Raw genomic sequence first — 72,089 nt, 5'->3', positions numbered from 1 at the left:
CTCCTCTCCTCCCCTCTCATCTCCTCCTCTCCTCCTCTCCTCCCCTCTCCTCTCAGGATACTCTTCACCATGCGTATGTTTCTAGTCAGCGTACCTGTTGGAAAAAAAGAGATAATAATTCATGTCAAAGAGAGAGCCATCAGTGACTCATTACTTAGATATCTTGTCTCTATCTCCCTTTCTTTCTCTCTCTCCTTCTCTCAATCTTTTTGCAAGATATTCTTTTGAAAAACGTTCACCTTTCTCCCTCTCCTCTCTCTCTCCCTCTTTCTCTATCTCTCTCTCTCTCCATTCAGCTCTTGCCTTTTTCTTCGCCTTTTTCATTCTGTTGTTATGTAAATCTGTCTTTGCGGCGTCATCCACTGACTATGGTAACACACACACACATACACACATGTAGGATGCAAGGATGATTAGCCATTTTCATGCAAGAACTGAGGCGCGGTTCAGAAGCTCTGAAGTCTCTCACGCAAACACACACGCACACACACACACACACACACACACACACACAAACACACACTCATTAACATGCATAATATTAAAATCACCCTTTCTCTCACATACAAATACACAACACACACACACACACACACACTTCACATGGTGGTCCAGTCTATGAGTTCTATAAGGTTGCGGTAAAGGTCAGTATTCAGTGCGGGTCTCATTGAAGAGAGATGAATCTGTAGGAACTGTATGTAGAAAACGTTGTGAAAGTCCAGATACTTGCTAGAGGCTGCATCCCATCACCGCAACTCCCATCTCTTCAGAGCAGGAGGGAACTGGCAGCCATTCGGCTGGTCAAGGAGATGGCACACTCACTACAACTCCCTGATTGTTGCATCGTGATGCATGAAGCGTGTATCCTTTGGTCCGAGCCTCGCGTTGAAATCTCCCAAAATTGAAAGGCAAGTCAAGGCTATTCAGCTGTTGAAAAAATGCTTTTTCAATGATTTTAATTAAAAACGGGAGGTTTGATATGGGCCTATAATTGTTCACTTTTGAGGTGTCTAGATTTTTTTTTTAAGAGTAGCTTGACGACTGCAGGAAGCAGTCGTCAAGCAGTCGTTAGGAAGTTGTGAGCTAGAACAGCAGAGTTTGCTACTCTAAGGTCCTCTTAGGACCTCCCCACTTCCTCAACTGGAGCCACGTTGGCGGATGAGTACACAGCCACGATGGTAGTGACTGGGCTGCTGTCAAACTGCTATAAGGATCCTTACGTTGTGCTTTTCAACCTGAAGGAGAGCCTTACGCGCCCGGGAGCTCAGCATTAGTCCCACACCACCTGTCGCTGCCTGGGCCTCATTGCGCCATGCAGTCGAGGTGATGAGCGAGTTCCTTCCCACTCTGTTGTACATGATTGGGTCTGAGTTCCGGTGTGCTCGCCGGTGCTCCTGGACACCCAGAATCTCCACTCCACACTCCTCGGCACAGTGTGCAAGTTCCACCAACCTTGCATCCTCCCTCACTGTGCAAGTGTTGAAGGTTCCCATTGTGAGCGGTCTCCTACAACGCAATAGTGCTTTGGACCGTGGGCTGAAAACCTGTCACTATCATCATGGCGGTGTCGTCACCCACAAACGTGGCTCCAGTCGAGGAAGTGGAGAAGTTCGCGGTCCACGATGCAACCAACTGAAACAGCGAACTTCTTGCGACCCTTCTGACGGAACATGAGCTACTGGCTGCTAGCACCCTTTACCAAAAAAGAAGAGGAAAGAGATGGACCTTCCAGATAGCAAGCGGATGTGTAATGATTCTGGGTCATATGGGCCGGAACTAAGCCACAAGGGCCAGATCTGGCCTGTATATGGCCCAGATCCACTTGCTATCTGGGCCGGGCTTCCGGTATGTTTAGACAGCACGCTACGTCCTGCTACGGCGCAAGTGGAGGAACTCGGTCACAAATGCAGAACCTTACAGCACATTCAGCACTGGGGGCTCGGACCACTGAGTGGTTTCCATGGGGGTGTTCTATGTGTATGGTCTAGTCTGGGGCCTTTCTCGTTCGGTGTTGTTTCGCCGGTCTAGAGCGGAAGCGCGATGACGCATCGCATAATCATCCAGTCTGGACCGGAAGACGAACAGTTGTTGTACTGTTTTTACTGTAGGCTGCACATGGTGAAGTTTCGAGTAGATAACATTCGCGATGGCATCACCAGGCATAACACCGATGAAAATTGTAAAAGAAGATGCGAGGAGAACTACCGGTTAAGGAAAAATAAAGCAAGCGGATGTTGGAGCCTGTAGAGCCCTACAGGCTCGAGCCGGATGATGGGGCGGGCTTAAGGCAGTGAAGTAAATAGATACCAGGCTCTCCTCCCCGAGGAGAGACTGGTGATGCGAGACTAGTATGGTCATACACACAAATGTGTGTGAGTTCAAATGTATGGGTGCATGTGTGTAGACACGTAGGCCTATGTATAGTTTTTATTTTTATGATGAACAATGTAGGCCTATAGATGTATTTCTATTTTTATAAATTTAAATTCTGCTATTGTTGTTGTTGTTAACTGCAAACTGTAGTGATCCCGACCACCAGTCAGGAACGAGGTGGACTGTCAAGTGTACCAAGGGCTGGAACATTAGGCCCAAGAGTCAGCCATGAGAGACGAGAGACCTACGGGGGCAGATCCGGCCCAAGCACCTGGGACAGGCCGGAAAGGTAGTAATAAATATTATAAGCGGATCCCTCTGAAAAACGCATGGATGGATGAATAATGAATGGTCCACACACACATGGAACTGACAAGGGCCCGGCTAGCCGTGGGAAAGTGATAAGAACCCCCCCCCCACCATCCGGCTCAGGCCTGGCGCTTATCAGAAGTGCAGGAATCAAAGGAGCTGTGTTGGAAGGACTGCCTGAGAAACAACAACAGCATTTAGTGTGTAAAGATGCGAATAACAGGCTTAAAAGTAGAAGATGTAATCAATTAGTAACACTGCTTAGAGTTGAATATAATTCATTGGAAATGTAATCACTTAAAGTAGAAGTAAACATTCATAAGTCATGTATCTGTTCTTAGTCAAGATCAACTATGTAACCTTGTATACGTGTGAGACAGTAATGACAATGTAACAATTGGAGAATGTATCCATGTTTCAACTCTTTGAGTATATACAGTAGGTAATGCTTAAAGTAGGATATTTTAAATAGGATATTTTAATAAGATGTTAATTAGACATTTATTCTGTGATGTCCTGCTGTGAGTGTGAGAGAGAGAGATAAGCTGTTGCAGGGATTGTTAATCTGCCAGGGAGGAGAGAAAGACGTGATGTCAACACCCTGCCTTCCTGGAAGGGGGTTAAAAAAACAGCTCCCGAGGAGGGAGAGGCACTTCTTCTTTCCATCAACAGAGGAATGGAGGAAGTCAGACTTTTCTTTCCACCAACAGGGGCGTGGAAGAAGTCAGAGGCTGGAGACCTGGGAGATAAGTTTTTCTTTTGTAACCTGTATTTTTCATGTAACTGGATTATCTGTATAACTTATGTATAACACCAAATTTTATATAAAGATTTTTACCCTTGCATCAGATATTTTCTCCTCGCCTTTATTGGTTTGGTGAGTATTGATATATCTTGCTTGAGTCATTGAATGGATGATTGTGATTTAGCTAAAAGGTCTTACAGCAGGGCGATTAGGCCCGTCCGCCCAGGTCGACTAAAGAGGGCCTTTCCTCCAGAGAGGGAGGTTGAAGAGGAATGTGTGTGTTTGAGTTGACACTGAGGAGTTGACCTTTGACCTTTGAGCACGAACAGAGGTCTAAGGCTGTGTGTCCACCAACGAGCTGTATGTAGCTGAACAGCGCCAAGCTTACAGCTGCGTAGAGCGCACTAGAGCTGGAGTTTAGAGCTGGCTAGGCTACCGATGTTTTACAGCTATGTTAGCAACGAGTGTCCTGTTTTTGCAGACTGCAGATTAACTAGCCAAGTTAAGATAGCTAGCTAATGTTAGCTAGCGCTTACGTTCGCTATCTCTGCGGTTTTGCCAAAAACTGACCGTTGTCATTGTCAGAACAGCCGTTTACAGCCTGCACTCTAGCCCAAAAAGTTACACTTTTTTCAACTGAAAAAAAAAGCCTAGAGCTCACGGCGCTATAGCGCTAAAAAGCGCTTGGAACACAGCTCTCATCTGAGCTGATGGACACGCACCCTTAATCAAGTGGCACTGGAAGAGAGTAATTGGAGAAGCATTTTAAGAGAGGCTGTGACTGATTGACTCATGTGATGGTATTTTAAGCAATAACATATTAGATTCATGAGCCACGGATAACAATAAAACCTGGTGGTGAGGTTCTATAAGTAGTGGTAGGGACTTCACATAATAAGCCATCACCTTGAGGTCAGTAGCCTACTCTTCAACACAAACCTTAAGGAAATAAACTCAAACTCATCCACACACACATCCACACACACGCACATCCACACACACACACACACACACACGCACATCCACACACACACACACACACACACACACACACACACACACACACACACACACACACACACACGTACAGTGTATAACTTCCTGTTATGAAACTATAACCCCCCTGCCCCCCTGCCCCCATCTCACAAGTCTGCAGGGCCTGTTCTTCCTATAGTGCTGAGATGGCAGCACAATGGCCGACCTGAAACTGTGGTTGCCTCACCTCTTCCTTCTGCTTACACACTGTCACAGATATTTGCATGCAGTGTCCAATCCCTCAGTGCTTATGTTCTCTTTATGATTCACACCTGCAGTTAAGAGCCTGATTTGCGTGACCCCTCTGATGTCAAAAACTACAGACTGGTTTCCCTTCTATCCTTTCTGTCAAAAACATTGGAGTCTTTAACCTGTCTTCGTATCTCCACCAGAACAATCTCCTGGACCCCACCAGTCCTGGTTCAAGGTGGGCCACTCGACAGAGATGACCCTCTTTGCAGTGATGGAGTCAGTCCACACCGCAAGAGCAAACTCTCTGTCCTCCGCCCTGATGCTCCTAGACCTGTCAGCAGCATTTGACATGGTGGACCAACAGATCCTCCTCTCCACCCTTGAGGAGGGGTAGGCGTCACAGGCTCTGCACTCTCCCTGTTTGCATCCTACCTGACGATTTGCTCCTACCAGGTGTCATGGAGAGGATCCATGTCGGAACCACATAGTCTGACTATGGGAGTTCCACAAGGGTCAGTCTGGGGTCCTCTTCTTTTTCCCCCTCTACAATCATCTCTGACCGATTGTCGTTCTCGGCACATACCACATCCGTCACACACTCTTGCAGATTCCTGCTCTACAACATCAGGAGGATTGGCCCTTTCCTCACTGATGAAATGGCGCAGGTGCTCATCCAGGCCCTTGTCATCTCCCGCCTGGACGACTGCAACTCCCTCCTTGCTGGGGCCCCGGCGTCAGCCATTAAACCTCTGGAGCTTGTCCAGAAAGCTGCAGCTCCTCTGGTGTTCAACCACCCTAAGTTCTACCACACAACTTCCCTTCTCCGTTCCCTACACTGGCTCCTTGTAGCTGCTCACATCCAGTTTAAAACTCTGGTACATGTACTAGCCTACACCCTCCTACCTCCAGGCCATGGTCAAGCCCTACACCCTCACCCGACCACAACGCTCTACTACCTCAGAGTGACTGGTTGCCCCGTCATTCCGAGGCCCCTGCGGTCGATCGACATGGTCACGGCTCTTCTCTGTCCTGGCCCCGCAGTGGTGGAACGAACTGCCCACTGACGTCGGGAGAGCAGAGTCACTGTCCATCTTTCGCCACAGGGATCAAAACTCACCTCTTAAAGAAGTACTACCAGGATCCTCCCTCTTAAGCACCTGTTGTATTTTTTGTTAGCTATTCTTGCACTTTTGCCTTTAGCACTAAGATGCTCTTTGTCATTTGTTTTACAAAGGAGATGCACTTGCAGTTCTGGCAAGTAGTAGTACCGAGACCCTGTTATTCCCGCGACTGTCTTTTCCCGCACCACACTTTTGACATGAATGATTTTACAGAAAACTGAAATGAGATGTGTTTGTTATTTGTTTTAAATCAATGAATCAAACAATTTACTAAACGAAAAAAAAAAACAGTTATTAATGGATTGAAACTTTTTATTATAACAAAATAGTCTGTATAATCGTGGTGGCCACACAGTCAAATGATTTTCTAATTTAAATTTTCAATGTAAATACTTACTGTAATGTAAAAACAACAGATGTCTATTTCCATGCATTAGATATTAGGCTATTTCCAGTGTCAGCAAATATCAGCATATAGCCTACTCAGAATGACTCACAGCTGTAGCCTACCATGAAATGCATGAAATCAGGGGCTTTCACAGATATTAAGTAACTAATATTATCCAATAATAGGCTATTTACAAACAAAACAAACAAATAAACAATTGACAAGCACACATATTTGCATCACACTATAAACAATCAATAGTACTTAATGTAAGTAAAATGGAGTAATAATTAGTGATATTTCCAGCATCAGTTTATGAAAACAAAATAGTATGTTCTGACTCAGAACCCCAAAAAGTGTTCTAAAGTAGGATAATAAACCATTTTAAGGTAGGACAGAGAAATAGGCCTGAAGGAAAGAATTGTAATTATATTCCCTGAGTATAAACTTTTGTGACTCAAAGCAGCAGCAAACCATCAAAATGTTGGACAGACAGACATAGTGTACTAGTTGTCGGTGTGAATTGTATTGCAGAAATAACCACAAAGGGAAGTTGCTTTGTTCATTCTCATATGTTTAGAGATGTGTCTAAAAGTGCATAGATCATCAAAATATAGCCCACATTCTGCAGAAAATAAGCATTATCTCGATTCCTTCAGATATTCTCGACTGGAATAGGAATGTGAAAGGCATTTGGCTATTTCAACGGCATTAACACATAGGTAAAGTAGTATTTACAGGACTATATGACCGATTATAAACTATCCAATGTAAAGGCCGGACAGAAAACATAGCTAGCCAATTGCAGTAACTGACCGGTAGGCTAAAACCAGCAACCAGGGAAGCAACAAACTGACGTCACTACCCAGACCTACCCAGACTGCACGGCGACAATGGCAGATATCAAATAAATATGTTTTCTTAAATTTTATGAAAACTATGACATCTACATTAATTTTTATTTTACATTTAAATAGCGCATTGCGCATTATTTTACATTTAAACAAAGCGCATTGTGTTTCCTCTGGGTATGAAATGCGCTATACAAATAAAGCTTTGATTGATTGATTGAGTTGCTGCCAATGTTAATCAAATAATCCATACAAATCTTAATAACCGGGGTTCCCTTTCAAATGATTGCACCAAATGGGCATACCGCCCAGAACTCATCAGGCGCTAACCTGCTCACTGTACCCAGGATTGCCAACAGATCTGATGAAGGTGCCTTCAGTCACTACGGCCCAGAACTCTGGAACAAGTTGCCTGATGATCTGAGACATTCCACGACTGTCTCATCCTTAATAACCAAGCTGAAAACCCTTTTATTCTCCCAGGCTACGAATAATTAGTGCCTGTTTATTTGTCTGCCTCTCTATCCTTTCTTCTCTCTCTTCTTCTATGTTTTTGGGTGTGGGTGGGAAAGGGATGTATTGTTTATTATGTATTCACTGTCTACTAGTATGCCATATTTACACATTTATTTTATCTGCTTATTTCTGTATGTAAAGCACATTGAGATTACTTTGTATGAAATGTGCTATACAAATACAATTTGATTGATTGACTGACCGAATGGTCTTCATATCCTGTCTTCTAACTCCGGTATCTAGCCGGATGAGCCAGCATTAAAGATGCTAGTTGTGGAGCTAGTGCAGAGTAGCGTTAGCGTACCGCGAGAGTGTTCATGTAGTCTAAGCTATGTTTATTCTGATCTGAAATCCTCTATAAAGCCACCCGTTTTGAATGAAAAGGGTGCTATACAGTCACCTCATGCAAACTTGTTTGGTCCCCTGGTCCAGTTGTGATATGAGAATGGGATAACCAATCAGATTAGGGACCCATATAGCACTGTACTGTTACACACCACCCTGTCATGCTTATCATATCACTTCCTCTTTAAGCTAGTAAACTTCTCCTCACACAGCATCAGATTTACATATGTGTGTGTGTGCGTGTGTGTGTGTGTGTTTGTGTCGAAGAGACTGATGGGCAAAAACATTCACTGTCCTCACCACACAGATCAGGTTTACATTTCATTGTAAAACAACAACAACAAATACAACAACAACAACAACAACAGAGAATGCCCCTCCACCCTTAAGCCTACTCCCACAGGCCTCCTGCAATATAGAGTATAAGCTCTCATCCAGCATACTCCCACACACATCACCTTATTGTGACCTCTCTCTCTCTCTCTCTCTCTCTCTCTCTCTCTCTCTCACACACACACACACACACACACAGTATATGCACACTTGTCAGTTACAGACCAGGCCGTGGATGAACATGGTGTGATGCTGCTCACTGGTGGCCAGAGTAGGAACACGATTCTGACCAGACACCCCTCCCATCACATGACCTGCCACCCCTCCCACCTCTCAACCCCGGGTTGTGAGGAGAGAGAGAGAGAGAGAGAGAGAGAGAGAGAGAGAGAGAGAGAGAGAGAGAGAGAAGAGAGGATAGATAATTGCCTGAGCTCAGCAAGGGAACAGAGTTTTCACCAACTGTTCAGTTCAGAGAAGGAGAGAAAAGACAATGGTCATTGTCTCCTGAGAATAAGCGAACGTGAACGCGCACGCACACACACACACACACACACACACACACACACACACACACACACACACACACACACACACACAGCCTTTTCAGTTCAAGTAAGGACTACCACTTCATCCCACTAGAGGGGGCTAGCGCCAAATGAAATGAGTAGGCCACTATGAAGACTTATGAAAGTGAAAGGAGTGGAGAGGAGTCCTATGTAATTATTAAGACAGCGTCTCTTGAGTTAAGTAAAAGTAAGTAAGTAAGTAAGTAAGTAAGTAAGTAAGTAAGTAAGTATGTATGTAAGTAAGTAAGCAAGCAAGTAAGTAAGTAAGTAAGTAAGTAAGTATGTAAGTAAGTAGCCTTGAGAACTAATGGTTGTCAAGCCAGTGGCCCATAGGAGCCTATCGAGGCAGCTTGATGTACACCCCCTGCCTGGACATAACCCTAGTATGTCGCTCTTGAGTTAAGATCCATTATTGTTTCATTGGAAATGTTTGTATTGGGTTTGTTTGTATTGTAAATGTTTGCATTTGGTATGTTTGTATTGGGTTTGTTTGTATTGGGTTTGTTTGTATTGGAAATGTTTGTTTTGTAAATGTTTGTATTGGGTTAAGGCATACGCTGATGTAGACGACATAGGACATTGTGTCCTGTCCTGCCCTCTCCTGAACCCTTCCCTATGTTGTCTACAACAGCATATGCCTGTTCAAAGAGCCTTCCTTCCTTCCCAGATAGCAAGCGGATCTGGGCCATATACAGGCCAGATCTGGCCCTTGTGGCTTAGTTCTGGCCCATATATGGCCCAGAATCATTACACATCCGCTTGCTATCTGGGTTCCTTCCTTCCTTCCTTCCTTCCTTCCAGGGAGGCTGCCCAGTGACTGACTGGATATGGCAGGACATTGAAGAACATCTTGACCCACAACAATATGGATGTACAGTAGGAGAGGGCGATCTACATCTGACACCCTCACCAGCCTTATGGACTTCCTGCATAGATCCACAGATAGAGTCAAGACCTGCCGTACTCTGGCTGTATGTGTGAACCACATGGCAATAAAGAGATCTTGAGTATTGAGTCTCCCAGATGAATACAAAGTATTGGCAATAAACTATTAGGCTACAACTATCACTCAGTTCAAAGTAAGCTTATTATTTGTACAGTAGCACACAGCCCATCAGTTCAACACAAGCACTTCGCTGTAAGCACTCCCAGATAGCAAGCGGATCTGGGCCATATATGAGCCGGAACTAAGCCACAAGTGCCAGATCTGGCCTGTATATGGCCCTGATCGGATTGCTGTCTGGGCTGCAAGCAAGGCCAAATACTATTCTATTATAATTACAGTGCACCACAGATAGGCAGAAGTAGGCAGGACTTGCCCTTCCTGACAAAAGCAACAACAATCTCATTATAAGGATACTGGGGACTCAATATTTACACTGCCCTCGAGGGCAAGTCTCTGACACGCCATGGTCTGATAGAACACACTGCGTAGTGGACCTCCTCTACAGATCTCCGGCCCTTCTATATGATCTTATCTCTTGTCCAGAAAAACAGGGAGAAGCTCGGGCTAGTGTGCTTCTGACTGTGTCCAGACTCCTGACCGATTCTGCTGCTCTGTTCTCCAACGCTCTGCCATGGTTTGTGTGTCGCAGTTGAGACTGCGTTGAGACCCTACTTTATGGCAGTGGCGGGCCGTGCATTTCACACCTAGGCCTTCAGCGATGTCCTACTTAGTACGACTTCAATAAATACCTCTCATAATACCATCATTTATGACACCACGTGACCACGGCTGGAGAAATAGTAAGATAAAGTTTATGGCTGGTCTGGGAGGTTACCGACTGGCCAGGAATGCAGCGGTTTAAGAAGGACATAACATAACTGAAAGCTTGCTTATAAAGTAGTGAGACACTCCCCCAGAGAGAGAGAGAAAGAGAGAGATAGAGAGAGAGAGAGAGAGAGAGAGAGAGAGAGAGAGAGAGAGAGAGAGAGAGAGAGAGAGCAGTAATGAATAAAAGAGAGACAGAAGTTAATATATATAAAATATGTGTGTCTACCCAGATAGCAAGCAGATGTGTAATGATTCTGGGCCATATATGGGCCGGAACTAAGCCACAAGGGCCAGATCTGGCCTGTATATGGCCCAGATCCGCTTGCTATCTGGGTATCTGTGGTGCCCTCAGTTGCCCTCAGATTGCCAAGGAGTGCGAGGGGCAGTTGAGCTTGAAGCCCAGTCTCTCATAGAGCGGCCCTGGAGGTCCTGGGATATGAAGTCCTGGAGGTCCTGGGATATGAAGTCCTGGAGGTATGAAGAAGCAGGCTGTTTCCAGATTGTAGGAGGGGTTTAGTGGCGTGAGGAGTGATTTAAGATATGGCTGCATTACCATGGGTGAATTAGAAAGTCAGGAGAAGGGTTTTGAATTCAATTCTGTAGAAGACTAGCCTTGTGAGACCAGCTTGATGTCGCAAGTTCACGTTTTTCACGCAAATCAGGATACTCTCGTCTCGATAGAGAACATTTTGAACCCCATCTTCCCAATCAGCGTTGGTTCAGAGGAATTTGAAATACAAACTGCTACGCTCGGCGGTTTTATGACAGCGAGGAGTGGTTGAGGTTAACGCATGATAGTCTAGACCTTTTCTTTATCATGCAATTTTTTTTTCAGATGGTTCATCCAATCACCTGCCAAGTATTTTTGAAAGTGCCTTTCCTTTTCCAAACAGTTTCCAACTGAGAGTTCCCACATGAGTATGTGTAGTTATCCGTAGCAAACCATCTGGTACATCAGGTTAGTAGGAGACAGGGAAACAGTACAAAGATAAGATAGGGGATGTTTATATAGTAGCGGATGTAACTATAGTTACAGTTAGTGTCCGTTTACAGTAAATGTTCATTATTGCTGTCTAAAGATCCTGTTGTGTCAGGCTGGAAAACCATTTCCCATTTGACACACACACACATGCGCACACACACAAACACACACAAACACACACACTCACACGAAGATCAGATCATTGATTGTAGACCCACATGACTCATCAATAAGTTTGCAGAAGATCTTGTCTAGATCAAACAAAGTCACCTGACTTCATAGAACAGCCTGCAGAGTAAAAGTGAAACAGGGCTGAAGGACTCATCTTGAGTGAACTCAGATTTTGGAGGATCTGGTTCACCCCCCAGATGTTGAGGCCAGATTGCTCACATCTGGCTCCCAAAAGTGTGTCACCTCAACACAGTTCATTTCACGCCATTTCTTTGTATTGTATAGCTTTTACAGGAAAGTGTGTGTGTGTGTTTGTGTGTGTGTGTGTACAGTATGTGTATGTGTGTGTTTGTTTGTGTCAGGATTTGTGTCAATTCCATTTTAATTCAGTCAATTCAGGAAGTGAGTTTAAAAACATCTTATGCGCTGGATGGCGAGGAACTTCAACTAAATGAAAATAAAAAAAAATGTAATAATTATATTTGGCTCTCCCAGCTCTATCACTATAACCTAAACCCTAGCAATGTGCTTGGTAATCTGACATGCCAGATGGTTTGTTTCAGAGAAACTGAATGTGTGCTTGCGAGATTAGGATGGTCTCAAGAGGCTATGCGCTTCGGCCCCTGTCTAAAATGTGCATAATGTAGTTAAAAATCTTGTCTACTTGAACACTTCAGCTTAGAGCTGTAGCCAATTTAAAGCTGTTTTTATCTCATAGGGACCTGGAAATAGTTATGCTTTTATCACCTCCCGGCTGGATTTCTGTAATTCTCTGTATATGGGTTGATCCTGTCTCGACAGCACATGGTTAAAAAGATAGCTGCTAGACTTTTAAAGCCCTGAATGGATTAGCTCCATAGTACATTACTGATCTGCTGATTCCATATTCAGTTTCCAGGTCACTTAGGTCATCCTCACAACAACTCCTCTCAGTCCCCCACCCACATCTCAGAACCAAAGGTGACCGGGCATTTTTCTGTTGCTGCCCCCACGCCCCATCAACCTGGTCCTGGTGCTGAGAGGTGTAGACCTGAGCCGCTCCTGTGTCCTGTGACTGGAGGCATCACAGTGGTACGGCAACACCACTGCCCAGGACAGGCATGTCATCCAGAGGGAGGTGAAGACAGCGCAGAAGATCATGGGTGTGGAGCTCCCAGCCATCGAGGATCTCTACAATCAACGCTGCCGCAGGAAGGCCATCTCCATCACAAAAGACACCAACCATCCCAGCTACCACCTGTTCACACCATCTCACCAGAGACGGAAGATGGCCGAGAATCAGGACTGTGAAGGAAAGGTTCCACAACAGTTTTTTTCCTGACGTGGTCCGCAAGCTCAACAGCACAACAGCTGCAGCAGACTAGCACTGAAGACACACCCTGGACAGTTCACCCCCCAACCTACCCACCCCACCTACCCACCACCCCAACTACCACCCCACCTACCCACTGGCCTGGCCTGATGAATAGTTTCAAAATGTGATTGCATACAAATAGTGAATAGCGCCCATATGCTATAGGTTTAGGCTAAGCAAGCTAACCAGATAGGGGATATTGTATGAATAAAATAATTTGATTTAGTGCATTTAAGAAAAATGTTCAAATGCATAGCCACGTGCATAGAGAAAGGCCACAAGCCATGTACTACTGCAGATAATGATCTCGATAAACTACTGTAAGTCATGTGGTTTCAGGGAAACACTCTATTAGAAGAGAATGAGCAAGAAAGCAAGAAAGCAAGAAAGCAAGAAAGCAAGAAAGCAAGAAAGCAAGAAAGCAAGAAAGAAAGAAAGAAAGAAAGAAAGAAAGAAAGAAAGAAAAAGACTGATAGAAAGTATCCTCTTCCCCTTGGTATTTCCAAGACATTTAGACAAAACTTAATCTGATCCTAGTTACAAAAGAGAATTGAGAATTATAAAGTCTCAAACTTTCATTTTGATGACAGGCTTGATGAAAGATCGAAAACGTCTACAAATTCGGATCCCGCGTGCAGAGAAACGGGACGGATTCTTGGAAAACTGTCTCGATCCCGCAGTCACGCACTTTGAACCAATCAAAAGCCAAGGCTGTCTGTCAGCCAGTCAAAAAAAAGGTTTGTGTTCCCGGGCAGATTGAGACCAGCTGGGCAGAGAACACTTTCACTTTCAGTTTCCTGTAAATACGTAGGCTACTGCGGTCACTGTGAAACACAGGAGAGAGAGGGAGAGGGAGAGGGAGAGAGACAGAGAGACACACAGAGAGAGAGAGAGAGAGAGAGAGAGAGAGAGAGAGAGCGCGCTTTGATAAAGAGTCACGTTGATAAAGTCACCATTAGTGCTCCCACGTGCTGCCTCATCATTTCTGGTAATATATACAGTACTCTTTTGTACTTTAGTAGCATACTTCTGGTACACACTGTATATTGTGTATACTGTACATTGTGCCTTTCTGTGCCTTATTGTACAAATCTTCCGCACCACTGTGCCTTTTGTTATGTGTTGAATTGTAATGCATTGTATTGTTGTGTGCTACAATAGGTGTACTTTTCGCTGCAACAAAAATGATTTCCTTTTGGTCATATCTATCTATCTCTCACTAGTCCTCCCTCTCCCGCCCTCCACAATCTCTTCCCAGAAGGTGGAGGAAATAAGTTAAATAATAGTCATCATTATTCACTAATACAACAACACATTAACCAGTTAGACCTTCGGGCTTGTATTTCAGTTTCAATATGAAAGCATAATTGGGGTTCAGGCACCTCCATGGGCTTGAAATTGAAACTCCACTCTTTCACAATAATAGATATCAGCTTACACTTTTGATATGCACTGTACTGTATGCAAGCTAGTCCCATAGATCTGTGTACATGCATGTGTATTGTGTGTGTGTGTGTGTGTGTGCATGCATGTGTGTGAATGCATGTCTTTGTGCAGTAATCCTGCACCAGAGTCAGTTTACTATCCAATATCATTATATCATATACAGTATCATATCATGCCATAGTTTACAATATCATCCGTACTGCAGTGTTGTCATGTGATTTACTGTAATGCGGACAGAGAGAATGAACAGACAACACATGAAAGACGTGTTCAAGTACAAACATATGTCTCCCTACATCAGTCCTCATCCTCATATCCATGGTTGAGATACACCAGACTGTAGTTCAAAGTCAGGACAAGTGAGTGCACAAGAAAATATGTGTGCATACCACCGAACACACACACACACACGCACACATGGACACGTGTCGGGGCCCTAGATACACCTTCATCTGGCTTTTTGCTTCTCTCCGTTTCACAGAAATGAACAGAAATGAAACTCACTCATATAGACTCAGACAAACACACACACACTCACACACGCACACACACACACACTAGCATGCAATGAGATAATTCAGGGATCCGTGTGTTTGTGTGTGTTAGGTTTTGTTTCTCACTAAACCGTATCTGGTAAAAGGCCTTCGTCGGTCACAACGTGTTCTGTAAACAATGTTCTGCATACCACTCAGATAGTGAACCTGTATTTCACCAGGCAAGAAGACCCTTGTCTTGTGCAGCTAACTTTTCATTTCTGATGCAGCATGACTGGTTGTTTAGGAAGACCTGTATAATGGGACCTACATCTTTCACCCTTGGTTCTGGAAGGTACATGCAGGATTGACGCACTGATAATGCAAAGGCCACAAGGGGGCAGTCACACACACACACCATTCAGCGGAACCGTTTGTGACGAGTGTCACTAGGAGGCTACTCCACAAATTGATACAGGTTGATGTTGAATGCAGGCTACTTGAAGGAATAGTGTGAGTTGATCGAATTTGCAGCTTTCACTAGTTTCAGTGAAGCGTTGAAAAAGATAATACCGGATTTTAGGAAAAACATAGCAGCTGCGTGCATAATTCCTGCATGCAAATTAAATCTAGTCTACCTATTTCACCTTTCTGTAAAGCTCTCCATGTTTGCGGTCACTGTAAAACAACTTCAAAAGAAATGAAACCAGAGGGGACCTGGATGCTATAGTTTTGACTCCTCCCTGTCGCCGCTCTCTGTGCGTGGCCCTTGGCTACTCGCTATAGGGACCTATGATTTCGCAGAATAGCGAAAGGAAAACCGAGCACTTTCCTGTAACTGGTGCGGCAGCGGGGCGGAGCTAGGATTTACAGCTTATTCGTATATAACGATGGCGATAAGGTTGGTACAGAAGAGATCCCAACGAACTGAGAGAAGACAATATTTTGTCCACAATAAACTCGGATACCTCTGTAACCATTTCACATACCTCGATCACAACATTATACCGTACTGTGGAGTAGGATTAACTGTCATTGGAAATACGGTTCGGGCGAGAATTCAACGATTCCACCACACAAAGTTCATAACTGGAGCATTGCACACCTTTTGTTAAACGGTAAGATTTTTCTCAAGCCTAGGTCTAACCTGCGTCCTTTCATTATTCGCATGGTATTATTGCATTGATTTGAGCGTTTCACTAAACGTCATTTGCGCACCCTCCTGTCTTATCAGAGCTATGTGTGAGTTGCTAACGGGTTTATTCCAGTAGTCCCCATTTGCTGAGCCTATGGTGGCGCTCATAGTGTCGCTCTCGCAGTTGATCTCAGCCAATAGTTCTATAACTACTCAGAGAAAGTGCCTATAAGGTAATCAAAGTCCACCATAGGTTAATTATTTCTAGCTTATCATTAACGAGAATAAGCAATAGGTTAGTGTAATCTGGGTCGTGGTTGTTTGGGTTTAGCAAGAAAGACACGTTCCGTAACATGCATCATGCATTTCACTTATGGTAAAGTATGCACGCGCACGCACACACGCGCGCACACAGGCGCGCACACACACACACACACACACACACACACACACACACACACACACACACACTCACACAAATGTACATAGGCAGGCTAGCTCAGTTCAACCAGACATGCATTTTCTTGGCTACAGCTGAACAGCAAGAACAGCTCGTTAGGAATTCTTATGGAACTGGAGTTTATAACCCTCCTTTTCAGTGTAACTTAATAATTATCTCGTTGTATAATGTAACTGTAGGCTCTGGCCAATCACCATGCTTCCTCTTAAACTTCACAAAAACTCAACTCAGTCAGTAATGTCCAACCAACAGAACAACACAAATTATTATTATTATTATTTTTATAGGAATAACGATTGTAATGTTCCTCTTTCTGCTCCTCTGTCAGGATGTCTGTGGTGGGTAGTGATGGGAGAGGCTTGGAGCTGCTCTCCCCTGTAGGATGGTAGCACACAGCAGAGTGGAAGGCCATGATGACACGTCGTTATCCTCGTCCACTTCCTCCTCCTCGTCTTCCTCCTCCTCATCTTCTTCGTCTTCTCCCAGAGCCGGGGTGCCCCTCCACTCGGAGCCAGACCAGTCCGCCCGGCGCCAGAGGAGCCCTCCCGCACACCGCCTGGCGGCCCCAGACTCCACCCACTTCCCCCCATTCCGCTGTCAGAAGGACTTCCTGCTCATCACGCGCACGGCGTCCATGTTGGAACGCTGCGGCTTCTACTGGGGCCCCCTAGGGGTGGAGGAGGCCCACTGCCGGCTCCGGGACGTCGCCGTGGGCACCTTCCTGATCCGGGACAGCCGCCAGAAGGACGTGTTCTTCACGCTGTCGTACCGGGCCGCCAGCGGTCCCGTCAGCGTGCGCATCGTCTACAAGCGCCAGCGGTTCAGCCTGGCGGGCAGCGAACACTCGTTCCCTTGTCTCTTCACGCTGCTGGAGCATTACATAACGTCCCCCAAGAAGAGCCTGAGCGCCCCCTACAGGAAGCAGCAGCCCACGCTGCAGGAGCTGTGCCGGAAACGCATCATCGAGGCGTGCGGCGGAGGAGAGAACATCGATCAGATTCCCATCAACCCCATTCTGAAGGACTTCCTGTCCGAGTTCCCTTACAGGATATGAGCTCAAGGAGGATGGCATTAAGGAGGGGTTACCTCAACAGCGGGTGGAGACCCAGGGACAGGGGGACACGCCGGTTCGGCGGGCGAGGTCTGGAGACCGTCCCCCGGATAGAGGCGTGGCTCTCCCCGTGTCGCAGGCCTCGGGAGAAACCCTCAGACTCCCCCGTGGTCAGAACGCCAGCGAGGCGTGCGGGATCCGTCGCATTAAGAGACCGCCGGGGCGGTCGTGTCCGGTCGGGGCCGTGGCGGGCCCTTTGGTCGTGGTTGGCCCTCTGGTCCTGCTGTTGTAAGCAGGGTCTCTGCGGTCGTGGTAGCAGAACTCAATACTCTACTATGAATGTTTACATGGACCATAAAGGTGTACTGTATACAGAGACCTACTCTCTCTGTACTGGCTCTCTGTCTGCCGTGCAGACTCAACCTCCACTATGGTTTGTACAAAAGAAAAACATTGTTAATATTATAGTTATTATTTTTGTTATTATTATTTTAATGGGAAATAAAATATATTTAAACATTTTCAGACAGTTTTGCACTTGTGTTCTTTTTCTTTTGAGTTAATGCAGTGAAGTTAAACTGAAGCCCAGTGTGTGTGTGTGTGTGTGTGTCCCATTGCTGTATCAATAATCTGATCAGAAGCCAGACTGAACAGCCAGCCAGACAGAAGGCGTCTGGTTTCTGTGTCAACTTTGTACAGTAAGGTCACAACAGTGACTAATCTGGGTAGGGCAAGGTGACAGGTGGGCGGGGCTATAGTGATAGTAAATGCTGTCTGTTACGCTCACACACTTACCAGAAATGGAGGGAGCTGAAAAAGAAGGTGTCTGTGTGTGTGTTTGTATGAGTCAGTCAAAATGTGTTTAAAGTCTTCTTGTTTGTGTGGCCTTGTGTGTGTACAGTATATTACGTGCGTGAAAATTTGAGTCAGTGTGTGTCAGAGGGACCGGGTTCCAGCTAGTCTAGCCTGCCGTGCGTGTGTGTGCGCATCTGTGTGTGTCATTGAGCCTTATCCAGTGGTTAGTCAGAACACACACCACTGAGTAATAAGAACACGGGCTGGTTATCTTTACAGCTCAATTCAAGTAAATAACCTATCAGCCATGACATTACCCTGAAGAGAGGAAGAGACAGCTGGGCTGGGACACACCACAATCACCCCCACCTGGAAACACAATACCACTAACACTCAAATACAGAGCTGACTGACCACTAACCATGATGCAATCATCTCTGCTAAGCCAAATGACGCTGCAGCTATAAACTCCATCACTATCGGTCTTCTAGCAATAAATAAATCAATGAGCTATAACTTCTTAAAGCTAAATGAGAACAAAACTGAAATCCTACTGACCGGCCTTAAAACAAAAAGAGGAATTCTGTCTAATAATCTGTGGAATAATCTTGGGTTAAACATGAAGTTACAAGTCTTGATGTTATCCTAAATTAAGATCTAAGCTTCAAGTCCCATATCAAAAACATAATTTTTCCACCATAGAAACATAGCCTAGCTAAAGTAATGGGCGAGGACCAAGCTACATTACTAACCCCGTAGTCAACTACAGGCCTTCAAGAACACAGATCATCTGATGCTGGTTTACTATAAATTCCCAGCAACAGTCGGAAGAAGATAAGAGTGTCGCCTCTGTCAATTACAGTATGCCCCAAAGTTATGGAACACAATGCCTATAGATATCAGGGAAGCCAGCTCGATAAATACTTTATAAAAAAAAAGAAGCTAAAAATGTATAGTTCACTTTAGCTTTTAACTATCTTCTTTTGCACGTGCTTGCTACTGCACTTCTTTTAAAATGTTATGTAGGCTATGTTGCAGATTATGTCTGGTTTTTGGTGGATTTTATTTCCATCATCTGTTTTTTTTTTTTATGGTGTATTTTACGTGATTTCTTATCTTTTCTTCTTCATATTTTTTTTTATCTTCCACCTTATGTTTGTTTGTATATAGCCTATTCATTTTATGTCTATTTTTATGTGAAGCACTCTGTTGTAATGTAGCCTAATGTAATTTCCCTCTCGTAAAGCACTTTGAGCTGCATTTCTTGTAAGGAAGGTTCTGTACAAATAACGCTTTACTTACTCAGAGTGGCACTATGATATTTGGGACTGCTTGGAAATGAATGATTTCATGAAATGAATAATATTATGATAAGATTAACAGACCGACTCACTGACCGACTGTGCGTGTGTAGGCTACTATTCAGTAGCCAACACCCATCATTATCTCTTAGCATTTAATTCATTGTATTTCAATTCTGGTTATTCCAGAATTTCCTTTATGAGAAGTGAAAGCTAGTTAAAGCCTGTACTTTCACACTGATTTCAATGGAATTGTCAGCAAGTCTGGAATTTTTACACAAGCACAGACACACACATCTCCTGAGAGGAGAGTTATCAGTAAATCTGGCGTACAACCAATGTCTTCATCGGTGCAGGAAGAGACAGATGAATCCAGTCTTGGCTGGTGCAGAATTCTCTAGAAATCCTTCAGGAAGTGTCTCTCCAGTTGTTTCCACCTTCAGGAAGTAGTATCCAAGCCACGCCCACTGTCACTGTTGTAACTTGGCAACCGAGTCGGTGTGTGGCAATGTGTCTACACATGGTACAGTAGCCTATGTGTGTGTAGCATATCTGTGTATGTGTGTGTAGCATATCTGTGATTCTGTGTAACTATGGTTCCAGTTCCACAACAACTGGAACCGTCGTCACTGCAGCTGCTAAGCGCCTGAGACGGACGTGAAGTCTCGTTCCAAACGGACTGGAACTAAACATGTCTCTATCCCGCTGTCTGTCGTGGCAGTTCAAACCGGATTGAAGCGCGCCCTTCGTAATTTCTCTCTCTCCCTCCTACTCTGCCTCTCTCTGTCTCAGAAACCATCTTCTGCTGTCCCTTGCTTTCTTCCCTGTCCTCTCGGTCTCACCCCTCCTACTCCTCTTTTAGTCGAAAGCCCCATGATGTTACTGTAGTTCAGTATCAGAGCACCCCCCCCCCACCTTAAGTCTGTGGTGAGACAGAAACACACATGAAAGGGTTTCAGTATCCTCACTCTGCCAGGAACACGCGCGCGTGCGTGCACACACACACACCATAAAGAGAAAAAAAACAAGATACACACACTCACTTGCACACGGAGACCACATGAAGACAGAATGCACACACATGCAAGATAAACACATGCGCGCTCGGACACGCAGGTGCAGGCGGATAAAATGGAACGTGCGGCACACACCACTCATAAGTCGCACGAAGTGGAAACTGTCTACTTCCCATCACTGGCCTACTAGAGGTTCTGCTCAGCTCTCTCACCCCATCTCTCTCTTTACAGCTCTGCGCCCCCTTTTTCTCCTCCCTTCTACCGGCTCTATTCATAGAGGTGCAATTCTACCCCCTCTCCATATCAGTCAGCGTGTGTGTGTGTGAGAGAGAGATCGTGTCATCTCTCTTGCAGGTCTTAGGCCTTTTCTTGTCACTCGGTGGTGAAGAAAGGCGAGACACCTCGCCAGTCCTTCCTGTGTTCGGGTTAGTTCCCGTGGCAGCCAGAAAGCGTCGGCGTGTCTATTAATACATCCATGGTGGGACCCTGGCTGTCAGTCCCAGCAAACACGCAACGTCAGGGAGACGTTCAGATCATGTCTTAATAACGTCCGTCGGTCCAGAACCCCGTGTGTTCGTCTGCTGGACCCCTCAATATTCAAACGTCTGGCTTGGACCCCTCTAAGACGTCTGTGGACGTGCAAAACGGGTCCAATATCTGAACGTAAAAAAAAAACATTCATTCTGGCTCCTAATTGGATGTCTTGACAATAAAAGACGTCTAAAAAGACGTCTAAAAGACGTGTCTTTGCTCAGTGGGGTGGGCCGGCGGGCACCTGAGCGTGAGCGCGTGGTTAAAGCTAATGTGGGGCACGCGACCACGTCTTAACAAAAACCAACGATGCCTTCATTGCTTGAACACTTAGGCAGTGTTACATGACAAACAATCACACACAAACCCTCTTAAGTAGAATAATTTATTGCAGATCTTTAATTATTTCTCTGTCGGCAAATTGGTTTAATTACAGGTTTAAAAGCAGATAGCATTTACAGAGCGTACAAACATACAGAAACACTGCGGTGCTGTAAGTCTTCTCTAATAGCATGGTCAGTCTCTTCACACCAGGGGCGAAATATGTACAACCTAGGGGCTGAGAATACTGTCTGGAGACCGGGAGGAGAGGGGACAGCATTTCCTGTCGCTCGTCACTGCTGTACAGTTCTACAAAAACTGGTTAGCCCACGACGCGTGTAGCCTACAGCTCGGCTTCACACCAACAAAACAAACACCGGTGAAAAAATGGAGAGAGAATAAACACGGGAAGAGGACAGATAGGGAGATGTATGGGAAACGGATAGAAAGCGAGGCAGGCCCGGGTGGAGGAACGGAAGCGCAGAGGAAAAGGAGAGAGAAGACAAAGAGAGGTTGACCAATGCACCGATGTCTCATCGCGCGCGTTGCTGCGGTCCAAAATGGTTCTCACTCGGTCGTCTTCCTCTTCATCGCCACACGGAGAACGGTCATCTCCCAGAGACTAGAGAGAACCTAGCAAGGAACGGATTGTCTGCTATCTGCTGTGTTACATTCATATCTCTTCTCCCTCTTGGCTAGCTCTTTAGATTATTGCAGTAGTAAAGTGTCATTAGACTGACCAGGGGTGGGTGAAATGGCCCTGGGGGCTGATCTCAGACCAGCTCTATGTCCCAGCCCCCTACATGGGGGGGAGGGGCAGCTGATCCTGGACCTGAGGCGGTGTGGGACATTGATACATTCAGCCCAGTGTTGTGTAACAGGTTATACACACTTACTCTACTGTACTTCCCGGGGCTGGAATGCTGTATGTACAGAGCTCCTATGACACAGGCCTAGCCACTTGATGAAATGAATAGATCGCTATACATGAAATGACTAGCTCCCTAATCAACTTTTAAATTAGTCTGAAAGGTAGCAAGTTAAAACCACAAACGCGCACACACGCGCACACACACACACGCACACAAAAACGCACTTAAGCAAGAACACACACACACAGTTCTAAGTGGCAGTAAGTGCTATGTAGGAGCCAGAGCAATGGCCAGAGACAGTGAGACAGGGAAGGCAAGTGTACAGTAGCTGACAGAGTGAGAGTGTGTGTGTGTGTGTGTGTGTGTGTGTGTGTGTGTGTGAGAGAGAGAGAGAGCATTATATGTCTAAAACATTAGTTTCAGAATATGTCTACAGGCAGATGAAGGAACAAAAGTGAATGTGTGAGTGAGAGTTGAATGACCTTAATGTCATGTGAACATAGTTCAAGAGTGCTGGATCAAAGAGAAAAAAAATGATGAACGCAAGCACGCACACACACACACACACACACACATATGTCCATCTATAACCAGTGTTCTTATGAGCAAAGAGTCTTTCATTATGTGCGAATACAGTGTGGAAACATTGAGATGCGCCAAAACAAGCTCCTGTACAACCAAAGCAACACAGAGAGCAACACCGAAACACCTACAGCCAAGCAGATCATTTAGAGCCCAAATCGTCTCCCTCTCCACTGTGTGTGCGCGCGCGTGTTAAAGAGAGATCTACACACACCTAGAGAAGACGTTTAGTGGACGTTAGCTAGTCAACCTCCGACGACCCTGTGTCTAGCTGGTGAGCGGGCGTGTCGGTGTCCTCCGCCTCCCCCCCAAGCCGCGGCGCCGTGGCGGGGGGCGTGTCCGTCTGCGCCCCCCCCGCCGACGCCGGTCCTCGCTCAGCCTCCTCCTCCTCTTTCTCGTCCCCTGGCGCGTCTCTCTCAGTGTCCTGCCCCTCTGGCCCGGCCAATCCCGCGGTCGCCGCCGCCGTCGTCTCCTCCTCCTCCTCTTCCTCCTCCTCGGCGATGGTCGCCGCGGGGCCCTGGAGGGCGAGCGCGGTGCAGGGGTAGTCGGCCGGGGGCAGCAGGGTGAGCGACTCCACGCTGAGCGCGTCGGCGCCGTCGTCCGTCAGCAGGGAGATGGTGGGCTGGGCGGCCGGTGTGAGGCTGGGGGCCAGGGGCAGGTGCGGGGGGGAGGAGGAGCCTGGGGGAGGGGCGGACACGCTTGACTCCGCCCCTTCGCCCTCGCCTCCGGACGAAGAGGGCGGGGTGTGCTCCAGGAACGTCCCGTCATCTGGAGTGGAGCGAGTGGGAGGAAAAGATTAATCACGGCTCAGACAGTAGAGGACATCTGAATGGTCTACTAGCAGCTAGAGGACCACTACCTACTACCTACTACAGTAGCTAGAGGACCACTACCTACTACAGCAGCTAGAGGACCACTACCTACTACCTACTACAGCATCTAGAGGACCACTACCTACTACTTACTACAGCATCTAGAGGACCACTACCTACTACAGCATCTAGAGGACCACTACCTACTACCTACTACAGCAGCTAGAGGACCACTACCTACTACAGCAGCTAGAGGACCACTACCTACTACCTACTACAGCAGCTAGAGGACCACTACCTACTACCTACTACAGCATCTAGAGGACCACTACCTACTACAGCATCTAGAGGACCACTACCTACTACCTACTACAGCAGCTAGAGGACCACTACCTACTACCTACTACAGCAGCTAGAGGACCACTACCTACTACCTACTACAGCATCTAGAGGACCACTACCTACTACCTACTACAGCATCTAGAGGACCACTACCTACTACCTACTACAGCATCTAGAGGACCACTGCCTACTACCTACTACAGCATCTAGAGGACCACTGCCTACTACCTACTACAGCAGCTAGAGGACCACTACCTACTACAGCATCTAGAGGACCACTGTTAATGAAATTCAAGTATCACCAATGTGTTACCCAATTTGATTCTTTCTGTTTTCCCACATGATTGATGTTTTCTGAGTTTCTCTCAGTTTATTGTTTTAACCTCTGTGAACCTTCCTTTCCGTCCGTTTCCAGAGAAGCCCTCTGTTTAGATGGAACATTTGGTCTGTGACGTCACTCCCCTTTACCCTTTGTCTGAGTGCCCGTCACCTCCCTCTATACGAAGTTATAAAAGAGTCTTCACGACCCAGTACTCTCGACTTGGATACACTTCCTGTTCTAGAGTCCGGTTTGCAAATCGTAACAGAATAAAACTATTGTCTTTTGTTTGAAACCAGCTTGAATCAACCACATCGCGTGTTCTTTGAAATCTACCTTAAACCAAGTATTTAATACTTTCATACCACTACCTACTACAGCAGCTAGAGGACCACTACCTACTACCTACTACAGCAGCTAGAGGACTAGTACCTACTACAGCATCTAGAGGACCACTACCTACTACCTACTACAGCATCTAGAGGACCACTACCTACTACCTACTACAGCAGCTAGAGGACCACTACCTACTACCTACTACAGCATCTAGAGGACCACTACCTACTACCTACTACAGCAGCTAGAGGACTAGTACCTACTACAGCAGCTAGAGGACCACTACCTACTACCTACTAGAGCAGCTAGAGGACCACTACCTACTACCTACTACAGCATCTAGAGGACCACTACCTACTACCTACTACAGCAGCTAGAGGACCACTACCTACTACAGCAGCTAGAGGACCACTACCTACTACAGCATCTAGAGGACCACTACCTACTACCTACTACAGCAACTAGAAGACCACTACCTACTAGAGCAGCTATAGGACCACTACCTACTACCTACTACAGTAGATAGAGGACCACTACCTACTACCTACTACAGCAGATAGAGGACCACTACCTACTACCTACTACAGCAGATAGAGGACCACTACCTACTACCTACTACAGCAGATAGAGGACCACTAACTACTACCTACTACAGCAGCTAGAGGACCACTACCTACTACCTACTACAGCAGCTAGAGGACCACTACCTACTACCTACTACAGCAGATAGAGGACCACTACCTACTACAGCAGCTAGAGGACCACTACCTACTACCTACTACAGCAGCTAGAGGACCACTACCTACTACCTACTACAGCAACTAGAGGACCACTACCTACTACAGCATCTAGAGGACCACTACCGACTACCTACTACAGCATCTAGAGGACCACTACCTACTACCTACTACAGCATCTAGAGGACCACTACCTACTACCTACTACAGCATCTAGAGGACCACTACCTACTACCTACTACAGCATCTAGAGGACCACTACCTACTACAGCATCTAGAGGACCACTACCTACTACCTACTACAGTAGCTAGAGGACCACTACCTACTACAGCATCTAGAGGACCACTACCTACTACCTACTACAGCAGCTAGAGGACCACTACCTACTACCTACTACAGCAGCTAGAGGACCACTACCTACTAGAGCAGCTAGAGGACCACTACCTACTACAGCATTTAGAGGACCACTACCTACTAGAGCAGATAGAGGACTACTACCTACTACCTACTACAGCAGCTAGAGGACCACTACCTACTACCTACTACAGCATCTAGAGGACCACTACCTACTAGAGCAGCTAGAGGACCACTACCTACTACCTACTACAGCAGCTAGAGGACCACTACCTACTACCTACTACAGCATCTAGAGGACCACTACCTACTACAGCAGCTAGAGGACCACTACCTACTACCTACTACAGCAGCTAGAGGACCACTACCTACTACCTACTACAGCAGCTAGAGGACCACTACCTACTACCTACTACAGCAGATTAGACTAGTACCTACTACCTACTACAGCATCTAGAGGACCACTACCTACTACCTACTACAGCAGATAGAGGACTAGTACCTACTACAGCAGATAGAGGACTACTACCTACTACAGCAGATAGAGGACCACTACCTACTACCTACTACAGCATCTAGAGGACCACTACCTACTACCTACTACAGCAGCTAGAGGACCACTACCTACTACCTACTACAGCATCTAGAGGACCACTACCTACTACCTACTACAGCATCTAGAGGACCACTACCTACTACAGCATCTAGAGGACCACTACCTACTACCTACTACAGCAGCTAGAGGACCACTACCTACTACCTACTACAGCATCTAGAGGACCACTACCTACTACCTACTACAGCATCTAGAGGACTAGTACCTACTACAGCAGATGCACAGGATCAGACTAGAGAAGCTAGAGCACCAACACTGTTATCTGTTCTAGAACTGTTATATCTCGACTACACAGACTAGCAGATGGACAGGCAGGGGAACCAGACGCTAGGAGCTACGACCCAGTACTGTTATATCTTGACTACACAGACTAGCAGATGGACAGGCAGGGGAACCAGACGCTAGGAGCTACGACCCAGTACTCGCACGACAAGAGACCACGAGACAGACGCAGGACTGAAGGGTCTTTTCATTAGCGGCAGATCCCAAACTACACAACACCACCAACAACAACCAGCACACAGCTCAGAGCCTGGGTTTCCTGTCCAGGCTGGCTCGCCCGTCTTCAGTGATGAGTGTGTGGACTTTGGCTCCACATCTCAACTGAGACATGCAGAACGGGTTGATGAATCAAGGCATTGTGCAGGGCTCTTACGCGCTTGTCACTCCGTCCAAACACTTGAGAAAGAGCAGTGTGTGTGTGTGTGTGTGTGTGTGTGTTACCTATGGGGCTCTGGGCGGAGATGGTGCTGGCCGTGACGGAGTCGCAGCGTCCTGTGCTGCCGCTGCCGCTGGAGGGGGGGGACGGGGAGGACAGGGGGGACGGGCTGTGCTGGGACACACAGTGGGCCACCGCGAAGCCTGGGGACACACAAACACACACACACACACACACACACGCAGGCAAACACACACACACACAAACAGGCAAACACACACACGCGCACACACACACGCTCACACACAGGCAAACACACGCACACACACAGACAGGCAAACACACACACACACACACGCTCACACACAGGCAAACACACACGCACACACACGCACACACACGCTCACACACAGGCAAACACACACACACACACACACACACACACACACAGTTACACAACAGCAAGCATTCCACTGTGTTGACGTGAAACCTGAAAAGGTTCCCTCGCCTACCTGCATAGTCCTGGGCGCTAGAAAGCTAATGGTATGTGAACTATTGTTATCGTCACACTGTGTGTAAACAGATAGTAAACATTTTACTACTAGCTCTGTATAACCGACTGTGTGTGTGTGTGTGCGCGGGTGCGTGCGTGTGTGTGCATGCTTGTGTAATTCTATGGAATTCAAACTGGAGGAAGAGAGAATGAGAGCCAAAACAAGGGATCCATTGTGTAAGAGATTCCTGTAATCAGTGTGTGTGTGTGTGTGTGTGTGTGTGTGCGTGCGCATAAACACACCCTCCCTTTGGCATCGGCTCAGATTGAACAACCAATAGTACAGACAGGTTGCCACTTAAGCCTCGAATCAACGTCACATTAAACAAGTGTGTGTCACTTGAGAGTGGGTGTGTACCTGTGTATGTGCATGTGAGAGTTACTGTACATGTGTTGCTAAATCTGTGTGTGTGTGTGTTACCTGGGACTTTGTCAACGGAGGCGAAGACTGATCTCTGCGCCGTGGGGTCGTTGGGCGCTCGTCGTGATTGGTCGTAGAAGCGGAAGGGGAGCCCGCTGGCGGTGGCCGTGGCCGTCTGACCGAATCCCAGGACGTCTGAGGCCGAGGGCTGCACCGGCAGGTCCAGCAGGGCTGCACGCACACACACACACACACACGCACAGAAACACACACACACACACGCATGCACACACACACACACACAAAGATGCACGCGCGCACACACACACGCATACACACACACAAACACATACACACACATACACACACACACATACATACACGCACACACACACACAAAGATGCGCGCACACACACGCACGCACACACACAAAGGTGATGTCAGCACACGCTCGGCCGGACAACGCTCCCAGAGAAAGAAAGGTCAGCAGCCTGACCCTGACCAGGTCCAGAGAGAAGCTCCAGGGTGTTTCCTTCAGGGGTTTTCCGCCCGCCCCCGCCATCGTTATGGCTAGACGGGATACAGCCGCGGCCTGTGTTGAAGTCTACTTCCCATACATGTAGAGACCGGTCAACCCTAAACTTAACCCTAAACGGCCTCTGCGTTTATGGGAACTAGCCTTTACCGTCCTCCTCCACCCGATTGTAGCCGCGTCCCTCCTAGCCACGGCCTGCGTAGAAGGCTAGTTCCCATAAATGCAGAGAGCGGTCAAACCCTAACCCCAACCCTAACCTTAACCCAACCCTAAATGGCCTCTGCGTTTATGGGAACTAGCCTTTACCGTCCTCCTCCCCCCGGCCGTAGCCACGCCCCTCCCAGCCCAGACCCACCTGCTATCCTCTGCATCTTCATGCGGCGCGCCTGGATACGCCCCTTGGCGAGCCGCTGCTTGGCGATGATGCAGCGGATGTGGTCGGCGAAGATGAAGTTGGCCTGCAGGATGGGGAGGGGCTTGGCGTGGGGGTTGGAGCTGGGCTTGTGGATGATGATGTTCAGCGCCCGGCTGTCGTCCTCCACCCCCGAAACCTGCATGTCCTGGTGGGGGGGAGGGGAGGGGAGGGAGAGAGGGAGGGAGGAGAGGATGGAGAGAGACGGGGGGGGGGGGGGGGAGTGTGTGGTTACGCTTGTCGATGTTTCTTGGTTGTATATTAAGTGTAAGTATTGTGTAGGAGTTGGCACTTGAGTGATTCAAATGTCCTCTCATCTCTCTCTCTCACTCACACACACACACACGCACGCACACCCTCCCTTTCACATACCGTACAGACACTCGTTGTGTCACGCTCTCTCTTTCTCGTTCGCGCGTCTCTCTTACCTGTAGCAGGCCAGCGAACTTGACCACGCCCCAGCCCAAGCGCTTGGTCTCGGGTTCGACCAGACTCATCTGGTAGACGTCGACCGCCAGGAACCTCTGAGCCTGACCTCCCTCCTTACTGACCACCATGCAGGCGATCAGGTCGCTGTTATCTACCAAAACACGACCGCAACACGTCATTATACAGCCGTAACCTTTACACAACCACCACCACAACACGACCATTACACAACCACAACACAACCACTACCACAACTCAACCATTACACAACCACAACACGACCATTACACAACCACAACTCAACCATTACACAACCACAACACGACCATTACACAACCACAACTCAACCATTACACAACCACAACACGACCATTACACAACCACAACTCAACCATTACACAACCACAACTCAACCATTACACAACTACAACACGACCATTACACAACCACAACTCAACCATTACACAACCACAACTCAACCACCACCACAACACGACCATTACACAACCACAACTCAAACATAACAACCACAACACAACCTTTACACAACCACCACCACAACCATTATATAACCACAACTCAAACATAACACAACCACAACACAACCTTTACACAACCACCACCACAACCACCACAACAACACAACAAATTACACAACAGCTCAAACTTTACACAACCACAACACAACCATTACACAACCACCACCACCACACTAGGCCTTAGTGAGTACAGCAGGTCATGTATTGAGCCTAGGCCCTAGTAGGTACAGCAGGTCATGTATTGAGCCTAGGCCCTAGTAGGTACAGCTTAGGCCCTAGTAGGTACAGCTTAGGCCCTAGTGAGTACAGCAGGTCATGTATTGAGCCCAGGCCCTAGTGAGTACAGCCTAGGCCCTAGTGAGTACAGCAGGTCATGTATTGAGCCTAGGCCCTAGTAGGTACAGCCTAGGCCCTAGTAAGTACATCAGGTCATGTATTGAGCCTGGGCCCTAGTGAGTACAGCAGGTCATGTAGTGAGCCTAGGCCCTAGTAGGTACAGCCTAGGCCCTAGTGAGTACAGCTGAGGCCCTAGTGAGTACAGCTGAGGCCCTAGTGAGTACAGCAGGTCAATGTCATTGAGTCAAGCTGAACAGGCAACTGGAGAGAAATCAGACAGAAGCTGAGTGAAAGTCAGAGGGAGACAGACATCACATGGCCGGGGGCGATGCTGTGAAAACTACACACGTCACACAAAGACCTTTAGTGTTCACTGCCTGGGTGTGTGTGTGTGTGTGTGTGATTACCGCATGGGGTTGAGGACTGTTGTGCTCTGGGATTTTTTGTAAATATCCCCCCAAAGTCATTCTCTGCCACCACCACTTCAGATTCAGTGAAAGTTTACTATTAGCAACACACACACACACACACACACACACACACACACACACACACACAGACACACAGACACACAGACACACACACACACACACACACAAACACACACGACAAGAAAGACACCAGACTCCCTCTCTCTCTCAGTTTTACACAGAAGCAGCTTAGAGGAACTGGCTACCATAAAAACCTGACTAGCTGCTATGACTCACACACACACACACGCGCACATACACACACACACGCACACTCACACACGCACACAGTCATCTGATAGAGGTTTGACGATTTCACTGAAATGGCCACTCCGTTGCCACTGTAAAACCACAAACATACAGACAACACACAGACAACACAATGATGAAGTACTTCTGTTTTATAATAAGGTCCTATTATGAAGAATGGACTTCTCTTTTCCTTGACATACCGTAACAAGACAGACAGACAGTTCAGAACTCCCTCCTCCTCCGCCAACACCCACTCTGAATATTCATGTGTTTGCATGGTTATTGTTAGCACTTACTAAGGCAACACACACGCGCCCGCGCACACACACACAGTTCTACTGGAAGAGGCGTACAGATAAGAGCAGTGGAAATCGTTCACTCATCTCTGCCCCTGTATACCTCCTTTTCTAGAGCAGATTAGGTGTGTGTGTGTGTGTGTGTCTTACTCAGGTCCAGCACATCGTCAGTCTTGATGAGGTCTTCAGGTCGAGTGAGAGGCAGCTGGGTCTCAGGTTCTCCCTGCAGCTGCATGGACAGCGACCGCAGCATGAAGAACACACGGATCGCCTGGAGAGAGAGAGAGAGAGAGGGAGAGAGAGAGAGGGAGAGGGAGAGGGAGAGGGAGAGGGAGAGGGGGGGGGGGGGGTCAGAAGAGAGACAAAGAACCTTCCCCCCACACACACACACACTAGAAAGAGGGGAGAATGTGTGTCAACAAAAAAAACTGATTGGAGTCTGTGTGTGTGTGTGAGTGTGTGTGAGTGTGAGTGTGTGTGTGTGTGTGTGTTCACCCTGCGTGTTTTCTCCACGTCTCCGCAGGGCAGCCTCTTGACGAAGTCGATGCCGGTCAGGGGGGTGCCAGTAGGGGGCAGTAGGATGGACGCGTCCATCATCAGGTACTCCACGTTCAGAGGCTTACTCTGCCATGAACACACACACACACACACACACACACACACACACACACACACAGAGAACAGACACACACAATGCACACGACACACAGAATACACACGACAATCAAAAACTGGAGGTTGTGTGGTGGTGGAGGGGTTGGGGAATAAAACCTGGAACTTTGGTGCGAGCGTATGTGTGTGTGTGTGTGTGTCAGTGTGTGTGTGTGTCAGTGTGTGTGTGTACTAACCGTCATGCTTCTGTACTCGTCCTCAAACATGTCTAGAAAGATTTCCTCCCCCTGTGAGAGACAGAGAGAGAGAGAGAGAAAGGGGGGGGGGGGGGGGGTTATGGAGGGAGGGAGATAGATAGAGAGATTAAGAGAGAGAGAGATAGATAGAGATTTAGAGGGAGGGAGAGAGATAGAGAGAGGGAGAGAGAAAGGGGGGGGGGGGAGAGAGGGAGGGAGATAGAGAGATTAAGAGGGAGGGAGAGAGAGATTAAGAGAGAGAGAGAAAGAGGGGGGGTTATGGAGGGAGGGAGAGAGAGAGAGATTAAGAGAGAGGGAGAGAGATAGAGATTAAGAGAGAGAGAGAGAGAAAAAGAAATTAAGAGGGGGAGGGAGAGAGATTAAGAGAGAGAGAGAAAGAGGGGGGGTTATGGAGGGAGGGAGAGATAGAGAGAGATTAAGAGAGAGGGAGAGAGATAGAGATTAAGAGAGAGATAAAGAAATTAAGAGAGGGATGGAGAGAGATTAAGAGAGAGAGAGAGAGAGGGGGGGTTATGGAGGGAGGGAGATGGATAGAGAGATTAAGAGAGAGGGAGAGAGAGAGAGAGATTAAGAGAGAGGGAGAGAGAGACAGTACATCAAACGGGGAGCGTAGAGGGAGGGATGAAAGTGTGCCAGCTGAGATGCTGGTCTTTGACTGCACCGTGATGTCATCAGTATCAGTTTGAGTTTAGGAGGCCCATCTACAGGAAAAGACTCACTCAGGGAAGTACAGATATGACCGTGATCTCATTCACATTCACAGTTCTTGCCACAGAATGGTCAGAAATAGTGTGTGTGTGTGTGTGTGTGTGTGTATACTACTGAATGAGGAAGCATGTTACAACATAATAATTGTGGTAGGAGTCTGGGAATCTTCAGTACAAGGTCATATGATATATATATATATATATATGTATATATATATCTCTATGTCTATACATCTATATATAGATGTATAGACACACACAAACACACACGCGCGCACACACACACGCACACACACCTTGTAGAAACGTCGCAGCAGATGCAGACTTTCTTCCCTTGCGCCCTGAAACACAGAAAACACAGCTGGTGTATTGATGACACACCATGCCCATCGGCAGCGTTGAGATACGCCGAGACAAGACAAGTAGAAGCCCCACCACAAAGATAAATGATGGCTCAAAACAAAGTGAAAGGAGAGAAAGAAGAAGAAGGAGCGCCTTCAGGGCAAAATACCCCCAACCCCCCCCCCCCCACACACACACACCCCCCCGACGCCATGTCTTTCGCGCCCAGACAGGTACGAGGAACAAGTGAAAGCCACTCGACCCGAACCACAGGAGCGGTGGAAACCACCTAATTAAATCCAAGGGAAACTACAATGCATAAATAAATCACCGGTTTAGACTTTGACTTGAGTGGCAGGCGGCCAATAGGCTCTGTGCACCAGCTCCACTACTTCCTGAAAGTCACTTGGCTTCTTTATTTCCTGTCCTATATGATTGGCCTAAGTGATTAATCAGGTGTGCGGAAGACCCAGCGCACACCTGATTATTCACTTCATCCAATCATATTGGACAGGAAATAAAGTAGCCAAGTGACTTTCAGGAAGTAGTGAAGCTGGTGCACAGAGCCTATCTCCAACCTCACCTGACCTCCCTATGCAATCGACGGGGCCTACGGTACCTGCACACACACACTGCAGTGGGCCCCCGGCATCAGGGCCCCCTTATGTTGGGGGGACGCCCGGGGAGATCGGACGTGACCTCGGGCGTTATGTGGTCAAGAGAGATGAATGTCTGGGCTGACTGCCTGAGGGGATACCGGCGGAGGGATACGTGTGAGTTGTGGTATGTGCCGAGGCTCGCCTGAGACGGTTCTTTCCCAACAGCTCTGCCTCTTAAGCCGGGTTTATAATGTAATTATGACACGAGACGAGCTACGGCTCATAGCTCAGGTCCGTCTGAGGAGAAATCCAGGAGTGAGGCCCGGGTGTTGGGAAAAAATGACCCTCTGAGGAGTGAGGGCGAGTGACCTCCCCCTCTGCCTCATTCAGGGGCGTGTCCCTCCCCCTCTGCCTCATTCAGGGGCGAGTCCCTCCCCCCCCTCAGCTGATCTTACCCCAGCAGGGACACCAGGAGGTGGGTGGGCGGTGGTCAGGAAGCCAGGACTTCTACCTAGAGGTCGGTATTCTAAGAACCGTAGCCGCTTGGTTTAACCTCATTCATGCGTGTCACTCAGAAGTTATACATTGTTATACCAGTCAAACTGGAACAACACATGGGTGTGGAATATTACATCAGCCTCTGCTGCTGAGAGCAGAAAAACAGTCAGACAGTAGGAATGGAGAGGAAGGGAGTAGGAAGGAAGGAAGGAAGGAAGGAAGGAAGGAAGGAAGGAAGGAAGGAAGGAAGGAAGGAAGGGTGAAAAGGATGCTAGAAGATGGTGGTGACAGCAAAGAGAGGGGAGTAGGGGTTATGAAGAATGGAACAGAATTTAGTAGAGCACAGAGAAAAATAGAATAGAAAGTAGAATGAATAGTCGTCACCTCTAAACAGGCCAGGTGGACATCTTTGATGATGCAGTGAGAGCCAGACAGGACGGACTGCTTCAACAGCAGACAGCTCAGCTCCATAGTGGCCAAGCGCACCTTCCCATCTACACAAACACACACAGTTATGGAGCATGTGTGAGTGAGCGAGTGGGTGAGCATATAGAGTTCTTGATGGGTATATGGTGTGTGTGTGTGTGTGATATATTAAGGTGTCCTATAGAGATAAGAGAGTTTTCCTGGGTAGTATAGTAGTGTGACAAACATATTTCTTGAGATGAAGTACAGGTCATTCACATCTATCAGGAATAGCAGGGGACCGAGGTTAAAGCCCTGAGGTACACCACATACTAGATTCAGACAGCTGGAGTCAGACTGCACCATTCTTGAGGCACACCGCATACTACTTTAGATTCAGACAGCTGGAGTCTGGACCACTGATAGGCCTTTTCCACCAAGAGGGAACCGGTTCGGTGCAGGTTCGCGAACCTAATTTTGAATGGTTCCGAGTATTTCGACTAAAAAGAAATGAGTTCGGGAACCCGAAAGCTGGTTCCGAACCGGCACCACAAAATAGTAGGTTTTTCAGTGCGAACCGTGACGACGTCATGGGCGTGGGCTGGCGTACAACGGTTTGGCTCAAAACTGGTCGAAACACGGGCCCGTTCTCTGGACAGAACCAAGGTTCCAGGGATTTTGAAACGAACCGATTCACGAATCAGAGTTCTTTTGGTGGAAAAGGGCTAAGAGAGAAAAGGGCTGTTTACGGTTGGATAATAGCTTCGGAACCCCTGTAGCTCATATTACCATACAGATGGAGTATCATTAATAGAATGTCATCATCTATGGTGTCAAAAGCTTTGGACAGATCTATAAAAATGCCAACAGTAAATTCATATTATCTAGAGAATGAATCCATTAGTTCTCAGGAAGCCTTGGGGAATTTACCCATTAGTTGCATCACAGCAATTGAAGTGATTTTCTCTAAACCCGTATTGGTGGGAATACAAAAGATTGTGCCCAAGCTGTCACTTGTCAATTCTAAGGAGAGGGTAATTTATGGTTTATGTGGGTAATTCAGCCCTAAGGCAAAATACCTCTTAAGGTTTAGAATACCTCTAAGGTGTGCGTGTACGGTATGTACAGTATATATGTGTGTATGTGTGTGTGTTACCTGGCTGTGCAGCCTGGTTCATGACTCTTATGAGTCTCTCTACCAGGACCAGACTGTATGAGCTCTTCTCCTGGTCAGGCACTGGCAACTGGAGCCTCTCCAACAGATCCCTGTTTATACCTGCACACACACACACACACACATATACAAACACACACACGCGCGCACACACACCACACGCACATGCACACGCACACGCGCACACACGCGCACACACACACACACACACACACGCACACACAGGCTGTATTAGACAGCTTAACATAGCTGAAGACATCATTAATTACAGTTCTTATTCTGGTAAAACTACCCACTAATTAGCAGGGCTATTTACAGTAACCAGTGAGAAATAAAAGAGTCAGTATGGCTCAAAACCTCACTCACTGTTACTGAAGGGCTAGGGTTAGGGTAAAGGTTAAGGGTAGGGTTAGGGTCGAGGGTAAGGGTTGAAGGTAAAGGTTAGGGGTAGGGTTGAGGGTAAAGGTTAGGGGTAGGGTCGAGGGTAAAGGTTAGGGTTGAGGGTAAGGGTTAGGGTTGAGGTTAAAGGTTAGGGTTGAGGCTAAGGGCAGGAGGACATGAAGAGCAGTAACACACACCTGTGCTGTGGGACACGGCGTAGAGGAGACAGAGCACAAACAGAGCGTGGTAGTCCTCCGCTGTGCAGTCCAGCGCACTGTACACCATGTCCAAGAACGGCCTACGCACACACACACACACACACACACGCACACACACACACGCACACACACACACGCACGCACGCACGCACGCACGCACACGTGCATACACACGCATACACACACGCACGCACACACACACATCATATGATATCTGTTTATTGCTATGTAAATGGTTCACACACACTACAAAAACACCAAAATACAAAACGCAGTGCAGTGCAAATTACGATATATATTGTAAAATATAATAATAACAATATTTATATATATATATATATATATATAAAAAAAACTAGACTAAAGGGGGAGGCACAATTCAGGTGTCTGCCCATGACATGTCTTTGTGTGTGTGTGTGTGTGTACCTGCTCCTCTGAGAGTGTGTGCGCGCGGCTGCTGCCGTCTTCTCCTCGTCAGTGATGTTCTGCTCGGTCAACTGGGACATCTTACACTTGTCCATCACCACCATCTCAATCTCTGCAAAGACAAAACACCCACACAAACACACAAAAACACACGGCATTAAATACACTAGCCAACACTAAACACCCACACACTCTCACACACATTTCAATATGTCTGCACACACACAGACACAGGGCAGGGGTAGACACTTAACCATGTGAAACGTAATTCAGTGAGTGAGCAGGATGGGCGTGTCTCAATGGTCGGTAGTAGTTCCCTTTCCCTTGTCTCCTTTCCTTTAATCCACCTGTCGGATCAAAACTGGGAAGGGGAGGAAGCTACTTCAGACTACTGAGATCAACCCTCAGTCAAACCACAAACGCACACAAACACACACACACGCGCGCACACGCGCACACACACGTGCACACACACGCGCACACACAGGAGAGTGAGAGACAGGCGGAGAGGTGAGGAGCACAGGATGAATGGAGTCACCGTGGAGACCGTGGTGGTGGTAAAGCTGTCGCCATGGAGACCGTGGCGGTTACATTCGGTTGCCATGGAGACCAAAGGGAATAAGGAAGTGTCAGAGGGGAGCAGCAGCAGCAGCAGAGAGAGAGAGAGAGAGGCCTTCGTCTCCAAATGAGCTGAATACACACTTTCTTTCTTCTCACAACTACCTCGTCTGTGTGTGTGTGTGTGTGTGTGTGTATGTGTGTGTGTGTGTTTCCCTTCCCTGCAGATGTAACCATTAGTCATCCCGAAGGGCGTGAATTCCTCCCAGCACATTTGGAGAGGAGGGCCGGCTGCTGTCGCGGTGGCTGCTGGGTAATCGGGGTGGGGGGCGGGGGCGGGGGGGGTGGTTCGGTGAATGGGGACGGTTTGATCGATGGTGGGGGATGGTGGTGGTGGTGGTGGTGGGGGGGATGGGGGGGGGGGGAACACACACACGCACTCCCCCGTCCTGTACGGCCTCACACTCACCTTCCGTCTCCCCACTCGTCCTGAACCCCTTAGAGCTCCCGCCCTCTGTACCTTTAGTCCTCTCCCTCTCTCCTCCGTCCTCCCAGCCCTCCTCTCCTCCTCCTCCTCCTCCCCCTCCCCCCGTCCGCTCCTCCTCCTCCTCCCCCTCTTCGCCCAGGTTCTTGTAGTTGGGGCGCTTCTGCGCTCGCTTGCGCCCCCGGTGGCGAGACAGCTCCAGCGAGCGCTCCAGGGACTCGGGCGGCTTGGTGAAGCGGCGCAGGCCTGAGCTCGTCTGCGCAGAGGAACACACGCGGGGAGAACGATGTCATACGCTGGTATATACACACACACACACACACACACACACACACACACACACACACACACACACACAAACACACACACACAAACACTTGCTCTGAAAATGTAATTTAATGTAATTTATTGCTCTTTAAATGTTCTTAGCCATTAGACAAATATATTCCAGGAGCTTGCTCCAGGTTGCCTGTTTCAATATCTGTGTGGTTTGTATGGCTCTATGTGCTACTAACCCTGTTCTGCCTTCCCTCTCCCTAGTGCCTCTCTCTCTCCCTCCTATCTTCTAACCAGGTCCAGTGGATGCCCCACTGTCACCAGCAGACCTCCCGGAGTCCGATAGATACCCCCGTGTCTGCTGTGGATGTCGTAGCATGTCCATAGGATGCCCTCTCTCCTATGATGCTTTTTTAGCCTCTCTTACTCTGAAATGTAATTTAATGTAATGTATTGCTTTATAAATGTTCTTAGCCGGTAGACAAACATACTCCTGGAGCTTGCTCAATCGCCTTGTTGAGAGGGGTCAGGGAAGAATTTTTACAGCTCACTTATCTGGCCCCTGGGTGATACTGGTTTTTTGCTTCCCTCTGGAATATGTAGAGAGACACCTCCCTTGTTCTCTGTAAAGCGCATTGTGTTGCCTCTGGGTATGAAATGTGCTATACAAATAAAGCTTTGATTGATTGAAACAGACCCACACACACGGACACACGCACTCACGCACACACACAGACCCACACACACACACACACAGACCCACACACTCAGGCTTTCTACACATGTATACACACAGTTGTTAAGACACAAGCGCGCACACACACACACACACACACACACACACACACACACACACACACACACACACAGACACACACACACGCAAATATGCATTCACCCACAAATATGCATGCACCCACAAACACTCCCATCTACCTACCCAACCACACACACACACACCTCACTGTGCCTTACGGTAAAACCTCAAATTAGCATGTTGGCCGAGGCATTTACTAGAAACATGACAGCCATTTCCCTCTGCTGCATTATCAAGTTCACAAAATGACCACTGTTAGTGCCAGATAACCAAGTACTGTAAATGTATGAGCCAGACAACCACACACACACACACACACACACACACACACACACACACACACACACACACACACACACACACACACACACACACACACACACACACACACACACACACACACAGGCCTGAAACCATAGGCACTGTATAGGGGCATATATATGTGCCTGGGCCTAGGCAAGCAGGGGGCATAGAAAACAACCATGATACAAATAAAACCGTTCAAATATGACCACCATTCTATTTGCAGTTGCTTTGTGTCTCTGATCTCTACTGTAGTTCAGGTCTGCTGGTGTCTCTGATCTCTACTGTAGTTCAGGTCTGCTGGTGTCTCTGATCTCTACTGTAGTTCAGGTCTGCTGGTGTCTCTGATCTCTACTGTAGTTCAGGTCTGCTTGGGGGAGCAGGGAGGGAAGGAAGGAAGGAAGGAAGGAAGGAAGGAAGGAAGGAAGGAAGGAAGGAAGGAAGGAAGGAAGGAAGGAAGGAAGGAAGGAAGGAAGGAAGGAAGGAAGGAAGGAAGGAAGGAAGGAAGGATGCCTTTTCTCATTTTAATCCCCAGCAAAGCTTCCACACCGGCCATGACCCTGGACAGCACTCAGCTGTTCTGAACAAGCAGATATCTCAGGAAATTGCTGGAAATGGGAGGAGCCCCCTTCAGACCACCCCCCTACTAGATTCTGGGGGGGGGGGGGGCAAAAGCACGTCAATCTTTTCCTGTTGCTCTTGCACCCCTGAAGGGAAGAGTCTAACAGACACAGTCAGTGTAGCTGCAGGGCTCTGATCCCCTGCGTTCTTTGATGGTGAGTGTTGTCATGCAGACTTGAAAAAGCCTAGAAAAAGAGCCCAAGATAGTAACCACAGGGTGGTGACAGAGCTAGCTTCTAGGAAAGGATGACCAGTGCACTGATAGAGCTCGGTTCTAGGGAAGGATGATAGAGCTCGGTTCTAGGGAAGGACGATGGCGCTCGGTTCTAGGGAAGGACGATGGCGCTCGGTTCTAGGGAAGGATGATGGAGCTCGTTTCGAGGGAAGGATGATGGAGCTCGTTTCTGGGGAAGGATGATGGAGCTCGGTTCTAGGGAAGGATGACCAGTGCACTGATAGAGCTCGGTTCTAGGGAAGGATGATAGAGCTCGGTTCTAGGGAAGGATGATGGAGCTCGGTTCTAGGGAAGGATGATGGAGCTCGGTTCTAGGGAAGGATGATCACAGTGTTGTGACAGAGCTACAGTCAAGCCTGACAAGTCTGCACACCCCTTTAACCTTCTCCACGTTTTATTACATTACAGACTTCAAATCAAATTAAATAATTTGGGAATGGGCAGAAATCTCCAGAAACAAGTGTGCCAAGCTCCTAGCTTCTTTCCCAAGACGCCTTAAAGCTGTAATCACTGCCAAAGGTGCATCAACAAAAATATTAGGCTAAGGCTGTGTATAGATATGTAACCCATAAATACCCTATTTTTGTCAGTAAAATAAAATTACATTTTCTAAAAAACGGTTTTCGCTTTATTATTCACTATTGTGTGTAGATGTAAAAAATGAACTCAATCTGTAGTAGAATAAGCCTGTAACGTAATAAAAGAAGGTGGAAGGGGTGTGCAGGCTTTCTGGCTTGGCTGTAGGTTCTAGGGAAGGATGATCACAGTGTAGTGATAGAACTGGGTTCTAGGGAAGGATGATCACAGTGTAGTGATAGAACTGGGTTCTAGGGAAGGATGATCACAGTGTAGTGATAGAACTGGGTTCTAGGGAAGGATGATCACAGTGTAGTGATAGAACTGGGTTCTAGGGAAGGATGATCACAGTGTAGTGATAGAACTGGGTTCTAGGGAAGGATGATCACAGTGTAGTGATAGAACTGGGTTCTAGGGAAGGATGATCACAGTGTAGTGATAGAACTGGGTTCTAGGGAAGGATGGTCACAGTGTAGTGATAGAACTGGGTTCTAGGGAAGGATGATCAGTGTAGTGATAGAACTGGGTTCTAGGGAAGGATGATCACGGCGGATAGAACTGGGTTCTAGGGAAGGATGATCACAGTGTAGTGATAGAACTGGGTTCTAGGGAAGGATGATCACAGTGTAGTGATAGAACTGGGTTCTATGGAAGGATGATCACAGTGTAGTGATAGAACTGGGTTCTAGGGAAGGATGATCACAGTGTAGTGATAGAACTGGGTTCTAGGGAAGGATGATCACAGTGTAGTGATAGAACTAGGTTCTAGGGAAGGATGATCACAGTGTAGTGATAGAACTGGGTTCTAGGGAAGGATGATCACAGTGTAGTGATAGAACTGGGTTCCAGGGAAGGATGATCACAGTGTAGTGATAGAACTAGGTTCCAGGGAAGGATGAAAAGTGTACAGACAGGTGACAGAGCAAGGTTCTAGGGAATGATGACATAGAAAAAAGGAAAGCCCAAAGGGGGTAGACCTTCGGAAATAAGGAACTGAAAAATATATTTCTAAAAAGGTCTCTGAAGAAAGAGCAAAAAAGTGAAATTAAAGCACGTCGATATACATTTGACAAAAGGTTACGGTCTATAAAGTTGGATCACAAGGTAAAGCAAATTCCCATTGAAGTTGCACTGGAAGCTCCACAATCAAACTGATCTTGTTTTGGGGAAATTGGAAGTAGACTTTTATTTTCAGGTGTTGAGTCCTATGTTTGATGATAGTTTTCTGAAAGAAACACGCTTCAGTAATGCAGAGGGATTCATAAGCAGCATCTGAACTGTTGTTGAGCGTGCTAAATTAAAGATGATTTACTATGTTTTGAAGTCACGTAAAATGCTTCAAATAATATTTGAACTTGTTTTGAGAATGGTATTATTTCATCTGTATGGTAAAAATCTACTAAAAATCTAATGTACTGATAGAGCCAAGTTCTAGGGAAGGATGACCAGTGTAGTGATAGAGCTAGGTTCTAAGAAAGGATGTTCACAGTGTACTGATAGAGCTAGGTTCTAGGGAAGGATGACCAGTGTACTGATAGAGCTAGGTTCTAAGGAAGGATGATCACAGTGTACTGATAGAGCTAGGTTCTAGGGAAGGATGACCAGTGTAGTGCTAGCGCTAGGTTCTAGGGAAGGATGATCACAGTGTACTGATAGAGCTAGGTTCTAAGGAAGGATGTTCACAGTGTACTGATAGAGCTAGGTTCTAAGGAAGGATGTTCACAGTGTACTGATAGAGCTAGGTTCTAGGGAAGGATGACCAGTGTAGTGATAGAGCTAGGTTCTAGGGAAGGATGATCACAGTGTACTGATAGAGCCACGTTCTAGGGAAGGATGATCACAGTGTACTGATAGAGCCACGTTCTAGGGAAGGATGACCAGTGTAGTGATAGAGCTAGGTTCTAGGGAAGGATGATCACAGTGTACTGATAGAGCTAGGTTCTAGGGAAGGAAGGCCAGTGTCTCAATACTAAGTACAGGAATGAGGGTTTCACAACAAAGGTTATATATACAGTGTGTGTGTGTGTGTGTGTGTGTGTGTGTGTGTGTGTGTGTAGGATGCTTAGTGGAACAGTAACTCATCACCCCTCTTTTCAGCAAACAACAAACCCTTCCTCTCACTGACTCACCATTCCTGACACTCACAATAAGCTGTGGATTCCTCCTTCATCCACTTCCTCCTATTGTGTTATCTGAGAGACCCCAGTTTACCAGCCCAACATCAGGTTACCCAACACCAGGGGTCAGGAGGCCACTCAGCTTCACACTGGAACTTCTACTGCCCTCTTTCCATACGAAAATATGGGTGACAAGGAGGTCAAAGATAAAAAACTGAAATATATACTGAAAAAAAACTGAAACTGAAAAAAATATTTCAGATTTCAGAGACCCGGAGAGACCGCTACGCAATCCCCCCACCCCCACAACCCCCCCTCCCCCCCCTCCCACACACACACACGGAGACAGCTCATCAAACAGAAACTGTAGTTGCGGCCCGCTTTCTCTAAACCCTGCCAAGAAAAGCTCAGTTTCCCAGCAGCCTCTCTCTCACTTCCTCTCAGACGCCCTGCATTGTGGGAAATGTATGCCGCGGCGGCGCGCGACGGTGCTCGCGCGGCCGATCTCGCGTAAAGCCATGTTGACGGCGTGCCGGGCTTCGCGACGCGTGAGATCAGATCAGACCGCCGTCTGCGCGTTGCACCCGGGAGACTGAGCGCTGGCACAGCTGTGTGCCGACAGCGTTCTGGTAAACCGCTCGCTCTGCCTTGAGGTGCTGAGAAACGAATGGAGGTCAGAGAGAACGCGCGCGCGCACGCACACCCTATATACACAACCTATATACACACACACATTACCCGCTTCAACGTAAAGCTACTTAATCTCAAGCTCTTCCAGGAAGGGAATCGGGGCTAGAGGAGCCACCTCTGTGCTCTGCGTGACCTAATTTCCTCCCACATCACAGCAAAACAGGATGTTACCTTTGACCCGGTGCGCCGACAGAAACAAACAGAACCCCAACCCGAACCCATTTCTAGGTAGGTGTTTACTGCGTGTGTGTGTGTGTGTGTGTATGAGCAGAGCCCGGCCCGTCCGATCAGTCAGCTGAGGTCCGCGGGCGCGGAGAGTCGACGCCCCCCCCCCCCCCCCCCCTCCTCCCCCCTTCCCACCACCGCCACCGCCGCGTTCACGTTCGGTGAAACCAGAGCGGCTACCCGGAAGCTTCCGCGACCTGCGCTGATCTGACTAGTGCTGAGAAAACCCGCAAGGGTGCCTGCTTCTCAGAAACATCCTCTCCACACCCACCCACCTGGCCTCACACACAGCTGCTCTGATCACAGGGGGGCGGGGGGGGGGGGGGGGGAGAGAGAGAGAGAGAGAGAGAGAGAGAGAGGGGGGAGGGAGAGAGAGAGAGAGAGGGCGGGAGGGAGAGAGTTAGAGAGAGAGAGAGGGAGAGAGAGAGAGGAGACAGAGAAAGAGAGAGAGAGATGGAGACAGACAGAGAGGAGACAGAGAGAGATGGAGACAGAGAGAGAGAGAGAGAGAGAGAGAGAGAGAGGGAGAGAGAGAGATGGAGACAGACAGAGAGGAGACAGAGAGAGAGAGATGGAGACGGAGAGAGAGCGAGATAGAGAGAGAGACAGACAGAGAGGAGACAGAGAGAGAGAGATGGAGACGGAGAGAGAGCGAGATAGAGAGAGAGACAGACAGAGAGGAGACAGAGAGAGAGACGGAGAGAAAGCATAAAATTGCGCATTTGCATACTAATGCCTTCATGTGGGTGAGACCTCTGGAATAACATGACCCAGTATGCTGTTGCTGTTTCACTTCCGCCCACACACACATCTAACAGCTCACACAAACCTCCCGCTCGCTCTGTGGTGTGTGTGAGCGCACATGTGTTGAAAGTGTGTGTGTGCGCGCGTGTGTGACGTCTCACCGTGCTCTTGTGCGTGTTGTGCTCGCTGGGTGACGTGAAGACCGACAGGTCACCGTTTAGGATGACGTCGGCCAGGGAGTTGACAAGGGGCTGATAGTGGAGGATGAGGAACACCTGGAACGCACACACACACACAATTGAATCACTTATTTATGACACATAAATACACAATTTATGACACATTTATGATAGAAATATAGATAGAAATGCAACGGACGTAAACACTGACAACGCCGTCAGAGTTGGCAATCCCATTGCTACACACGGTGCCCACAAGACGATGACAATGACAGGAAAGGACACGGTAGCCTGCTTCACGAGCACAGAAAACAACGCCTCCCAATGTTGGCTGAAACTGAGCAGAAGCTCGCCAACTGCTTGGCCCTTCTCCTAGAGGGGCCGACCATCTGGGGGCCCCTGATCCGAAGTTGTGCACATTACCCCTGCTAAATATAAAAACTAATGTGTAGCCTGGTTGTGAAATGGGTCTGTTCTGGGAGTTTGTCATTTCAGCACCATGGTGAGGAAGGCTTCCTCTAAGCTGTAATCGAAAGTGTTACACATACTCAATAAGAAACTCAAAATCCACTATGGATTGGGAGGCCGCTGGTCAGAACTATGAGATCGCTGAGGCCCACGGATCTGCGGTTATGTGTCCAGGTGTGCAGCGGTACGGTGGCCTACCTGGGACAACAGGTACAGAGACACCTGGGGGTTGATCTTCCCCTCATCCGACTGGAACACAGAAACAGAGCAGATCGGGTGAGGGTGGCCTGTATTCACACGCACACACACACGCACACACGCACGCACGCTCGCGCCCACACGCACACACACACACGCCTACCGTCTCGGGGCTGACCAGGGAGTAGACGTAGAGCGGGAGGAAGAGGCGGTTGAGCAGGTGGTCGGTCAGCACTTCGTTCAGGAACTCGCAGTTGATGGTGAGGATGTCGTTGAGGTAGTGGAGGTGGTCCAGGTGCTCCGCTACCAGGTCGCTCAGTTTCCCCCTGTTCCTGTGCCTGGGGGGGGGGGGCGGGGCAGGAGAGAGAGGGGGGTGAGAAAGACAGGTTAGGGGGGAGAGATCCGGGTTGCATTCCGAATCTCCGAATCACACACTTCCACTTTTTACTACCAGTGCGTAGCCGGCTACAGCGGCCCCTAGAAAGTAGGTACTTTAGACGCGGTACGCATCCAGTTTGATACGTACTACCTCGGCGTTAACGTTGCGCCTTGGAATTTTAACCACATCCGTCGCAGTCCGTAAAGTGACATTCGTCGACAGCTGGGATTCATCATAACGCGCACACACACACCCGTGTGCTTGCAAGTGACGCTGGTCACAGGATTGTGGGTCAGAATAGCCAGAAAAGTCTGCTGGCGTGCAAACTGCAAAATACGACCGGATGTCGGACATCCTGGTATTTTTTGCCATACTGCATGTGTACTAGGACATACAACATCCTTTTTTGGCGTACTGTATAGCATGGAAGTATTGAATTCTTTATGCAACCACAATATCATGTTCTGAGCCTACAGTGCTATGTCCAAGGCAGGTGGAGTGACAGCGAGACAAAACTAGACCACGTCTGACCCCTAGTGGCCGGAGGGAGAACTACAGATCAAAACGGAGCCTGCGGACAGAGCGAGGGCAGGTTAGGGTTTAACGAGGGACAGACGGGCGCGTTCTTACTCTTCGTCCGTCGCGACGCACTTGTCCAGCTCGATGACGTGGATCCCGATGAACCAGACCAGGTTGCTGAAGTACGGCACCGCCGTCTTGTCCCGGATGTAGTGCAGCATGTGCTGGTTGTCCACTGGGGTCGAGGGGTTGAGAGGGCGTTACCACGGTTACAGATTAAAAACGCTCGCACGCGTGCACAAACGCAGACACACGTTCAGTCCCAGAAATGTCAACGTGAATACAGATGAGTAAAAGAACCTAAATCAAAACCGGGAGCCTGTTACAGCTCTTAACCAATAAGAAAGCTTCAAAGATGGTAATAAAATAAGCATAACCATTCATTTAACCAACAAAACAATTCATAAACTGATAAGCAGCTCAATTACATTTATCTAGCCATAACTCAACCAAATTAACCCATCTCTCGTTCCAGTTGTTGCATTATTAACGGTGCGCGTGTCCAGGTTAGTGGGGGTGAGCCAGTGCACAGGCCTCGGTGTGGGCAGCTAGCTTCAGGCTAACGGTTAGCTCCAGAGCTTCCGATGGGGGGGGGGAAGGTCAGTAGGACAAGACAGCTGGCTGCTTTTTTGACAGGAGGACTTGGGGGGGTCACTTCTACAAACACCCTTGCATCGGAAATATCAATTCACTTCCTGGTTTCGCCGCCAGCCGGGATGATGGGGTGAGGGGATGTGTTGCTAGGGTGGGCGGGCTATCAGGAGGGTTTAACTGGCCAATAGGAGGGACAGGTAGGCGGGGCATTAGAGAGATGGCATGGTGGGAGGCTACACTGTGATGGATTGGACCATAGAGATGGAACAGATGGGACAGAGAAGGGGACGTGGGGACGTCCAAACCATGACTGTGGACTGAGAGGGAAAATGTGTGTGTATACGTGCATGCGTGTGTGTGTGTGTGTGTGATTGAGGATCGCCCATAAAAAATTAAGTGTCTGAGTGTGCCATACGCAGAGACAGAAAGTTGACGTTCTCCTCTCCGAGAGCATGAATGGAAGGAACGTCAGACTAGGGCTGCACAATTAACATTTTGAAGCAAATAATCACAAATAATCGCAATTATTATGTTTTGTCATAATCGTGCAGCCCTACGTCAGACACGATGCAGATCGAGGGTCGAGGGTCAGGTCGAAATGATGTCGCTTACACAAAACACAGCATGGCATGAGGGACTGTCTGTGTGTAGGCGGACAGTAACGACAGTTCAACAGTCTGATTCATATCCGCCGCCATAACAAGGAGGAGCCTAACGGCGCTACAGTGAACAGATGAACCAATAGGACTGGTGAATGGGACCAACTTACATGAGACTGGAGTTAGCAGGAGGGACCGCAGAGGGAGGGAGGAGGAGAGAGAGAGAGAGAGAAGAGGAGGAGAGGGAGAGAGAGTTATAGAGAAATAGCAAGGTAGAGAGGAGTGGAGAGGAGGGGGGAGGGGAGGGAGAACAGACAAAGGGTTAATGTGAGTAGGGGGTGCTGTGGGTGGGAGGGGTGTAGGAGGGGGACGGGGCCTAGGCCCCTCATGGTATCGACGCGCGCCCATGACCAACCCGGCTCAGTTCCATACCACCACCGCCAACCCACGCACACCAACGCAGTCAGGTTATACACAACAGATCAAGACACGTACATATGGCACATTATATCACACAATGATACGCCTACGGTTGTGAGTCTAACAGCCCTAACCTTGAAGGCATGCCTCACACTTTGCTACTTTGCCAAGAGCCCAGAGCAAGTCCACCCATCCCCAGGGAGCCCCCCCAACGCCCGGTAAGGAGAAGCAAGCCTTGTGTGTGTGTGTGTGTGTGTGTGTGTATGTGTTTGTGTGGGTGTGTGTGTGTGTAAGTGTGTGCACGCGAGTGCCTTAGTGTGTGTGTGTTTTTGTGTGCGTGCGTGAGTGCCTGAGAGTGTGTGTTTGTGTGTGTGTGTGTATGTGTTTGTGTGTGTGTGTGAGTCCCTGAGTGCGTGCGTGTGTGTGTGTGTGTGTGTGTGTGTGCGAGTGCCTAAGTGTGTGTGTGTGTGTGTGTGCGGACAGCAGTGAAAGCGTTACCTGGTCAGCCATGCTCATGCATCGACAGGTTGACCAAAGTGGTAAGAAGAAGGCGGGGCAGCACCTAAAATTCCCAGAGCCCCCGACGCCTCGATGGCGCCTGTGTGTGTGTGCGTGTGTGTGTGTGTGTGTGTGCGCGTGAGCGCCACTCACCTTTGTAGACGTTGAGTGTGATGGTGCGGACTGCGATGCGAACCATACTCTCTGGGTGGTTGAAAAACTTAATGGCCTCGGTGTACAGGGCAAAGTCATTAGTGTGCTGTGTGTGGGAGAAGACAGGGGGCGCTGGTGAGCAGCACGGCACAGCGCCACACAAGAGGCCACGCAAACACAGAGAGAGAGAGAGCTACTGGGGACAGACCCGCTAGCCTAGTCTACGGGTTCTACTTCTAGGGAAAAGTGGGACAAGGACGAGGCTGTGACATAACGAGCCCCGGCGTTAGGACTTCCAGCAGCTGACTGCACACTCTAGCGCTCGATTCCAACCGGATCCGCCGTCTATTCAAATACTATCGGCCTTCGTGACACACTAGCGCGGGATTACAGAGCAGGCCTTCTTCACCTAACTGTGCGCTCGTGATGGATGCTGGTGAGGGTCGCTATGCACTAACAGAGCTGTACACTAACAGATCTGTACACTAACAGAGCTGTACACTAACAGAGCTGCACACTTCCACGTTAATAGGCGTGAGAGACGTTTCTTGCATGTTGAACTGACGCCCAAATTTTTGTTTCGGGCAGCGACAGAGAAAGAGCTCCCACGCTGTGCTGGGATGAGCCTACCTCTGCTACTTTACACTTCCATGCATTGGTTACCTAATGCCGGGCTCACACTACAGGATTTTTGGGCCGATTTATCCCCGATTCAGCCCTCCCGACAATCGGAGGAGTAATCTAGTCTGGAACGTTGGTCGGGCTACCGATGTTCGGCCCAGATGATGTTGTAATGTGAGGGGTTTACAGACCCAATCTAAAACCTCCCGATCGGCTCGCAGACTCATCGGGGCGGCCCCGATAATATCAAACATCTTTGATATTTAAGATTATTACGTCACTACTTTACAAGCGAGACAGAGAGACCGGTGGTTCGTTGCTCCCTCGGGCACGATAACATCCTGTAGTGTGTGATGAGCCGTTATTTTCGAATCTTGTCGGGTGCGCATATTTGAGATTCACGAGAAGAACATCTGATAAGATTCTCCTTATATGCGTGATGCAACCCGGTTTTGAAATCGGTTAGGATTTTAAATATCCTGTAGTGTGAGCCCGGCATAAGACTCCTCTACTAGTGGGGAGGAAATCATTGATCTCATGATTTTATTCCAAGAAATGAAACTTACTATTCTAGCACTACTATTAATACATACTCTACTCTATGCCGAGCCAGTGACTGCATGGCAGTACTTTGCTGACTTGTTTGGGACCGTGTCTGATTCGAGCAGCGCTTCTCTCTCTGAGTCCGGCGTGTCCCTCTACCAGGCAGTTCCTCGTTCCCTGAGACCTCCGGCCAATCAGAGGCCGAGGTCAAAGAGTTCAAGGGTCAGCCGGAGGTCACGGGGAACAAGGAATGACAGGGTGCTACCATCTACAGTACACCAACAACTTTCCCCCATACTCAGGAGGCAACGGTGGGCCGTAGCCCCCCCGGAGTGCCAGCTGTGTTGTTGGGGGGGGGGCGGAGCGTTAACAGTGGGCCCGGGGTAAGGCGGGGGATCGTAATCCAAGCACAGGAAGCCACAGTTTGACACAGGAAGTCTGCATCGCTAAGGCCCGAGGCGCTAGCGACGAGCTCTCTCTGAACAGGATGACTACAGCTACAGCAGGTGGTTACTTTTCAACTGAACATTCATAACAGCCCGAAATAACACGACCGCAGGTGGGATGACAGTACATAAAGTACCTAGCTTCATCGCACACTGCAGTATAAGGCTTAGGCCATTCATTAACCAAGACTCTATTCAAAAACCACAGAGAGGTTAAAGAACATAACGTAGCTAGAGAACATAACGTTGTATAGCAAAGTGGAGCTTCCCTGTCTTTTGTTTTTGCCTCTCTGTCGCTTTTCTCTCCTTTCTCCTCTCTCTCTCTTCTCCACCGCATCTCCATCTATCAACCGACACGCCCCCTCATCCCTCCTGTCTTCTCTATTCTTCTCTTTCTGGTCTCCTTATTTCCTAGTTCCTACTACATCTCTCTATTCTTTCTTTCTCTCTCTCTTTCTCTCTCTCTTTCCCTCTCTCTCTCTCTCTCTCTATCAAATGGAGTCTAGCCTTCCCTCGCTGCCTCCCTCCATCCTTAGTCTCACCTCGTTGTAGAAGAAGTGCACAGTGTGGTTGTTGAGTTTGAGGGAGAGGGTCTTCAGGAAGGAGATGTAGTAGGCCATGATCTCCTCGTCGGAGAAGTCGAACTTGTGAACGATGATGGAGTTGACGTGGTTGTTGGACAGGAGGTAATCTGCAATAAGGAAAATGGGGTTTACGAGTTTAACGCCGCTGGCGAAGACGACTGGGGCTACAAATGTATTTGTAACAATTGTGTTTTTTTCCCTGTATAGAATTGATAAAGGCCCATGGACCTGAGAAGCAGTTAAAATAATTGTTAAGAGTTGTGTGTGTGTACGTGTGCGTCAGGCAGGTGCAAGCAGTGAAAGATCAGAGAGTACAAAATAGATAGGACAAAGCAATAAAATATGGTTAGGGGAGATGCAGCAGACAGTTGGCAATGTTTGAGGTGAAAGCAGAGTACAGCAGATAGGTTTAATACGCAGAAAGACAAAGTTGCTAGTACGCCCAGAATGATGTGAATGGGCCGCTTAATATTCACCAAGATAAGGCGATGCATGAGCTGAGCTCATACCTTGTAATTTGCTAGAATGAAAGAAACCTTCTCTGAATGTATATTCGTGCTGCTCTCCTGGTTTTCAACCAGTTCTCCCACACAACTCCCACATAACTTTTACATTCCCTACACTGGCTTCATGTAGCGGCTCGCATCCAGTTTAAAACTCTGGGACTAGCCTACAGGGCATGAAAGGAACAGCACCCTACTAGGGATGGGACATGATCTTCGAAAAATCGAAGTCATTAAATGATTAAAATCGATTTTATAATTTGATAATCGTTTGTTCATCTTGTCTTCTAAAGAACGAGTTGCCTTGTTTTTCGTGGCGCGAGACGAGAGAGAAAGGCACGCACGGAAGACAGTTTGAGTACTGTAACCTAGGATAAGTAGTAGGCGTCGTTTACGCAGCGCGTGAGGTCAGCTGAGACCGAGACGCGACCGTACCAGACATGCAGCGGCTAAACGCAGCCAACGAAAAGTTCTGCGTGGAAAGGCAAAACTGTCGAATGCGTACTTGAGTGTACCAGCAACGTCATACCCTCGGAGAGGGTCTTTTCTGCGGCAGGACTTATCGTCAATAGACTGCACACCTGTCTCCATCCCGACCATGTCGATATGCTCATATTTCTAAATAAAAATATGAAGAAATAGGATAGGCCCTATTGGCCGGAAAAGACACTCAGACAAGCAATGATGAGATGCGATTTTCGAAGAAAAATCGATTTTTGCCCAGCGATTTTCGCCCAGCGATTTTCGAATAGCAGATTTGCCAGAAGTCCCATCCCTACCTCCTACCTCCAGGCCACGGTCAAACCCTATACCCCCTCCCGACCGCTACGCTCTGCTACCCTTGCCCCGACACTCCGAGGCCCCTGTGGTTGATCGACACGGTCACGGCTCTTCTCTGTCCTGGCCCTGCAGTGGTGGAATGAACTGCCCACTGACGTCAGGACAGCAGAGTCACTGCCCATCTTTCGCTGCAGGCTCGTAGGCTCAAAACTAGGGATGGGTATCGGGAACTGGTATTTTTTTCAAAATAACAACATACGGCTACGGTTTCAAAATCAATTATTATTCATTATTACTCAAGCTACCGATTACTTCACACTGGAAGTGGAACGTTAACTTTGTTGTATATTTGCCTTGCACAATATTAACAGGTAACAGTCACCTTAGTGGTCAGAACAGTGTCTTTAGCCTTCTTAAATGACTCAGTCACACAGCACAATACATCCTGATGACTTGCACTGGATCAGCCAGGATTGCATGATCCTGACTTTTTTTGAGTTTCTGATTGATTTGCTAGGCTACTATCAACTATCAACTACAAAAACAAGCCTAAACAAGGATGAAATCAGCCCACACATGCTTAAATCATTAAACCCCTCAGCTAAACTGCAGGTCACACATGTAATCTACAAAGTAGCAGGAGGAAAAAGTTGCTCATTTGGACAAGAGAGGGGACTTGACTGCTTGCCTCCGCACATGCAACTTCAACACATCAAATTGCCTTTTTTATGGCTTTTCTTTTGAATGGCTCGAGATCTCCCAGCATAGCTTCTGCGACCTACTGGTCGATCATGATCGACGTATTGGGCACCCCTGCTGTAGGGAGATGACCACAGCCCTTAACCCCAGTTACCACACCCCTTCCAGAGGCACATTATCAGACACCCTCATACCTGCTCAGCATAAAGAGTAGCCATAACCAGCAATGGCTGGACAAGTATCACACAGGATCACTAGCATACAGTATTTTACAGTGACAGTCCACTATGTAAATGAAGGCCGACTGAGACAGAAACATCGACCCAGAGTCCCAAAGTGGTAGAGTAGTATTGATAAGTGGATCGATAAGTATCGGTTTCAGTAAGAAATATCGGTATCGATACCGGTATCGATAAAATCCTAACGATACTCATCCCTACTCAAAACTAATCTCTTCAAGAAGTGCTACAACGATCCTCCCTCTTAAGCAACTATTGTATTTTTAGACTGCTAGTCTTGCACTTTGCCTTCAACACTAGATTATGCTCTCAGTCGATTGTTTTAGAAAGGAAATGCACTTGTGAGTTCTGGCAAGTAGCAGTACATTGGTTTTTCCTACGTTAAATGCAATTATTGTAAGTCGCTTTGGATAAAAGCGTCTGCTAAATGACTGTAATGTAATGTTTGTCTTTAGCATCCAGAGAGCTGCTCTCTACTGACCTAGCCCATTCCTAGCATTCGTGAACACCACATGTGGTGCTTTGCTGAACACAACCCAGGACACGACAGGTGAGTTGTGAGCATTACTCACACAGCGACGTCTCGTGGCTGATATTCTCAAACAGGATGTTGAGTGTCTGCAGGAGCTGGACGCAGACATAGCGGCCAGACTTCTGACGCAGGATGTTGAGGAAGAAGGCAAACATGTTCTTCTCCAGGAAGAAGCTAGGACACAGACAGAGAATAGACTTGAAAGACTGGACACTACCAAGGTGCTACTGACACACGATAGACCAACATCCTAATCAATCAATCACAAATATTATCAGCATTTAGCACGGACCTGTATCTTACAAAGAATACAATGCAATGTGTCAATGGTTGTGTTAACAGTCAGGGCTGGTGGGGTTAGTAGAATCAGATTCTAGACCAGACCTTTACAGTATCACTGTAATTAATTAAGCTACACAGATGCAGCACAGCTGTTTTAACAGCAAGGCCAGAGAGCTACCGCCTTAGTCTATTTGACCAGCTTCAGAGAACGAAAGGTGGTGAGAAAGGCGTGGAGGGCTTTACTCGAAAACTGAGCTGTCATTCTGGTCTCCCCATATGAGAATCTCGGTAATGGAGCGAATAGTCTCCACCAGCAGGTTCCTGTTGTGGTCCGTCACTGTGGTGTTCTTGGTCAGGACATGGTACATGTACCTAAGAGGGAGAGAGAGGGCAGAGAGGAGGAGGAAGAGTGAGAGACGGAGATAAAAATCGTATTAATGTTATTGTTAGCTAGTGACTACAGTATTGATTGTTTTAGAATCAATTCAGGTGGTGACGCGAGGTTATGTGAGGATGAACAGCGTAGACATAGATAACTGTCTCAACAGTGTCATCAATTAACAGCCCCTGACAGGCTGTCAATACATTATTCAACACGGCAGGTAACAACACACTACGTTATACTGTAGACAGCTAAAACAATTGTGACCTGATGCAATTAGCCTATACTACCAGGTAGCTGACTACGTCAGCTAACTGACAGTGCAGAATAGTATTGCTCATTAGTGTCACTTAGACAGAAGCAATTGGCATGGTAAGAGCTAACGTTATTCAAGCTAACTTGCTAACGTTAGCTGTAGCTACAGGCTAGGTTAGCTGCTTGATCCAAAATGCTGACGACGTAGCTAGCTACAGACAGTGTAACGTTAGTAACGAGCCAGTCGAGTAACCTTAGCCACTTACTTCAGATGGTCCAAAGAGTGAATGTTTTTAGATTTCCCCTGTCCTCCAACCCAGCTCCTTGATCGACCGAACATGGCTGCAGAGCTGTGAATGCCGACTGTCAGGTTGTTTTGATGGTCTCCCGATCAGTCCATCACACCCACTAGCCCGTCCACATAGACTAGCAGCGAGCTACAGTCGAAAAGGCTAATCACGATAGCTGCTAAGATTGCGTAACAGGTTTAGTGGATGGGAAGTTTGGGACTTGCTGTTTTCTAAGCTACAATATCATCTAACACTGTATAAAAAAAACTACAAGTCTCAAAAACCTATTCGCTAAACGAGCGACGAAGGCGTCGTGACGTTTAATCTATGCGACTCTTCGAGCATGGGGCGGGAGGTTGGGGTTGATTGATGTAATTTCTGACCATTCACGGAATCGTTTGCTTGTGGCGAACCAATAATAAGCGTAGTCTTTAGTGCTCTACTGTGGTCGGACTGTTTTGATGCAGTTTGCTAAAATGCTGTCCGAGAAATATTATCGAGGACATTAGCAATTATTTTGATTTCTGAATATTTGGGATTGCAATAATACATTTACACGACATTGGACGTCTTTAAATGCCACGGTATACAGTTTGTTGAATTACGTTTTTTTTGTTTTTGTTTTGCCACGCTAAACTCAAAACTGTTGCTAGGCTAGCAGGGCTGTCATATTGGAAATTCCGCAACATATTTTTCTCAACGAATGTAAACAATGCATCGTGCTAGTGCAGTATTTTGTGTTGTATTGCCCTGTTGAGTATTGAGTTCAAACGTACTGTTGGCCATTGTGTTTTACACTGCGTAATGCATTTTGCCTGTTAAAAGAGTTATATTTCAAAGCTGGCTCAGGACGGAGAAGTTCCGAGAAAGGATCGGAGGGCTGCGGTCAGTTTACATGCGACTCAGTCATTGCAGTCGCGACCGAAATGGACTCCCTAACCCCACCGCCTCTCTATCGGTGACATTTGCTTCAGTATCGTCTCCTATCTTTAGCAGTCGTCTTACATACTTTGTGACCTAACCTCGTCTTCTTCATTTTCTATGACACACTCAATTTATGCTCAACTAGATTCGGTGGAATCGCTATTCGACGAACTTCCCTATATGTTTTATCTCGGCCTGTTTTTTGTGAACGTTTTAATCCTGTATTATGCCTTTTTGATGGAGTACATTGTCCTGAATGTGGGGATAGTGTTTCTTCCGGAGGATATGGACCAGGCGCTGGTGGATCTGGGCGTGTTATCCGACCCAGCATCTGTCCCCTATGACACTGACACAGAACTGGATGTATTTGAGGGATACCTGGAATGACTGTCCCGAGATGACGGGGCGGCAGCGCCCATCTGTCAAGCACAACCTGGACACACATCGATCTGCGATGAGGGGAAAGAGTGCCTCAAACTGGACATTCACTTTGCCTTTGAGCAGCACACACTGCAGTATAAAAAAGTAAGTAGCTATGACAGTGCACAGGCACACAGACATGAGACCAAATACACTCCAATGTTTACTGTATTTGTCATTTTTCATGGTTGGATATGTGTTCATAATCTACCTCAACAGGTTGTCCCGAATTAAGAGGAAACTGAAGTTGACCACCGCCTCCTCCGAAGGACAGTGGCCCAACTGTCCGGCGTGACGATTTACCACAGAGCTGTCAAACAGTCTCAAAGCAATACTCACTCCAGATACCAGGGACCTAACAACTGTAGAGAAGAGTTGGACTGGTCATTCTCTTCAAGGAGGAGGAGGCAGTACATTGCATTAAGGCTTTTACATTTCTTAAATGCCATAGGTGTGAAGCGATATAAGCATGGTTTTGTTTGTGTTGTGCTTTGTTTGTGACTTGTGATATACTTTCTTTTAAAAAGGCACCACATTTCTCATAATTTTTAGCCTATAGGCTATTATCTTTATTTTTATGATCTCATGCTAGTAGACTGGAACTATTTATTCTTCCCATCCACACATCATTTGATTGCAATAACAGACCAGCTCGAAGCACTAGAGAGGACGGAACGGGCCCTGAGCCACGTCACGTGTCACATTAGCCTTATTTCCACTGTTGTGCAGAACCGTTCTTTAGTAGAAATGTGAAGAGACAAAACAAACTACCACGGCAACCGACAATAACAACATTCCGTGGAACGCAACAGCCCGAGAGGTGGAAACGGACACTGTAACCGTTCCCACGGGTCCGGTGCGGCGCGGTTTGAGCACGGTATCGGTTCGGCACGACAGTGGAAATAAGGCTATTGTTCTCTGGCCTCTTGCTCTCCAGGGCTGGATGTCACTGGCCAAACTGAACCCAGATAACTGGCCAAACTGTGCCAGTGCTTATCCATCTGAACAAGGCCTCAATGGATAGTTCACAAACAAATCTTTGCCAGATTTCACACCTCAAAAAGTAAATGTTGTAGTCTTTATTTTATGGATCAAAGGACACTCTTTTACAAGAGAGACAAGACCCAAAATGAATGTGAAAAATGAATTTCATCTAGGCTATATTTTTGCATGTCTTCAAAGCACTTGATGAAAACTTTAGATTTGGGGGTGGGCTATACCTTTAAGGTGTGGTTTTAGCCTGTCTCAGGTGTCAGTGATACTGTAATGATTTCAGTCCAAATCAATAACCCTCCTAGACCAGCTGTTCATATCAGTGACCGCTTCACTAAATGTCTATCTCTATGCTGTACCGGTTGATAAAGGAATGTAAGGGATCTGACTTCTGTAATGTTTTTCTCTGCAATACAAAGCAATTCATATTGTATTGGTGGGGTGTGGCAGGTGTTGGAGAGGGGTGGAGGCTCACCCTGAATATGTATAACCAGCGCGCAGCAGTGGAGTCATGCCCTGTCTAGATTGTATGATACTGGGCAGGATTTCCAAGTCTGAATTACATGTTTGGTATGAATGTGTCTTTCTTGATTGATGATTTGTGTTCACATCAAGCATGGAATGAAATGAAACGAAATATTGGGTGATTGGACTAACGAAACGAAATGTGATATTAGGTGATTGGACTCCCAGCTACGGTGTGAGACCATGTGTGCCAGAGGTCAGAGGTCAGGGATGATCATGTGTCCAGCAGCGCTTGCTTCCTCCTACACCACCATTACTTCGGATGAAACAGGACTTGCACATGTGTTATGATAAGCTATGTTCATACGACAAAGTTTATTTTCCAATGCATATTTAATAAACAATGTGTGAATGAGCATGAGTCTCTGTACGTATGGTTTATCCAGCCCAGAAATGATGGCGTCTTAGAAGTTGGCATTGGAACTATGACTGTGTAAGACCAGGGGTGTGGTGCACTTTGGTAGTTGGCAGTAGCTCTATGTGTGCTGTGGTGCAGTGGCTTGCAGTACCTCTGCCAGGCCACTACACGGCAGTGTAGCTATGTCTTATGAACCCAGAGGTGTATTATTCAACCAGCTTCCTTACACAGGCGAATTTCCACTTTAAGACCTGACCCATGGAGGTATAATATAACTGGAGACGGCATTGAAAATGGCTGCCTATTCATTTCAATGAAAGTTGCTCACCGGCGCATGAAGCCATTTGACGTAGTGGCCAAAGCCCGGTATTGCAAGTCAAATCAAGGCATGCGGCCCAAGAACCCTTATTTCCCATGTTAGTGGATGATGATAGATAGGGCTAGAAAAGGAAAACAAAATTTTTCTGGGTATCATTCAGCATCAGAGACCAATCTTATCAATATAAACTTTTAGTTTTAGGGGTTTGGGGGTTTTTGAAGCCACCAATACCTGTATTGAGCCATTTAAACATGTGCTGTGCACGAGCCTCGGGGACGCGCTGGTCGCGCGTTCGTGAGTCCTGCGAGCTCGGGAAAGCACGTGACCATAGGAAGACCCGCCCTACTCTGCCTCTGATTGGATAGGAAGTCATGTAATGACATCGGTTAACATTTGCTATGCTTATGATCATGCTAATCATAGATATGAACGTATGTCTATGATGCAAATGATCATGACATGTGGTTACTTTAGGACATCGTTGGAAAAGATCTAGAGGGTAAGTGGGTCAATGTTGAATAACTTAGCTAACATTACCTAATGTTACATTTCTTTATATTAACATCAACTATATTGATAGGCTAGGGAGCTATGCTAACGGTAGCTAATGCTAACGGCTTAGGGTTAACGTTAGTTAGTTAATGCTAACGTTACGTTCGGAGGTCTCAGATGTATTTCAATTTTAACAATGTTGAGCATGATCAATGTGACATTGTTCATACATTGATTACAGTCTGTAATCTTGTCTGGCATTATTTAGCTATAGTGGGCTGATGCTTGCTGCTGCTACTATAGCATTTGCCACATTATACATCAAATTAATCAAGCATAGTGTTATTACCTGAAGGCATTATTACCATTGCAAGTAAGCATGCCATGTATATGCCATGCCTGGAAATCAAATTAATAGTGTAATTATTCCCCATCATAGCTCATTGTACACTGATATAATCCTTCTCCTTGCCTTTGCTAATACTCATCTCTTTTATCAAACTTTATGCTAGGAAAGAAATCTGGCTGTGATTCGTCGCTAGTGCTCATCCAGGCTGTTGTCATCTCCCGCCTGGACTCCTGCAACTCCCTACTTGCTGCCATCCTGCAGCGTTGGCCATCAGACTCCTGGAGAAAGCTGCTGCTAATCCCGTGTTCAACGGCCCCATGCTCTTCCACACAACTTCCCTACTCCTATATGTATAGTCTGTATGTTTTTACGTGTTTCTTTACATGTCTTTACATGTGTATTTGTCAGGGTTTGTCTGTTAGTGATTGTCGTGTCCCCACTCTTGGCCTGCACCTTGACGTGGTGAGTGGGCTTTAAACCAAGCCAGGCCTTTTATAGTTGTGTTTTGTGTTTTTCTGTTTGCTTAAGTGTCTAATATTGAAGGTACAAAACCTTTAAAAAAAGAAGCCCCTTCCTTCCCAATCCCATCCTGCGATTGTAACAGGTGTATTGATTCCACCACACTTGCCCACACTGGGTTCAAACCCGGGTCCTCTGACTTAGGAACGCACATGACCACCTTTCTAGAACACTGCCACCAGCTATCCCAATGAAAAGCTAGCGAATCAATTGTGCACATGGGCAGTACTAATACTGAGGACAGAGTTTAAACCAGTTCAACCAGATATTCACTGAGCCTGACGGGCACCTGCCAGCTAAAAAACCTAGTACTGTCACCCTCGACTTCTGCTGCGCCTGTATCCAGCCATAGGGGCTGATTATTTATAATGATGTTGATGAAGTTTAAAACCTTATTTACACATAGTGTTTGCTGTTTTAAAAGATAAATGCAGTGATATGAGGCGCCACCTATTGGTGAGGACAAAATCATTTTTTGACTGACTAGATGAGATAATGAATTCCTGATGTGCATAATGATGTCACTAAATCCCACTGTGATTGCTTTTTCAGTCAGTGAACAGGAAGCAGAGCAACCCCTCTGTGTTCGATCACCTGATAGAAGAACCTCCTAGGTGAGACCACACTACAGTACGTTGCTCCAGTAAACATATGAAGACCCAGCCGTATTTAAGCTGTCTTGTCTAATTTGAGCTGTCTTGTGAAGTCCCTGTTTTTCACATACTCCCCCCAACCCCCCCCCACCTACAGATGTGTAGTGCTCTGATCTACAGTCCCCCAAGTACAGGCAAGACCCCAGTGGCGCGGGTGCAGACTAACGAGTGTAGGCAGGGAAACACAAAGGTGTCTATAAGGAAAGGAGCTGACTGCCTTAGCAAGTGGGTTGGTGAATCAGAACACATAATCAGCTCTGCCTTCTCTTTGACCAGGTTAGCCAATGGGGCAACTGTGGCGGTGGGGGGAGGGGGGTATAATTATTGGACAGGACACCTGACCATCATCCTCAGTGTTGACTGAGAGCTTGTGATGGCTGTTTGTTGGTCTCTCCCCAGGTCAACCTAATGAGACCCTCCTTCATCTTCTTCAACAAGATAGACCGGCTGTCCCCAGTATGCTCCAGCAGACAGGACCAGATACACAGGTGAGGCCTGTCTGTCACGGAGCCACCGCCTCGCTCCGCCTCTGGTGTAACTCGGTTCTTTAGCTTGGCTGCGTACTTGATTGATGTTGCACATGGGCGATTGGAACTAAACTAACCTTGCGTTGCATTTGTCTCTCTCTCTCTGGCTCTATCGTGTCCACTCTGCTGGCGCTGATGGATGGGTTGGACAGTCAAGGGGAGCCAGTGGTCCAGTTCCTGTTCATGCTTGGTTGTTGCCTACTCACCTTCCCATCTCCTGCATCACCTGCCACCTGTCTCCACTCTGCCCAGCTGCACCTCATCCCTCATTACTCTTAGCATTAATACCAGTCAATTTCCCTTGGTTCTCTGTAAGATCATCCAGTCATCTACCAAGTCTGCTCAGCTCTTCTGTCTGCCATATTTTGAAGTTGTTTATTGAAATTGAGTTAAAGTAGTTTGTATGGGTCAAGCATCCTCCAGTTTGTATGACTCAAGATCTGTTTACTGCCATGTATATGGTTCACACATACTAGAAATTTGACTAGGGTTAAGGCATACACTGGTGACATGTTTTTAATTGTTTTGTGATCACTGTCTTTGTGATATTTTCTGATGACCAAGCCTTTGATCTAAGCAGAGCCTTAGCACATTATGGAGGAACCATGTCCCTTTCTTTTACCGATCCCTGAGAGCAAGACCTGTGAATGTCCTGAACAGTGTGGTGGCCACATTTGTTGGGAATTTGGGTGGAAACAGTGTGGAACATCATTGCATAGTTTGACTGCCATTTCATACCAACATTAAGAGAAAGTGGAGAAGTAGGCTATACCTAGAAAATACTATAGTTGTGCAATTCGTTTGTACAGTCTAGTAGTTAAATGGTTAAAAATGGGCAAGCAATAACATTGGAGGGAAATGTATACTGACACTGATGATTGTTTCAGAAATGGTCTGAGACAAAATAATGAAATGTTATACATCAGTATTGTGAAACACTGAACATATTTTAATGACTGACAAGGAGAGAGGAAACAGTCCAAGTTAATCAATAATAACTAGGCTCACTATGAACAGTGTGTATTATTGGCTCTGTTCTGACATCAGTGCACAGTTCATTCCACCACTGTGAGGCCAGGACAGAAAAAAGCCATGGCCACGCCAATCTGCCGTAGGGGGGCTTGGAGCAACTGGGGAACCAATCACCTCAAGGCAGCAGAGCTTGACCACAGCCTGGAGGTCGGAGGGAGCTGTTCATTTGCCCTGTAGGCTCGAACCACAGTCCTAAACTGGATGGGACAGCGCAGGGAGCCAGTGCAGAGAACAGAGTAGGGAAGTTTTGTGGAAGAGCATGGGGCTGTTGAACACCAGGTCAGCAGCAGCTTTCTCCAGGAGTCTGATGGCCAACGCTGCAGGATGGCAGCAAGTAGGGAGTTGCAGGAGTCCAGGCGGGAGATGACAACAGCCTGGATGAGCACTAGCGACGAATCACAGCCAGATTTCTTTCCTAGCACAAAGTTTGATAAAAGAGATGAGTATTAGCAAAGGCAAGGAGAATGATTATATCAGTGTACAATGAGCTATGATGGGGAATAATTACACTATTAATTTGATTTCCAGGCATGGCATATACATGGCATGCTTACTTGCAATGGTAATAATGCCTTCAGGTAATAACACTATGCTTGATTAATTTGATGTATAATGTGGCAAATGCTATAGTAGCAGCAGCAAGCATCAGCCCACTATAGCTAAATAATGCCAGACAAGATTACAGACTGTAATCAATGTATGAACAATGTCACATTGATCATGCTCAACATTGTTAAAATTGAAATACATCTGAGACCTCCGAACGTAACGTTAGCATTAACTAACTAACGTTAACCCTAAGCCGTTAGCATTAGCTACCGTTAGCATAGCTCCCTAGCCTATCAATATAGTTGATGTTAATATAAAGAAATGTAACATTAGGTAATGTTAGCTAAGTTATTCAACATTGACCCACTTACCCTCTAGATCTTTTCCAACGATGTCCTAAAGTAACCACATGTCATGATCATTTGCATCATAGACATACGTTCATATCTATGATTAGCATGATCATAAGCATAGCAAATGTTAACCGATGTCATTACATGACTTCCTATCCAATCAGAGGCAGAGTAGGGCGGGTCTTCCTATGGTCACGTGCTTTCCCGAGCTCGCAGGACTCACGAACGCGCGACCAGCGCGTCCCCGAGGCTCGTGCACAGCACATGTTTAAATGGCTCAATACAGGTATTGGTGGCTTCAAAAACCCCCAAACCCCTAAAACTAAAAGTTTATATTGATAAGATTGGTCTCTGATGCTGAATGATACCCAGAAAAATTTTGTTTTCCTTTTCTAGCCCTATCTATCATCATCCACTAACATGGGAAATAAGGGTTCTTGGGCCGCATGCCGTGCAATACCGGGCTTGGCCTGAAAGCCCATGGTGGCTTCAATGCGCCAAGCTGATCCTGGGGGCTTGACCTGACCACATTCAGTTGTGGTAAAAAGTTCACATACACTTGTAAAGAACATGTGTGTCATGGCAACCTTGAGTTTCCAATCATTTCTACAACTCGTATATTTCTGTGATAGAGTGATTATATGATGATAGAGCACACACTTTTAGTAACAAAAAAAACATTCATGAATTTTGGTTCTTTTATGAATTTATTATGAGTCTACTGAAAATGGACCCAAATCTGCTGGGTCAAAATACAGTAACATGAATTATCAATTTATTCTCCTAGTCACTTGTTTTAAAAAAAAAGATGCACTTGTGAGTTCTGGCAAGTAGTAGTACATTGGCTTTTCCTATGTTAAATGCAATTATTGTTAGTCGCTTTGGATAAAAGCCTTAATGACTAATGGTGATATATAACAGTAACTATAGAAACAGTAGCCTACTCCTATATGCTATATAGGAGTACTGTTACTATATGATATATAACAGTAACTATAGTAACAGTACTCCTATATGCTAACATGGATATCTTATCTTATCACTATAGCTTACAATTAGAATCAGAATCAGTTTTTATTATTAAAACAATTTTTTTTATTTAGTTTTTATAATTTGCCACCACCATAATATTCTCTATTCTCTATTCAATAATCTAATTCTGTCAAAATGTTCCAATATACATTTAGGTTGCAAAATTAGGACTTTATTCGTAGGCATATTTTTGTCATTATTTTTATTAGGCCTACACTGCAAATCTTTAGTGTTAATATTAACTGTAAATTAGAAATTACACACAAAACAGACATGCAGGATTGCTCCTCATTATTACAATTCTGTAACTATGACTTCAAAAGTAAGTAATTTACAAATGTTCTGACCACTGTGACAAATGTAAATTTCTAATAAAGTCAGGGTGGGACTAATGTAACAGCATTGTCACGTCATTTAATTACATCGTAGTTACGGATTTCAGCAGCAGTGACGGCTACGTCGCCGTACAGTCTCCCTGAGGTCGGTTATTTTGGTTATTTTGCGACTGTATAGGCACGTGTCAGCTAGGTCCGCTGTTGGTACCGTCGCACAAACTACGACCAATGTGTCCCGTCGGCTTTACGTACTGTGCTAGTAGGGATAGAGAGGCCTGGTATATCAACAGTGATGTCCAGGCAACACTGACACCCGCACACACACACTCGGACACACAGACATTTAAGAATAAACTCTCCCTCTATCTCTCTTTTCACACACGTGTGCACACACACACACACACACACACGCTGTATTACAACACACCATTCCTGAATAGTGTGTACGCCTACTGTAGGACAGACATACTTCTTCCTAAGGGGAAGTGGACTGTAATCATTTCCTCTCTCGCCCCATTGTGATTGAGGCGTATCTCTCCTCTTTACGTCTAAACTTTCCATTCTTCAAGGAATTGAAGGAGTTCAAATGACCGACACTGAGGGGTAGGCCGTTTCTGTCCATGACATGGGTGAGCAGGTGCACTCAAGATTACTAGCTATCGTTGGCATGCACCCACCACTACTCACAAACCGCTGCAGGTGCATCCTGGTGGGCGTCCTTGCAGATTGGTACCCACTTCTTATTCACTGGGTACACAGCTTTCTCAGTGACTTTTGGGCGTAACTCCTGTTGCTGGGCAGACTTGTAAGCATGGGCAATGAGTTGACCAATTCAACTAGCATGAGTTCATAAGGAACTAATGATTAGGTAACGAGTAGTTACTGAATATCTGATTAGTTAATGAGTAGTTACTGATGGGGACTACTATGATGGGTTACTACAAAACAGACTGGGGACTACTATAGTAATTACTGAGTCAATAATTAGTTAACGAGCAGTTACTGATTAACTCTCAATCCGTCACTCTATAGTAGATCATTATGAGTTACTAGGGAACAGACGGCGGACTACTATGGTAGTTAGGGTGTGCGGTTTACTGCGCGTTCAGGGGAGCTCTGTCGTTTAAGAGCGCTGGGATTGGCTGTTGCCGAGAAGGGGGCTTAGGGGCAGGAACACACCGAGCAGGGTCCTCAGGTCTTTCTCACCTGGATTTCGGGGGAGGCGTTTGAAATGAGGAATTGGTGCGTTGGTTGCTATTCGTGTTCCCCCCTTGATTGTTTCCCCCCAATTGATCCCTGATGTGACTGTAATTTTGTTCCTTGTGTTTCTTGTGTTTTCCCAGTTCGAAATCTGTTTGTTTTCCAATTAAAGTAAAGAATTGGGAACTCGAATCTCGACGCCTCTTTCCAGCCCCCCGTGTAAGGGACAAATTACACGACAATTTCGAACAATCCGGTGCGGCGGCAGACTTGCTGACCGGCGAGGTGAAAGAAAGGAGGACTCGACCCAGCTGTGGAGAACTGTTTGAGTAGGAAAGGAAATGAACCCATCGCACGTTTGGGAAGGGACTGTGATGTTAGGTTTCGGACAATGTTAAGCAGGAAAATACTATAAACCCACCGCATGTCTGGGGAGGCTTGTGCTAACGTTAGGACCCTGAACACTGTAGTCGGTTAGCATGCCCGGAGCCAGCTGGCTAACGAAGCTAGGTGCTAAGGCTAACGTGAGCCTAGCGTGTTAGCGTGCTAGCTGCAGCTAAAGAGTAAAGAGACTAGCAGAACTACAGACAAAGAAGAGGCAGCCGCTGCGAGGCCCGCTGTCGCCCCCTGCTGGTGGGGAGAGCAACACTCAGCAGGAGAGAGGACATTCCTTCACAGGAGACAGTTGCTGCTGCCCCACGCTGCCTGGGAGAGGCGTCAGCAACTGGTGGGGAGGGCAACATTAAGCAGGAGAAAGGACATTCCTTCGCAGAGACTATCGCTCAGGACTTTGTGTTACCGTTTGAACGATTATCAATTATTAATTAATTATCATTATTATTACTCATTTGGTAATTAGTTAATTGATTGATAAGCCACTTCTGGACAGTAAAAGAGACATTCGGAAAGGGGCCTCAGTAACACCAGCATCCGTCACTACTCTCCTCATCAGCGATCTGAACTATTGATCAAACAGTTACCGGTTATTGTCTGTCAATTGCTAATTGTGAACTGCCAGTTGTTGGTTTTCGTTTTGGTCATCTCTGGCGCTCTGATCCTTAATGATTGAGCATTAGTGGTTGCTAAATGTCATTTGGTAATTGACTGGTATCCTTGAAAACCTAATTGTCTGCTAACCCTGAACTCTTAACCTCATCCCCCGAGTATGGCAGGAGAGCAGAAGAAGGAGCTGGAGACGGCGATCAAGGCATTTGAGAAAAAAGCTAAACTCGCCCGCATGAAGGTAGACGCCGCGGCCGGGGAGGAGGAAATCAAGGGTGCATGGACGGCGTTCTCCGCTGAGGGGGAGCGGGTTTTCTCCGCGATTGAGGACTATGCGGAGAGCACGGACAGCGCGCAGAGCGGGACCGAAGCAGAAGAGGCGGAACGGAAGCGCCGGGTCAGGACCGATGAAGTGAACCAAGTGGTCTGGTCCCACCTCTGGTCAGTGTACGCGGGGCCCGCACTCACCTCCGCAGTCAGGGCGGCGAAGAGGGCCTGCACGGACGCAGGGAAAGGGGACCTGTCGTGGACGACCTTCGCCTCCGCCAGGGCGCAAAATGAGGCCCTGGAGGCTCTGAACGCGAAGGCCGAAGGTCTGCTAGCCGCCTGGGAAAAGTGGATCCCGAGGGCCGAGAGAGGCGACATGGCGCAGCAAATACGGGAGCTCCAGGACAACGCGGCCGACCTCTGGACGAGACAGCTAGGCGAGCTCGGCAGGAACGAAGCCGTGATCGCCGAGGTCGAAAGGAAGGCCGTGGAGGACAGAAGAAGGGCCGCCAAGGACAGCGCTGAGGCCGCCTCGGCCGAGAGGAAAGCTGCGGAAGCTAGACTGAAGGCCGCCGAGGATAGCGCTGCGGCAGAAAGGAGGACCGCTGAGGCGGAGGAGAGAAACACTGAAACGAGACAGAAGGCTGCCGTACTCCAGCTGATGACGGCTGAGGCAGCCGAGGTAGAGCGCGTCAGGGTGGCCGAGGCCCAGCGAAAGGCGTGGGAGGAGACGCGGGGCGCTGCGCCGGTCGGCTCGGAAGGAGGAGACGCGCATGAAAGAGTCACACCGAGAGTGCGCCTCCAACCCCTGCAGCTGCCGAGGTTCGGCGGGTGCAGGAGAGACTTCCACCGGTGGCAGAAAGACTGGGAGAGCCTCCAGCGCCAAGGGGATCCGTACGGGTCACCTGAGGTTAAAAAGTTTCAGCTCCTGGGCAGCGTGGAGCGGAAGGTTCTTGACGAACTCAGGCTCTCAAGTTACAACTCTGCCGAGGAAATGCTCAGGGTCCTCGAGAACCGGTTCGGAGACAAGGCCGCGATCGCGATTCAAATAATCGAGGAGCTGGAAAAAATCCCGGCGGCGAGATGGAGTCAGCCCAGGAAAACTATCGACCTCATCCAAACTGTGGAGAAGGCTCTGGTCGACCTGAAAGACCTCGGGAGCACCGACGCCATTAAGAACCCGCTCGCAGTCAGAACCATAGAGAGCAAACTACCGTCTCGCTTACAGGAGAGCTGGCTTGCCTTCAGGCTTAAGGGCACAAACGGCGTCACTCCGGAACGCCATTTCGACGCCCTCCTGGGGTTCCTGAAGGAGCAGGAGGCGATCCTCGAAGGGCTGGAGCTTCTGGGGAAGTCGGAGGCACCTGAGAGGACGAACAGGTGGGAGAAGAAAGCGCTCACGAGATCCACGGGAGCGGTCCCCGAGGAAGAGGCAAGCGGCGAGAGCGAGGACGAGGGTCATGGAGACGAGTCGGAAGAGCGGGGAGCGTACTCGAGGGCCACGGGCGCACGCCCGGAGGGAGACGCATGCGGCGTGTGCGGAGGCAGGGATCACGAGGGGAAGGTATATTTCTGCGGGAAGTTCAGGAGCTTCGGCCCGGTCGAAAGGAAGAAAACAGCGAAGAGGATCAACGCCTGCCGGAGGTGCCTGGACTCTCACGGCGAAAGTGGGAGGTGCTCCAACAGGTTCATCTGCAAGAGGATACGCTGCCGGAAAGGCGAGTTCCCGGAGCACCACCACCTGTTGTGCCCTTATGAGGGAGAGGAGAAGGGTGGCGGAGAGCAGCGGGGAAGGCAGAAGGAGGGAAGAGGCGGTCCCCCGGGGGCAGGGGGGGTGCCCGAGCAGCTGGAGAAGGCCCTTACCCAAACCGAACCCGAGGCAGTAGCTGCAATGAGGAAGGCGTGGAGGGAAGCACGCACACTCAGGGCGGAGGCGCGTGCGGATGTAGGAGGAGAGGATCTCTCGGGAGGAAGCGGCCCCGGAGTGCACCCGGTGCTCATGATGATCATGAAAGTCACCGTCGGTGGGGGACAGACGGTCGGGGCCCTGATGGATCTGGCGTCCGACACCAACTACATCACCCACCAAGCCGCCAACAGACTCCGCCTGAGGGGAGAGAAAGTCACGCTGATCGTGCACGGGGTCGGACCGATGGAGGCGAGGGTCAAGACCAGGAAGTACCAACTCAAGATCAGGGTGCGGACCCCAGAGCGCTCCTGGACGCTCCACGAGTTGACTTGCTACGGCCTGGAAACAATCGCCCGCGCGGACCAACCCGTCGACCCGGGGCGGCTCCAGAGACTCTTCCCAGGGGTCAAGAGGGAGGAGTTGGTCCGCCCGGACACGATCGAACTCTTAATCAGCCTCCGGGAGGGTCGGCTCGCCCCGTGGCAGATGAAGAGAGTGGGTGACTTGGTCCTGTGGGACGGCCCGCTGGGGAAGGTCGTAGGGGGGACGCACCCTGGCCTGCTCGAGGACGTCGAGGTGACTGCCCACCGGTCCAACACGCACTTTGCGCGCTCGTTGAGGACGGCGGCTGAGAGGGTCGAGGAGATCCTAGAAGAGGAGGAGCCTGAAAGAACGGCCAGGACCGCGGCCACGAGCGGCGTGGAGTTCTTGGAGTGGTTGAGGTGGGACAGTATCGGCGCCGCCTGCGTGCCCAAGTGCGGGGGGTGCCGGTGCGGGACGTGCCAGCCGGGCGGTAAAGAGATGTCGCTGGTGGAGGAAAAAGAGCTGGAGGAGATCAAGAAGGGCCTATCCTACGTGGAGGCGGATGGACACAGCGACTCCCCCCACTGGGATGCGGCGTACCCCTGGGTAGAAGATCCGGTCTCGCTTCCGGACAACAGGAAGGTAGTGGAAGCGACGTTCCGAAGGACCGAGAAGCGGCTCGCAAGGGAGGCGCGGTGGAAAGCGGCCTACACGGAGCAGGTCCGCGACTTCCTGGAAAGAGGAGCAGCCGTCGAGCTGACGAAGGACGCCATTGACGCCTGGAAGGGGCCCGTCTGGTACGTGAGTCATCTGGTCGCGCTCAACCCCCACTCGCTCACCACGCCGGTGCGCCTCGTCTGGAATAGCAGCCAGGAGTTCAGGGGAGTGAGCCTGAACAGCCTGCTATTGAAGGGGCCGGACGTCCTGAACCCGATCCGAGCGGTGCTGCTCAGGTTCAGAACCGGGGTGCACGCGGCCGTGGGAGACATCCGCAAGATGTACAACTCGGTGTGGCTGAAGGAGCGAGAAGTCCACCTCCACCGCTTCCTCTGGAGAGACTCGCCGGAGGAGGACATCCGAGTTTTCGCCGTCACCCGAGTGAACATCGGCGACAGGCCGGCGGGGTGCATCGCGCAACTGGCTTTGAGGGAGACGGCCAACCTGCCGAAGTTCCGTGACATGGCCAAGGAGAGGAGGGTCATCGAGGAAGACTGCTACGTGGACGACGTTCTCACGTCCCACAACGATCTAGAGGAGCTTGACAAGATCACAGCAGGGGTAGAGAAGATACTCAGTGCGGGAGGCTTCTCGCTCAAGCCATGGGTCCGCTCCGGTCAAAGTGGGAGGCGTGGGAGCGTCCCGAACGGGCAGGGCGGCAAGAGCCTTGAACCGGCGGCCGAGACCCTCGTGCTGCCAAATCAGCTCGGAGAAGAAGACAACAAGGCCCTCGGCCTCGGGTACCACGTGAGCAGCGACCAGCTCTTCCTGAGGGCCCCGATCAACTTCTCCGGGAGGAAGCAGAAGCTGAGGCTGGAGGCCAACCTCTCAGAGGCGGAGGTCAAAGCAAGGACGCCGGACCCCTTGTCGAGGCGTGAGCTCCTGAGCCAAGTCGCAGGACTCTACGACCCTCTCGGGCTGGTGACCCCCGTCAAGGAAAAGGGAGCCATCCTGGTGAGAAGGGCGTTCCAGGAGTCCGGAAGGAAGGAAGCCAGGCAGGGCGCGTGGGACGACCCCCTCTCCCAGAATCTCCGGGGCGAGGCCATCCTGCTGTTCGAGGAGTACGCGCGACTGAGCCGCGTCAGTTTCCCGAGGGGCCTGACCCCATCCGGATGGAAAGGGAAACCGTGGGGAGTGACGTTTTCGGATGGGAGCGACGACGCTTTCGGAGCCGTCCTCTACCTGAGGTGGGAGACGTCCACCGGGGTGGTCACGCGCCTAGTCGAGGCAAAGGCCAAACTGACGCCCCTGGACCAGAAAGGCGACGTGGTCAAGTCTGAAATCTGCGGAGCGGTCTTCGCCTCCAGACTGAAGAAGTACTGGGAGAAGCAGAGCCGGCTGGAGGTCGAGAGATGGGTCCACTTCGTGGACAGCCAGACCATCCTGGGAGCCATCCAGAGGGAGAGCTACGGGTACCAGACGTTCTTCGCGAACAGGGTCGGTGAGATCCAGAGGGCCGGGCCCGTAGCTGACTGGAGGTGGATCCCTGGAGAACTGAACGTCGCCGACCTCGTCACCCGAGGGTGCTCCCCGGAAGACCTGGGGGAGCACTCCGTCTGGCAGAAGGGGCCCAAGTTCTTGGAGGGGCCGGTGGATGAGTGGCCCATGAAATCCGCGGGGGAGGTGGCGGCCGAAGCAAGGGAGGCCGTGAGCAAGCTCCAGAGAAAGGCCTTCACAGCGGTCCTCACTCGCGCCCAGGCGCGGAAGGCGCTAAGTCCCGGGGCCGCGGCAGGAAGAGAGGGTGAGGCCCTTAGCTCCCCCGAAGAAAAGAGAGAGACGACCGCCTCAGGAGAAAGGGGCGAGGAGGGGCTGTGGGGCGCGAGTATAGTTGAACTGATCAAGCTGGAGAAGTTCAGCACCCTGCGTGGGCTGTGTGGGGCGCTCGGTTGGCTCAGGCGGGTCGTGAGGAGGTGGCTGGATCGCAGAGGAGCCGCAAAGAGAGAAAAGTGGGAGGCCAAGCTCGAGAGGAAGCCTAAGGAGGCGCCCGTGCTGAGCGCGTGGGAGCTGAGAGCCGCGTTCCAGGAGTTGTGTCTGGCGGCCCAAAAAGGAGTCGTCTTCCCCGAATCCACGCTGAGTCGGCTGGTGGTGGCCAAGGACGCCGGGACTGGACTGCTAAGGTGCTATGGAAGGGTCCGAGGCGTGGGAGCGGGCGAAGTAGGAGTGCCGCTGGTCCCCTACGGAGCATGGGTCAGCACCCTGTTGGCCCGCGAGGCTCACAGAGCAAATCACGAGGGCACGGCCGGGACCCTTCTGCGGATGAGAGGGAAGGCCTGGGTGGTGCAAGGTCAGCGGGCTGCGTGGAAAGTTGCCGACTCCTGCGTCCCCTGTCGAAAGACCAGGGCGAAGGCGTGCAAGCAGGTCATGAGTAGTCTCCCCCTCGAACGGACCGAGCCAGCCGCTCCTTTCGCGTTCACCTCCGTGGACCT

The 72,089-nt window shown here is 48.3% G+C and overlaps 3 protein-coding genes across 4 annotated transcripts; 2 read left to right on the top strand and 1 right to left on the bottom strand.

Moving 5' to 3' along the window:
* Positions 1–15,997: 15,997 nt before the first annotated feature.
* Positions 15,998–17,623, top strand: socs1a (suppressor of cytokine signaling 1a; the record flags this gene model as incomplete). The annotated part of the gene is made up of 2 exons (XM_084438200.1): positions 15,998–16,092; positions 16,898–17,623. Exon 2 carries the CDS (start codon positions 16,952–16,954, stop codon positions 17,621–17,623), a length of 672 nt encoding a protein of 223 aa, XP_084294326.1. The 5' UTR covers positions 15,998–16,092; positions 16,898–16,951.
* Positions 17,624–21,658: 4,035 nt separating this feature from the next.
* Positions 21,659–55,008, bottom strand: clec16a (C-type lectin domain containing 16A). 2 transcript variants are annotated; one of them, XM_084437973.1, is made up of 23 exons: positions 54,862–55,008; positions 54,202–54,330; positions 53,717–53,850; positions 50,882–51,030; positions 48,730–48,835; positions 46,517–46,640; positions 45,671–45,845; positions 45,508–45,558; positions 44,824–44,937; positions 38,095–38,314; positions 37,017–37,128; positions 36,570–36,670; positions 35,974–36,093; positions 34,797–34,906; positions 33,270–33,314; positions 32,246–32,296; positions 31,893–32,021; positions 31,548–31,668; positions 29,504–29,655; positions 29,019–29,223; positions 28,188–28,358; positions 27,279–27,416; positions 21,659–23,806 (listed from the first exon to the last, which is right to left on the bottom strand). In XM_084437973.1, the coding sequence occupies exons 1-23, from the start codon at positions 54,933–54,935 to the stop codon at positions 23,280–23,282; spliced, it is 3,258 nt and encodes a 1,085-aa protein (XP_084294099.1). In that variant the 5' UTR covers positions 54,936–55,008; the 3' UTR covers positions 21,659–23,279. The 2 variants fall into 2 exon arrangements, with proteins under 2 accessions (XP_084294099.1, XP_084294098.1); XM_084437972.1 differs by lacking the exons at positions 48,730–48,835; positions 50,882–51,030; positions 53,717–53,850; positions 54,202–54,330; positions 54,862–55,008 and adding an exon at positions 47,829–48,633.
* Positions 55,009–55,364: 356 nt separating this feature from the next.
* dexi (Dexi homolog (mouse)) lies at positions 55,365–57,989 on the top strand. Its single transcript, XM_084437635.1, has 2 exons — positions 55,365–56,334; positions 56,449–57,989. The coding sequence occupies exon 1, from the start codon at positions 55,927–55,929 to the stop codon at positions 56,194–56,196; it is 270 nt and encodes an 89-aa protein (XP_084293761.1). The 5' UTR covers positions 55,365–55,926; the 3' UTR covers positions 56,197–56,334; positions 56,449–57,989.
* The last annotated feature ends 14,100 nt before the right edge of the window (positions 57,990–72,089 follow it).

This window comes from Borostomias antarcticus, assembly GCF_949987555.1.
Source record: "Borostomias antarcticus genome assembly, chromosome: 5".
Classification (NCBI taxonomy): Eukaryota; Metazoa; Chordata; class Actinopteri; order Stomiiformes; family Stomiidae; genus Borostomias; species Borostomias antarcticus.
The sequence above is the reverse complement of the archived record's forward strand: the minus strand, read 5'-3'. Positions and strand labels throughout refer to the sequence as shown.

Excerpts from the sequence above, each read along its gene's own strand:
- clec16a (XM_084437973.1), bottom strand. The coding sequence starts at position 54,935 with ATGTTCGGTCGATCAAGGAGCTGGGTTGGAGGACAGGGGAAATCTAAA. Across the intron at positions 45,846-46,516 it reads TGCGTCGCGACGGACGAAGA|GCACAGGAACAGGGGGAAAC; the intron begins GTAAGAACGCGC and ends CCCCCCCCCCAG. Across the intron at positions 34,907-35,973 it reads GAACCAGGCTGCACAGCCAG|ATGGGAAGGTGCGCTTGGCC; the intron begins GTAACACACACA and ends GTGTTTGTGTAG.
- dexi (XM_084437635.1), top strand. The coding sequence starts at position 55,927 with ATGACACACTCAATTTATGCTCAACTAGATTCGGTGGAATCGCTATTC.